The 60,948-nt window shown below is 36.6% G+C and overlaps 4 protein-coding genes across 4 annotated transcripts; 3 read left to right on the plus strand and 1 right to left on the minus strand.

Moving 5' to 3' along the window:
- The first annotated feature begins 4,285 nt into the window (after positions 1-4,285).
- On the plus strand, positions 4,286-8,421 carry lgalslb (lectin, galactoside-binding-like b). The gene is made up of 5 exons (XM_062994854.1): positions 4,286-4,363; positions 4,785-4,877; positions 4,967-5,055; positions 7,292-7,481; positions 8,000-8,421. Exons 1-5 carry the CDS (start codon positions 4,331-4,333, stop codon positions 8,141-8,143), a joined length of 549 nt encoding a protein of 182 aa, XP_062850924.1. The 5' UTR covers positions 4,286-4,330; the 3' UTR covers positions 8,144-8,421.
- Positions 8,422-14,091: 5,670 nt separating this feature from the next.
- echs1 (enoyl CoA hydratase, short chain, 1, mitochondrial) lies at positions 14,092-20,978 on the plus strand. The gene is made up of 8 exons (XM_062994855.1): positions 14,092-14,234; positions 17,171-17,365; positions 17,761-17,888; positions 18,004-18,103; positions 18,189-18,293; positions 18,398-18,517; positions 20,555-20,622; positions 20,699-20,978. Exons 1-8 carry the CDS (start codon positions 14,144-14,146, stop codon positions 20,762-20,764), a joined length of 873 nt encoding a protein of 290 aa, XP_062850925.1. The 5' UTR covers positions 14,092-14,143; the 3' UTR covers positions 20,765-20,978.
- Positions 20,979-26,359: 5,381 nt separating this feature from the next.
- On the plus strand, positions 26,360-31,954 carry fuom (fucose mutarotase). Its single transcript, XM_062995647.1, has 6 exons — positions 26,360-26,482; positions 28,925-28,993; positions 29,151-29,221; positions 29,398-29,496; positions 31,519-31,592; positions 31,683-31,954. The coding sequence occupies exons 1-6, from the start codon at positions 26,398-26,400 to the stop codon at positions 31,747-31,749; spliced, it is 465 nt and encodes a 154-aa protein (XP_062851717.1). The 5' UTR covers positions 26,360-26,397; the 3' UTR covers positions 31,750-31,954.
- Positions 31,955-32,261: 307 nt separating this feature from the next.
- si:ch211-217g15.3 (uncharacterized protein LOC368914 homolog) lies at positions 32,262-53,621 on the minus strand. Its single transcript, XM_062995646.1, has 5 exons — positions 53,588-53,621; positions 35,526-35,548; positions 35,359-35,425; positions 33,241-33,275; positions 32,262-33,158 (listed from the first exon to the last, which is right to left on the minus strand). The coding sequence occupies exons 2-5, from the start codon at positions 35,531-35,533 to the stop codon at positions 32,603-32,605; spliced, it is 666 nt and encodes a 221-aa protein (XP_062851716.1). The 5' UTR covers positions 35,534-35,548; positions 53,588-53,621; the 3' UTR covers positions 32,262-32,602.
- Between the last annotated feature and the right edge of the window lie 7,327 nt (positions 53,622-60,948).

Here is a 60,948-nt window from a genome sequence, read left to right on the forward strand (position 1 = left end):
GAAATCAACATCTCAAAGCGCATCAACATCTCATTCATGAAGTCACAAATGTATCAAGAAAAACATCTAAAAACTGCAGGGCTTGCTCACCTCAAAGATCAGTGTTTACACCAACAATTAAATATGGTGATAATAGTGTGACGGTGTGGCAGTGCTTTATTGCTTTAGGCCTTGGTGACTTTCCATAAATTATAGAACCACAAACCCAGTCATCAGTCCATGATTTAAGAGTAATTGAATTTTGTAACAACAGTAATCTGAAGCACAAAAACAAGGTAACCCTTGAAAGGCTTGAAAGAAAACAGATAAGGTAATCTGGTGTATTTAAAACTTTCAAATGATACCTGTTTCAAATAATAGTTTTCTTAAAATGCTTCATAAAAAGTGGCACATAACTTATTATATTTGTAAAATAGATTTAACACATATAAATACCCCTTGTAAGTCTTCACATATTACCTTGCTAATTACAACAATTAGTTATTACCTGTTTAGGAAATTTGCGGATCAGCTGTTTCTTCTTGTGAGGTCTATCATTATGGAAGAGTCTTAAAATAATATAAAATAATAAATCAAAATAAAGACAAAAACATTCAATAAAGTCATTAAGCTAATTAACACTGAACTAGAACTGGAAACATGATCATCTTAAAATCACCAAACATGCCTGTTTAAAAAAAAAAAACAGTTAAGTTTCAGTTGAAACTCCAATCAGTTTAATAATAATAATAATAATAAAAATAAAAATAATAATAATAATAATAATAATAATAATAATAATAATATTAATAATAATAATAATAATAATAATAATAATATTAATAATAATAATAGTAATAATAATGATAATGATAAATAATAATAATAATAATAATAATAATAATAACAATAATAATATTGATAATAGAGATAATAGAGATAATAATAATAATGATAATAATAATTATAATAATGATGATAATAATAATAATGATAATAATGATAATAATAATAATAATGATAATATTAATAATAATAATAATAATAATAATAATAATAATAATAATTAATATCACTGTTTTTAAGAAGAGCTGTCTTGGCGACATTGGTGACCGCTGACCGTTGGTGTCAGTTGATGGGCTGGCAGCATGCAAGCCAGTGGGCAGACAGACGAGGTGTTCAGCAGGCCCAGGTGGGCACAGTTGGAGAGTAGTGCCCAGTGCCAGGCCTGTCTGCACTGCTTTCTGCTTGAGCGGGCGAGGAGAATAGAGCAGTGGGAGAGGCGGCCTGTGCTATACTGCAGCATTAACCTAATTACAGTCTGGCTGTGCTAAATAAACACTTATTAAATTTGCATGCTCAAATACACTTGTGAGTGGACTGGGTCAGAGTGCACACTGCTCTTCATCATCACACATGGAAAATATTTAGAATCCACAGTTTTACCAAACTCCAGGGGCAGGGTGTTTACTTATGCTAAAACTAGAGAAACTGATGTGTCTGGTAGTGCTTAAATGTCAGGCTGTATTTGAAGTATGAGTAGCTGTTAGACAGCAGGTAGTGTGGGTGTCGCAAAGCAAGATAGGTCCTGGGGATTTAGGTTTAATCATTATGTCTGGTCACTGTCATTCTCATTTTGACCTTTCCCTATGTCCTCATGTGTTTCAGTTGGTTTTCTCTCAAAAACATGCAAAAGGTGGATTGACTAGGGCTTCTCAAAACTGGTGTAATGAAATAAATGCATAGGTGACTGTGACAGACTAGTGCCATTGTCAAAAGTGATAAAATGGGTATAAAAAATCAATTAAGTTACATGAACTTTAAGAGGTCAGTTTAAATATTGTCTGTGTTTTTATGAAGGAAAACAAACAGGTGAAATTCAAACCACTATCTCATATGATCTGTAAATAATGAGTAATATTTGATAATTAACCATTACATTTTGGAGGACTAAATAATTTCAGCAGTGCAGCAAGGTAGTGTGAATGCTGCACAGCAAAACGGTTCTTTGGTTCTTGTCTGTATATAGTATAATAGTGTGTCTGAGTGAGTGCTCTGTCTGCCTTGAGCCCAGTGTTATGATAAAGGCTCCGGACCCAACACGACCCGCGTCAGTATGAAGCAGCTGGTAAGAAAACGATTTTTTGAAAAATTCAACACTAATGACCCCCTCCCTATAGCTGTCCCAGTACGTTGTTGAAAACTGACTGGTTTACTGTACAACACTGCCACCTAGTGTATAACAACATTACCTACAACAAGCCTCTTAAAGCCTCTGCCAATAAAGCCGCTAATAACAGCCGTTACAGCATGTGAAAATGGATTAGAATTTCTCAGATATTACATGAAAAATGGAAATGGGTTACAAAGATAATAATAAACTTTAGGGACTCTAATAAAGCACATTGAAAACCAATACTTCTGTGTGAGGAAATTTTGAAACAGTGCTGAATCTCCCAGGGCTGGAATATACAGAAGTATTAAAGGGGTAAAAGTTCTACTAATTAAGATAAACATAAAGACTTGTCTGACATTTGGCCCATAAGCTTTTTGAAATAATGCTCTGTGGACTAATAACTTGGTTGCTCTTGTTGCTGTTAAGAGTAGCACAACCAGTTCTTAAGTTTAGAGGACAAACACTTTTCCACACAGTGACATGTTGCATTTTTCTGCAATAAATAAAATGTAAACACTTTATTTTGTGTTTACTCGAATTGCTTTGTCCTGTTATCAATATTTTGTTTGATAATCTAAAACAAGTAAGAAAAATACAGAATAGGCCTATAAGAAATGACAAGAAATGCAAATACATTTTGTATACATACAACTGGCCCATCTGTAACTATGCATAATTAATCAGTCCCTATCCATTAGTTAATTGGACCACCATATGACCTTCACTGACGTCCCCCCACTACATATGTACAATGCAATGTCTATTTCACTATAACAGGGTATGTCACTGTCAGGGTAAAAGAAATGTTAGACTGATGGAAGTTACTCATAGTACACATGTTGAATGCTGCAGATATGATCATGTAAAACCTGATTGACTTTTTAAGGGCTAAATTGTTATGGACAGAAGAATGGGTGCAGCAGATCCAGAATAAAGATCGGCATCGGGGCTGATGTGCAATAAATAAAGAAGTACAATTAAACAATTGGGGAGATACAATAAGTGCAATCACAATTCACAATTTAAAAATGACATTACTTGTAATTACGTGTAATTTACTTGTAACTTATATGATTTAGCCCCTTTGTAGATACTTGATGTTTAAATTTGGTCTGGGTGGCCCTAATTCTTAAGTTGCTAATTTAGCCTGATTACATGATGGAGTTGCTCCGGGTTGCACCAGGTTACGTGTGACGCAAGCCTGTAAGTGCGTGCCCTCCCGGAACTCATTCAGAATGTATTGCAGCGCCTGCAGTTTGAAAAAAAGAGCCTTAACATGAGAGTCTATGAGAGCAATCCGGGGCGATTTTCAGTCAGACTGAAATCGCCCCAAAAGGGGCGGTACTGTACGGAACACAGCTCGACGCTGATTGGACAACGATATTCAGAGGCAAGACAGACTGTCCAGAACAGTCACAGCTGTGATAGAAAAATTTCTTCCCTTTCGCCCTTTGGTGGTGCGTCGCCCGATCGTCCTAAGGAACGAGCCGCCCCTGATTATTTAGTTTTTTCACCTCATTACTAGCCCTAAATTGCCCCCGTCCCAACCTTTTTTTGGAATGTGTTTCAGACCTGAAATGCAGGAATGGAGGTATTTTAACAAATGAAATGAAGCTGAGCAGAAAAAAACATGAAATTTCTTGGGTTCAAACTGTCTGCAATGAAATAAAAGTCAAAGTAAATGTAAGGAACACTGCATTTTTATTTTATTTGCATTTTCCATACTGTCCCAACTTTTTCTGATTTTGGGTTGTATACATTTTTGGTCAGACCGCTCAGCCCTATATCATACTAAGTAGTAGGCGTGGTGGCGTGCTGTTTTAACAGGCTGCTGTAGGGTAGTGTGCAATCTTGAAGGCAGCCTAGATTGGATGGAGAGACTGGATTAAACCCCGTCCCTGCTCTCCCACGTCAGCTTGATTAAATGAGACGGGTAGCTCGCTCTCTCTCTCTCTCTCTCTCTCTCTCTCTCTCTCTCTCTCTCTCTCTCTCTCTCTCTCTCTCTCTCTCTCTCTCTCCCTCTCTCTCTCTCTCTCTCTCTCTCTCTCTCTCAGACTTGGGTGTCGGGCTCAGCCCCTGATTGTGCTGGTTTTGATCTAATTCAGCCGTGATCCGGACACACCGCGCTGTCACATTCCTGCGCTCCCGTAAGCATCCTATGCTCTTTTGCACAAGATGGCGGAACCCAGCACGGAAAAGGACATTATAGTGAGTAGAATTGCTGCTTTTAAACCCTTTTCACCTCCTTTGTTATTGCATGAGAATGCTGTGTGTGATCAGGATGTAGCAGGGTTACAGCATGAACGCGCTCTTTGGGTTGCGGTGAGTAAATGCGACTGCGGTCACGTTTACTGCGATGATGGGCTAATTAAATTCCTAAAGACAGTTCTATATATTAGAACATGAAACACAGCAGCCGGATCTGGTAGTGACAGGCTAGATTTCTAGTCATTTATCCCGGTAGGTATGTGTAAATATGCTGTGATGAATGATTAAGGTGTGTGTGCTGTTGCATTGTTCATGTTTAAATGCTTTTATGGATAAACGCTGCATCATAATTAACCGCAGCACCAAACAGCTGTATTGCATAATTTTTACAAGCTATAATTCTATATATTTTATGCAAAAGGAACTAAAGCCAGCCGAGGACGATCATCTTAACAATTCAATAGGAGATTCCGGCATGATCTCGCCTGACAAAGAAGATATCTCACGAATTCTGGTAGAGTAGCATCATGGGTATTCTTGAGTTCCTTTAGTACTCATGTTCAGGCTGGTCCCCAGTTAATCCACCCTACATTTTAATCCCAGACAGTGCCCTTCAAAGGCCGGATCAGAGGAGGGATGAGACCAGGCAAGAAGATCATTGTTATGGGCATTGTGGATGCAGAGCCAGAAAGGTATCAAAATAAGATTCTTATTGCATGAAACAAGAGCCACTGTATGATAAGTACCATTACACTCCAACACTGGATGAGATGTATATAAACAATTGTTCATTCATTCGTCTTCAATAACCGCTTCATCCTAAACAAGGTTGTGGTAGGCCCAGCACTAGTAGGAAACACTGGGTGCAGGCCAAGAACACACCCCGAACAGGGTGCCAATCTATCACAAGGCTCAACACAACTACTCACTTATCCAAATGAGCCAATTCACCTATTGATGATCTAAAACAATATTCAAACCCAGGCCCCCTGGTCCCTCCATGTTGCTCTTTGAAGAATAATTTGTTAATACTATGTTTAATAACATTAATTAAATGATTCAGTAATTAAGTGATTCAATTAAACTTCTGTTGATTAACATTCAGTTTTTTGTTTTTTTCCTTGTATGTTGCAAAAATGCATGATTAACAGTGTTGTTAAATTTGTGCTAATCATAGATCTAAATGCAGATGTTCATTAAGTCACTATCCTATAATATCATCAGCCAGTTGAGAAATCTTCGACTACAGTTCCCACCATCCATATCTAAATAATTTAAATGATTCAGTCACTTGGATGTTTTGTGTCCTTAAACCTAACATAAGATCAACTAGGCTTACTAGCAGTTTTTACATTTTAAAGGTATAAAGTGTCTGCATGTGGTGTTTTTATTTGTCAGCGTATTTACTATGTATGAATTCCTAAAGGTAAGGACACAATCATCACAGTCTTAGTCAATTAAACACATATGAAGGGTATCAATCTGTTCAGTCAGGAAGCATAAGTGATTGTGAACCAGTTTTACCTGCTTTGGTGCAAATGAATGTGACAGACAACAGGTGCACTGGAAATGCAAAAGCAAGACGGTGGTGGTCTCAGACAAATACTCTATCTATCCCTCCTGACAAATTCTTCTCTAGTTTTACAGTTTTTTAGTGTTCTTGTCACTACTTGTAGTATGAGGCAGTACTTGCAACCCATTTAAGTTACACAGGTAGTCCAGCACCTCCAGGATGGCAAAGTTTGCTATGTCTCCCTAATTAACTCTTGCTACTTTATTTTTTTGTGATAGTACTCATATGACAAACTGCAATATGGAAATGAGCAAACTAATAAATCACAGACACACACATCATGTGCTGGGGCCACCCTAACTGTTTGACATCTATGAGAGTGTTTTACAGGTGTTTTGATAATCAGGTGTCTTGTTCAGAATAAAGCAGGCCAGTTTTTAACCAGTGTTGTGTTTAACTATACTGTATACTGCATACTACACCAGTATACAATTAATACACCATGCCTCTCCCATAGCATAGACACTGGTGGTAGATAAATTTACTTGTGAACAGCTGTATGAAATTGAAACATAGCCTGTATTTACACTTTTGATGATCAGAGCTGTATTTCACTTTTGCATGCTTTTCCTTTTTTTACATGACCTAGTTGCGATTTAGGATGCTATTTGGTACACAGAAAGCTCTGGTAGAGTACTAAGAATTTAGAGAATTCAATATGGATTGCATCTAGAGTTGCATCTAGACTTAATGTTGATTGACCATTTAGCATTTTGATCTGGTAAACTGCACCCCAGTGTTCAGCAAGGTGTTTTAAGTGATTACAAAACAGTTACAGTAAAGTATTTTAGGACCCTATTTTCAGTGTTCCTAGCAGCATTAAAAAAATGCTCCATGTGTATGTGTGCCAAAGGGCATGAATCAAGCAGTTGGCAAAGTCTTACAGCAGTCAGAGTTTGTAGGGTGTGTGAAAGAAAGTCAACCTATTTTCATTTGGCCTCCCTGATAAGCTGTGCACATAGTTTGTCCCTTTTTGGCTTTCTTTCTTTCTCATGAACACTAGTTTGTTTGGGCACATCTCCAGGAAGGTACATTTTTTGTGTCACTACTTAATCTGTAAAAAGAGAAATCAGGCCATAATAACGTGTTTGTGTCTTGGGGAAAAAGCCTACTGGTCATGCTGTGTTGGTGATTGACATACAGTATATGCTAATACATCAGCAATATTTTGCACTTGTCCTCCATTAAGCTTATTTGTATGTCTTTAATTTACTTATTTTAGCTGAGGTACTATTATTCTGCAACCCTTCTTAAAAATATAAGTAAATTATATACCACCAGTTAATAAATAAATACTAAAAGTCATATTTAGATAATTTGTCTTGTTTTTCCTTGGTGTGTCTGAACTTTTTCAGCTTTGACGTCAGTCTGACCTGTGGCTGCACTACAGAGAAGGACACAGAGGAGCTCAACGATGTGGCCCTAAAACTTAGTGCCCGATTTGCTGAACGGCAGTTCCTCCGGAACGCAAGGGTATCTGGGAAATGGTGTGAAGAGGAAACAGCAATTCCGTACTTTCCTTTCATCCAGGACCAGCCTTTTAGGGTAATCAGGATTTTATTCTGTAGTGTTGTTTTTAAGCTGTAACAATCATTATGCTTAGGGGGAATTTGTAATACAAGAATAACCAAAAATCTGGCTTGAACTAGTAGCTGTTGGAACATGGATGACACTGGTTATTTTTACATGCAAAATTTTTCTCCTGTTCAATTGAATTTATTCCTATTATAGATTAAAACTGAGGTGTTTATGTGTACACTCAACAGTCCGATGACATTTTTAGTTTACATGCATGCTACAAGTAATTGAAAAGTGTAATTTGCGCTATTGTGTAGAGCAGTGTGAGCTGTTAAGTTATGTGATATATATAAGACATATGTAAAGATAACTTTAATAATAAGTTGGTGAACAGAGCTGGAGGAAACAGGTCACTTCCAAATCAATCAGTGATCCAATACAGAGCTGAGATAAGCATGCAAAACCAGACAAATGCTTCCTTTCAGCATTCTCTCACTCCCACACTCTCTGATTGTGTTCTTTCCCTTTTTTTTTTATTCATGCAGATCGAGATCCACTGTGAACACCAGCGCTTTAGAATCTTTGTCGATGGACATCCGCTGTTTGACTTTTATCACAAAGTGAAGTCTTTGCTTGCCATTGACATGATCAGGATAGATGGAAGTCTGCAGATCACCAAGCTTGGCTAATCCAGAACAGCAGTGAGAACTTCAGACAGGTGACCAAACTGTAAATTGCGATACTATAAATTTGAAGGCCTCTTTTCTTTTGAAGACACCATAATTTCCTTATTTTGTGCTTTTACATGTCCTATTTTATATCATTTTAGGTTGAGGCATTACATGAATGGTTGCGAATGTGGGCTGTGTTTGTTTCTGGATGCTTTTAATCATACAGTACTAGAGTGTACCACCAGACTGGTAACAGTTTGCACCCTTCAGCTCAGCGTTGCTCAGAAAAAATGTTCCCACAATTAAAAACTTTCAGAGACTCAGGAACTAAAATACAGTCTAACATTGTTTGGAACTTGCCATCAAATTTGCCTAGAAATATCTGCCAATATTTGTGGATTGTTACAACAAATGCTTACATACTCTTAGCATTTGTCATTTTAGCCAGATTTGTGTTGTTCTGCTTGTTTTTGAGACAACAAAAATAATTTTGGATTTTTGGTTAACATGTTGAAGAAGCAATGATACTATGAGCAACTGCTGTTCATTGCAACCTCAGTTATCATTATCAGTACCTTTCACTGATGTTTAAAAAAGCAATTTTATTATTAATTATTGGTGATACCACAATGTTTTAATACACCAATTAGGCCTGTGAAAAAACAGCTGAATTTTAACTAATGCCATTGAAATGAAGGTCATTTTGCAGTGTTTTGTATACAAAAGCCTAATGTGATTGAAACTTAATAAAAAACGTAATTAAAAAGTAATAAATTTACAACAAACACAGATGGGGACAGGACAAGAAAGGCAATGAAAAAAGACCTACTATTCATTGTGATTTTAAGTTTAGTTAGACATTTAACCTTTTTTTAATGGGTACATGGTGAGCTAATATTGTGGTATTAATTTACCAAAAGTGTACAACATTAATCATTTCAAGAAAGTAAAATAAGGCTAAATCATTTGTAATGTAATATGCACCATGATAACTTGACTTATATTATAGGGAGTGAGAGAATGAAGAAACAAAACCAGCTATGGAGTGTCAGTAGCTTATTCTTTTTATCTTAACCCTAGTGACATCCCTTCATAGCTTCACCTTGAACTTGAAGTCTTTATCTCCCTTCTTCTTAAACTTTTGTTACCCTTTAGGGTTTTTCCCAGAGAGAAAGGCAGGTGTTTATACAACTGTTTACTTCTGTATGTGATTACATCTGGCTGAATCATAAGCATTATGGTAATTAACATTTGCATAATATGTGAGCTTTTAGTAATTAGTTATAATAACCCAAAGCTTCACTGAGTCTCACGAAGAAGTGCATGAGCCTAGTGCTACTGCAGACTCGTACCAGTATGTACATTGATGTACGTCTTGTACATATTTATATGGGAAGTCTTTTCTTAATTATTTATTAAATATAAAGCATTTTTATTCGGTTCTGCTGGCAACCAGATTCCTAAAACCAATTTCTACTCATTACTGAATGTCCAACAGCAGATGCAGAGACAAACAGACTTAAATTTTGTTAAAAGCCAGAACATGTGATATTAGCTTTTATTAAACCTTTATTTATTTACATGGCTTATTCAGCAGTTGCTCAAAAAACACTGTAATCAAAGATGCTGTTTTAGGGAGTAATGTAGCATATGTCTATCTGTGCTGCATTAGGATTGCTTTGTCACCTGAAACAGCCATGCAGTCAAACAGTATTGTGATCAGTGATCACAGTGGAATAAATCTTTATTATGGTTACTCATAGTAATAGTTTTAGGGTAAATAATGATTTTTTTCAGAGCTTTCCATTACAAATAACAAAATCTGACCATTCCCTTTAAAAGAAAGTCATATCTGTAACTTAGCAATATTAAAATACGATCAATGTATGAGCCTTACTTATTTGTTTTAGTGGTATAATTATTTCAAATATTGGTCTTCCAGAATCAAATTATGGTATGAGATTGAAAGTTGCTAAACTAAAGAACAAGGGTGTTTTATGAATTTTATTTGAAACTTTCTTTCCAAATGTTTTATAATGGTTTCTGTCCCCCCCCCCCCGTTGTTCTAGGAGTGTGTTCAGGGAGTGTGTCAGAACCCTAGAACTTAACTTTTCTGCTAAAGTTACAAATGAATGTTGGAAAAACCTGCTCAGCTCAATGCCTTATAAAAGGTTGTGATTTTAAAATATATTTAAAATATAATTCTTAAATATAATTAATCCAGTGTTAGCACCATAAGTTTTGTGGATTCTCTGAAACTAGTATGTTACTGTGTGGATCAACTAAAGGTTATGTGTTAGCTTTTTTTTAAAGAGAGTATTACATTCCTGGACCAATGTCATGCACCTGACTCTTATTGCTACCTTGTTTTGTGTAGAATGTTATTTTTCTGCATTCTATCAGGTGCTGTTTTATAAATGTCCAAAAGCGATGCTTGAACCATCAGATTCTTTTGGCACGAGAAGTGTACAGAACTGTGAAAAAGTTTTTGCCCCTCATCCATTTTCTTCTATTTTTTGCTAGTTTGTCATACTAAAATATTGAGGTCTGCAGTTCATCTGAGTTCTCCTGTATGTGCTGTTTATGAGTACTTGGTGAAATTTTGGTAGGCCAGCCACTTCTGGAAAGGTTCACCATCTCCAAATTGTTCTGTGGTTCACTGTGGTCTCTCATTGTCTTCAAAAGACGATTAAAAACCCACCTCTTTACTAAGCACTTAAGCTGAGAACTAACATGTACTTACTAAGGTTCTTATTTATTTATTTCTTAAAGAAACTTTGTTCTTACATAGTTCCAGCAGATTTTTATCCTTGAACTGTTGTCCACTTAAACTAAAGTGAGGAAATGTTTATTATGGAAGCTCTTCTGTGAGTCGCTCTGGATAAGAGCGTCTGCTAAATGCTGAAAATCTAAATGTAGCGCTTTCCAGGTTGGTAGAGTTCAATTACTTATTGCATCTGTATTTGGATCTCTTTAACATGGTATCATGCTGCTTTTTAAGACCATCTGGTCTGCTTCACATTGCCAGACAGAATAAATTTAAGTGATGTTTAAACTAATGATTTAACAGGTCTGGTAGTAATCAATTTAATTCAGTTGTCTATTAAATTTGGTTAACTAGTTAATTTGCTAGCAAAAACCGAGACGGGGGCAAATACTTTTTCACTGTATATAGGTTCTGTAGGGCTTTTTGAATGACTACGCAATAGTAACAGGGAGCGAGCAAGCTTGTCACAGTACAAGCATGACTATCTACTTTATAAATAAGAGTCATATCATTTCACAGTTCACAGCTTTGTGTGTGATAACAGCCATTTGTCTTGTCACTTTTGCCATATTTAAAACCCCATAATTGTGGATATTTTTATGAAATCACACTCCCTATTATCCTAATTGTTCTCTGGGGTCTACAGATGTACTGACTCAGTGCCTCACAGTTCATTGCTTTCTGATTGTAATAAAAAAACAACCTGAATGATATGAATTGGACTGTTTTACCACTGGTTGTAGACTATTGTGTTATTAATTTTGGATGTATATAATTTGGATGTACATAATTATTTTGTATTTAATGTAATTAAAAGAGTGACTGACCGTGATATTTAATCCAAGTGTTACTAGTTTACATCATCATGCTTTTAGTTATCTTTAAATTGCATAGCATAAGTCTGATGTTTTTTTTTATACTGGATATTTTGTAATTTGGCATTTTACTGTTGTGTAAAATATCACTTGTGTGTTTAACGTATTTAAACAGTGGCCTATTGTAAAGAGCTAGTGTATTCTTTCAGACATGGTATGTGTGGTTTCACAATTTATTGGAAATGTTTATTGAATGCTTGAAGTGTAGAAATTGGCTTTGTGTGTTTTTGTGGTTGCATTTTTAATTCAAGAAATTTAGTGATGATAAAGCACTTTTTGTATGTGAAATAAGTGCAACAGTTGTAAAGAATTAAATAAAACCACACAAATCACATGACTAAGCAATACATATTTGCTGCTTTATGGTATTAACTACAAATAAATGTGTTTCAGTATTTCATATACCTGCATCTGCGTGATCTGTTTATACTGATTTTCTGATTGATTTCTGGTTTAATAACTGAAAAATATCCAGCAAGTAGTAAATTACCTATTATTGGTATTTTCAAGTGGGATACCCTGTTGTGAGAATCTAATGATGTGTTGAAGCTACCATTTGGAATGAACTTCTATGTAATGTCATTGTATATGCAAGGATACCCTAACATTAAATCATTTAAGAAATATTTTATGGCATATTGCCAAACTAATATACTATCAGACCCCTGGCTGTAAAGAACATAAGATGTACTTGAACAGCAAAAAAAGATTTCCTAAATCATAAAGCAAACCCTAAATAAACATATTTATCTTTCCTAAATCAGCTTATCTTGCTCGGCCAAGACTTGGTTTAAAATCTGCTGGCCAATTTAGCTTTCCTGGAACAATTGGGTCTTTGTTTAGTCTTTGTAAAGCAACATTGTTCATGTTTGTTGTAGTGCTGTTGTTCTTTACATTGTTATGCAGACACTTCCTTACTGAGTGCCAGCAGAGCACTTGTCGCACCTCACACTGATTCAGTGAGCTTTACCAATCAGATCAGATTTTATTAGAATTTGCTGTACAGATTCATGTTTCAGCTCTGTGTTAAAAAAAATAAAGCAGTGATGACACAGCAGGACAGCATCAAAAACACTAATAAACACATTCATCATTTATTCAGTACCTATTACTCCCAATTTTAGTCATTAAACGTAGTTAATAAGCTACCGCTATCAATAACATTGTGAGCACAAATATCAACATTGTAATTTAAGAACACACACATGCCCATTAAGAGACCAACCCGGAAAGTGCAGCACATTCAGCTATTACCATGTTTGGGTGGGGGAAAACCCAAACAGGCACAGAAAATACAATTTAGGCTGCTAATAGATATTGACAGTGGTGAAGTTTAAAGCTGTGTGGAAAATCACTACCTGCACCTGCTGTGCCAGTGTACCATTTAATAAAGTCATAAAACATACAGTTGTTGGAGTATACATTTAGGTGGCATTAGTTTCCCTATCAATATGGTTTTGGTAAAGACCAGACAGCTCCCTGGACATTAAGCATTTTGTGCTAAAAATGCAGTGTCAATCAAGCAGTTGAGTTCTAGACATCAGTCTCAATGCATTGGGGTCAGACCTCACTGTTTGCAACACCTTTCACAGGTACAGTCAAGACAGCATTGCTTTGCCACATTGTGTCTAAGAGCTAGCTGGCAAGAATTTAATTAGGGGTGTCTTAGCACTGCAGCAGATACTTGCACAGATAGACCCCAGATGGTGGCTGCCACCCACCCTTATCACAAAACAATTTTTTTTTACAAATAATTTTAGTTTTTTTATTTTAATCTGTTGAATATTTGCGTAAATAAATATGAAAGTAAAGGGCGTGCTACCGTATGTAAGTTTAATTTAATAAATAAATATGAGAGGGGTGCCCTCTTTGTGCATTGCTTTGCACTGCAGTTAATTAAATGTGTGCTTTGGGTATTTCTGTATTAGACAAAGGTACCAGAATCAGGATTTAAATGTTTACTGTTCTCTGTTTACAGGTTTACTTTCACCTTACTGGCAGTTTCCATGTGTGCAAAATATTTAGTAATCAGCTTCAATTAATAATCCCAGTAACTAGTCAAATAAAAACAACTGGGAAATATGTGGTCTGTCTGTTTATTTTTAATTAGTTTTAAATATGTCACTTTTTGTTAATACTTGACCCAGGCTTAGGTCTCACTGCCAGCACCGAGAGGAGTTGCGTAAGATCCAGACCCCGACTTCTTTGAACGCCTTTTGAGCCGAATCAAAGCATTTATAGCCGAATGAACGACATTGAACTTTGGAGTCGACTCTTGATTCTTTATTCTTGGAATTTAAGAATCGACTCGTTTGATCGACTCCCAGTCCAACTAGATCTGTGCAAGCGTGCCTTTCAGCTTTTCAACTAATACAAATGGCTGTTTTTTGTAGAACGACTGCATCACTTTTTAAACCGGCCAATCTACTATCGTCTGCATTTGTATCTATCCGACACTGCAGCTCAGGTAAAAATGAAGATACATGCTTCCACATGCATTTGTCCCTTGTTCAATGTCACTTTAACCACTACTGAATGTGCGTACTGCTACTTCAGGAAGCGTATGCGTTGCCAGTGGCTAGCGGGTTACATGCTAACCGTGCGTAATAGGCTAATAAACACCAAGAATGTAGTTATAAATAGTTAGCTATAACAATGGGGAACTTTATATTGTTAATTGTTTATTGCTTGTTTAGGTAACGCAGTTTGCTTTTGTGAGGTGCACATTTAGTTAGCCGTTCTAGCTTCTCTCTAGCTAATGTTTATTGTACATTAGCTGACTAAAGGTTACCAGTCTTTTAGCCTTTACGTGCATAGCAAAGCTAACAGCTTAATAAAGTTGGCTAACAAAATAACATTAAAATATGGCTATTAAATAGCTCTGACAGTTTACATTTTGATATTTAAGTTATTTTAAAGCAACTTGAGTAACAGAATTCCAATATACAATAAATATATTCTTAGAAGTCATGATAGTGCATGTCAAACAATGACAAACAGCATCAGCGAACAATGGCCACAACCAGGAGCTTATTTACATAAACACTTTACGGAATATTTGCTAAATGTTTTAAATGGGCGGCTCGGTGGGTTAAGATTCCTTTATTAATCCCCATGTGGGAAATTCAAGTGTTACAGCAGCTCCAGTACAGTGTAAGTACAATTAGGTTTGCACTGGCCCCTCGCATGGTTCGATTCCCAGGTGGAGTGATCTGGGTTCTTTTTGTGTGGAGTTTGTATGTTCTCCCTGTGTCTGCGTGGGTTTCATGCAGATACTCCGGTTTTCTCCCACTGTACAAAGACATGCAGTCAGGTTAATTGGAGATACTAAAATTGCAGTAGGTGTGACTGTGTGCGTGTGTATGTGTTTGATGTGTTTGTTTGCCCTGTGATGGAATGGCGACCTGTACAGCCTGTTTCCTACCTTTCACCCCTTTAAATTGCACCCACCGTGGCCCTGACCAGCATAAAGCGGTGATAAAACACAATTAATAAATAAATTAATTAATCAAAGTTTCAAATAGACACACACAAAACACAGAATTAAATGAGCATATACAGTGGCAAGAATAAGTATGTGAACCTCTTGGAATTTTATGGTTTTCTGCATTAATTTGTTATAAAATGTGATCTGATCCTCATCCAAGTCAAGTGTATTGACAAATATAATGTGCCCAAAATAATAACACAAAAAAATAAATTTTCTTTCAGGTCTTTATTGAACACACTCATTCAACATTCAAAGTGGTAGTGGAAAAAGTAAGTGAACCCTTGGAATTAATAGCTGGTTGACCCCAGCTTGGCAGCAATAACCTCAACCAGGCGCTTCCTGTAGCTGTGGATCAGACCTGCACATCGTTCAGGAGGAATTTTAGCCCATTCTTTCTGGCAGTACTGCTTTAGCTCTGTCATGTTCCTTGGATGCCTCATGTGTACGGCTCTCTTCAAGTCAATCCATAGCATTTCTATAGGGTTGAGATCTGGGCTCTGACTTGGCCACTCCAAAAGGCAGATTTTGTTTTTCATAAGCCATTCTGTTGTGGACTTGCTCCGGTGTTTTGGGTCATTGTCCTGTTGAATCACCCAACTTCTACAGAGTTTCAGCTGGCGTACAGACACTCACATTATCCTGTAAAAATTTTTGATACACTTGGGAATTCATCTTCCCCTCAATGACTGTAAGCTGACCAGGCCCTGATGCAGCAAAGCAGGCCCAAATCATGATGTTCCCTCCACCATACTTGACGGTTGGGATGATATTTTCATGATGATGTGCAGTGCCTTTTTTACGCCAGATGTATCGCTGCGTGTTCTTTCCAAATAGTTCAATCTTAGTTTCATCTGTCCACAAAACATTTTGCCAGTACCGTTGTGAAGTGTCAGTGTGCTCTTTTGCAAACTTCAGGCGTACAGCAATGTTCTTTTTAGTAAGCAGCGGCTTCCTTCGTGGTGTCCTGCCATAGACACCTTGCTTGTTCAAGGTTTTACGAACTGTAGACTCATGAACACAGATGTTAGCCTGTACCAATGCCGCCTTCAAATCTTTGGCTGTCACTCGGGGTTGTTTCTTCACCTCATTGATGAGTCTCCGTTGTGCTCTTGGGGTCATTTTGACGGGGCGCCCACTTCTTGGCAGAGTAGCCACAGTCCCAAATTGTCTCCATTTGTAGATTGTTTGCCTTACTGTAGACTGGTGAATTTCTAAAGTCTTTGAAATCACTTTGTAACCCTTTCCAGCTTTATGTAAATCAACAATTTTTGATCGTAGAGCCTCTAAAAGCTCTTTTTGGCGAGGCATGGCTTACATACGCGTATCCTTCTTGTGTGGAGCAAACTCAAAAAGTCTAAGTGGTTTTTATCAGTCAAAGTAGCTCTAGTCCACACCTCCAAACTCATTTTCTTAACAAGACTCCAGGTATGCTAACACCTGACTCCAATTAGCTTTTTTGAGATCATTAACTCAAGGGTTCACATACTTTATCCACTAGCACTATGATGTTTTTATGGTTGTTCTCAATGAAGACATGAAAGATCAAAATGTTTGTGTGTTATTCTTTTAGGCACATTATATTTGTCGATACGCTTGACTTGGATGAGGATCAAATCACATTTTATGACAAATTAATGCAGAAAACCATAAAATTCCAAGAGGTTTACATACTTTTTCTTGCCACAGTATTTGTCAAAATAAACTTTAGTTCTTGAGGACTGTGGTAGAATGGAAGATTTATGTGGGGATTGTGAATGTGTAGCTGACAAAGCTGTAGATATTATGTAATTTTAAACACTGACCAAAATCTCAAAAAACGCAATTTTTTAAAAGATGTATTTAAAAAAAAATCTTATTACATGGACAGTTTTATTCTGATATAATTTTTTCATCTTTTTTTTTTTTTTTTACAGGTCAGTACCAGTACATACTGGTGGACAAAAAAGGTGAAAATAAGAATGTTGGTTTCATTCAGTTAAACAGGCCCAAGGCCTTGAATGCCCTTTGTGATGGCTTAATGCAGGAGGTGGGTAAAGCTCTGGATGGCTTCGAACAAGACACTGGGGTTGGAGCAGTTGTCATAACCGGCAGTGAAAGAGCCTTTGCAGGTATACAAAAGACTATCCAAGTATATGTTTTATTGTGAGGGCACATTTACATCTTTGATTGAACCTTGTTAAATAATTTGTGGCCCTGACTTGGTAAGCTAAGGTTTGGCAACACAATCTTTTTTTATTTTGGCTGCAGCTAACATAAAACATACAGAATCATAGAAATACTCTTGAGGGGAATAATGTATATGATTGTCCAAGAAAGGTAAGCTTGGTTTTGTGTAAGCTAATTCTCTGTGTAAGCAAGTTTTAACCCAAAACCAGATATTTCATCTTTGCATCTGTGATTCCTACACCTTACTAAGTTGTGGCCACAACTTAATTATCTAATTCCCATGCCTTGCAAAGTCATGGCCAAGCATGGATTCACATCCATTTCTCTTTTTGTTTAGCTGGTGCAGACATTAAAGAGATGCAGGACAGAACTTTTCAGGAGTGCTTTGGTGGCAATTTCCTGGCTCATTGGAACAAAGTGTCAACTGTTAGAAAGCCTGTTATAGCTGCTGTTAATGGATTTGCTGTATGTAAATACTTTGACTGTTCATATTTAGTTCCTTTTTACACAAGTGGGTTTTCACTAGTTTTGTTAATCAAGAGCAAGTTCTGTGTTAACCATTAAACCTTTTTATTCATAGCTTGGTGGAGGCTGTGAGCTGGCCATGATGTGTGACATCATTTACGCTGGAGAAAAAGCACAGTTTGGGCAGCCTGAAATCTTACTGGGGACTATTCCAGGTGAGCATAGTTTCTTATATCTTGGTCTCTGAAACTGTTTTGAACTGTTTTTTGGACTTGTATTTATCTGACCTCCCATGCACAGGGTCTGGTGGTACTCAAAGGCTCACTCGAGCAGTGGGAAAATCACTGGCCATGGAAATGGTTCTTACAGGAGACCGAATCTCAGCACAGGAGGCCAAACAGGCTGGTGTGTTCTTTAGAATTCTGTAATTATTTAATTACATTGTATCTTAAAATAAACTGAGTAGAGAATACATATTCAGCTTTTGTAATGACATGCTGCCTCTGTAGGTCTCGTGAGTAAAGTGTTTCCTGTGGATCAGTTGGTGTCAGAAGCAGTCAAGTGTGGGGAAAAAATTGCAAGCAATTCAAAACTTGTTTCAGCCATGGCCAAAGAAGCTGTTAGTGCAGGTAGACGATTTAGCTTACAGTCTCTTATTCGTTTAAACCATTCTAGACTATTGGGAGTTTTGCTTTGTATTTCTTGTTATCCAACTAGCTAAAACTTAACTACCTCTAGGTGGAGCCAGTGTACTATCATCAGGACAAGCATGCTAGTTTTTTATCAGGGGATTCATAACACTCATTGTTTGGTGTGATAAAAAATTGGAGAAAAACATACCCTGCTTCCCATAATATAATAGAAATTATTATTAGGCTGCTGCTAGTCTGGATTCCGCACAGCATCAATGTTCTGGGAATCTGATTTCTGCCCTCATCACTACATATAAAGCCCCTAGAAAGAAGAGTGAGTGAGTGAGTGAGTGAGTGAGTGAGTGAGTGAGTGAGTGAGTGAGTGAGTGAGTGAGTGAGTGAGTGAGTGAGTGAGTGAGTGAGTGAAAAAAAAATGCCTTCAGTAGCACACTGTCCATTTTGGGTGTATTTTTGTTCTATAACAAATGCATATTGCAGTGCCTTGTCTTTATTTTCTTTGGCTGTTTGATTTGTGGTTGTGTGACATACAGGGGTTGGACAAAATAACTGAAACACCTGTCATTTTAGTGTGGGAGGTTTCATGGCTAAATTGGACCAGTCTGGTGGCCAATCTTCATTAATTGCACATTGCACCAGTAAGAGCAGAGTGTGAAGGTTCAATTAGCAGGGTAAGAGCACAGTTTTGCTCAAAATATTGCAATGCACACAACATTATGGGTGACATACCAGAGTTCAAAAGAGGACAAATTGTTGGTGCACGTCTTGCTGGCGCATCTGTGACCAAGACAGCAAGTCTTTGTGATGTATCAAGGGCCACGGTATCCAGGGTAATGTCAGCATACCACCAAGAAGGACAAACCACATCCAACAGGATTAACTGTGGACGCAAGAGGAAGCTGTCTGAAAGGGATGTTCGGGTGCTAACCCGGATTGTATCCAAAAAACATAAAACCACGGCTGCCCAAATCACGGCAGAATTAAATGTGCACCTCGACTCTCCTGTTTCCACCAGAACTGTCCATCGGGAGCTCCACAGGGTCAATATACACGGCCGGGCTGCTATAGGCAAACCTTTGGTCACTCGTGCCAATGCCAAACGTCGGTTTCAATGGTGCAAGGAGCGCAAATCTTGGGCTGTGGACAATGTGAAACATGTATTGTTCTCTGATGAGTGCACCTTTACTGTTTTCCCCACATCCGGGAGAGTTACGGTGTGGAGAAGCCCCAAAGAAGCGTACCACCCAGACTGTTGCATGCCCAGAGTGAAGCATGGGGGTGGATCAGTGATGGTTTGGGCTGCCATATCATGGCATTCCCTTGGCCCAATACTTGTGCTAGATGGGCGCGTCACTGCCAAGGACTACCGTACCATTCTGGAGGACCATGTGCATCCAATGGCGGTGCCATGTATCAGGATGACAATGCACCAATACACACAGCAAGACTGGTGAAAGATTGGTTTGATGAACATGAAAGTGAAGTTGAACATCTCCCATGGCCTGCACAGTCACCAGATCTAAATATTATTGAGCCACTTTGGGGTGTTTTGGAGAAGCGAGTCAGGAAACGTTTTCCTCCACCAGCATCATGTAGTGACCTGGCCACTATCCTGCAAGAAGAATGGCTTAAAATCCCTCTGACCACTGTGCAGGACTTGTATATGTCATTTCCAAGACGAATTGACGCTGTATTGGCCGCAAAAGGAGGCCCTACACCATACTAATAAATTATTGTGGTCTAAAACCAGGTTTTTCAGTTATTTTGTCCAACCCCTGTATATATGTGTATTTGCCTCAGCCATCATTATCATTTCTATGTATATTTAGAGCGCTAAAAAAACAGCATTAAACAACATGCATTAAATGTTTTAGGGGTTTAAAAGTTTCTTTTAGTTTCCAGGTTGTCCTTTTTTAAGTGAACTGATGTGTGTCTGTGCTACTGAGCAGCATTTAAAATGTATAATGTACAATCTCTTACATTTCTAAAATTGTTCTATGACATTTTTGCTTTCAGCATTTGAACTGACACTAAATGAAGGCAATCGATTTGAAAAGAGATTATTCCATGCAACCTTTGCTACAGTAAGTATAGTAGGAATACTAAATGACAGACCTCTTTTGGAGAAAATGTAAAACCTAGCCAATGTTTCTTTAACAGGAGGACAGAAAAGAAGGTATGATGGCATTTGTTGAGAAGAGGAAAGCTGTTTTTCAGGACAAGTGAAGGTCATATCAATAAAGTGTGTTTTAAACACTAATATATTTACCTGGTAATTCACTGCTGTTACTGAAAGACTCAATCATGACTTGACACATGTAAAATTGTTTCAAAACACAAAATAAAAAAAACCCAATAAAATGTTGATCTTGGAGAAATTCTAGTTTATAATTTTTAGTTGTTATCTAATAAAGCTCAGATTGTTTAAGCTGTGCATGGATATCTTGGATTTCATCTAACTGTCTTTTGTCTTAGTCGGATGCCTAATTTTTACGTACTGTTATTGTGGACAGATGAGGGTAGCTGCTTTTGTTTCACTACTTTTACAATCCCTTCCTGGTACCCCTGGTAAATATGAGTGAAAGTGGTTATATGTAATTCACCTTTTGATAAATAAGCTTCATCTCACACAAAAATGAGAAAAATCCAATCTTTAACATTAAAGTAAATTTATTCAAAGAAGAAAAAAAACTTTCATCAAAAATTCTGATTTTTAATTAAACTACATGTGCCACAGTTACTGGCACTACAGCATTTAATCCTTTGTTTAACATCCATTTTCCAATAAAAAAACACCTAATTTTCTCATTTAGTATCTTATAAGATTGGAGAATATAGTGTCACAGAATCTCTTTAAATCGTCCAGGGCCCTAGGTCCCCTCTTGTGCACTTTACTGTTTAGCACTCCCCACCATTTTTCTATGAGGTTTAGATCAGGTGGTTATGGCCATGGCAGAAGCTTAATATTTGTGTTGATTTGAAGACATTGATCATTGTCCTGCTGGAAGATTAAAAGATTACCCATTTTTTAGTTTCTTAGTAGGAAGATTTAAAATGTCCATGATGCCATGTACCCTAACAAGGTACCCAGGGCCTCTACCACACTTACCAGTAGGAATTGGGTTCTTTTCAGTGTAGTCATTCTTCTTTTTTAACACCAAACCCACCCTGAGAGTCCCAATAGCTTTCAGCAAACTCTAGTTGCTTACATCTCTTGCTAGGTCACTTAAAAGACCTTTTCTATTGGCATGGAGGTGGTGTCTGGTGGTAGTTCTGAAAATTCTGAAAGCGACTAGTGAGGGCAAGACAATAGGGGACGTTGCTTTGTGGTAATATTAAATGTATTAAAAATCACCCAGCTATGAAAAGAGTTAATCTTTCATCTTACGCGTTTATTATTTCCTCAGGATTCAGTTTTACACGCTAGATGGCGCTAAAACTGCGCTGGTATTAAATTCAGCATCTAGTCGCCAGTCTGATAGAAAACGAAAAATAGCTCTGAATGTTGTCATGCAGCTCAAGAGTTGCGAAATATTTATTATAAATGTATTCAGTTATTATACTTTTCTCGCGTTTCGAAACATATTCTCAGTTTTAAGGATTCTGTTTAAATATTTCATTGTTAAATTTGAGTTGTTTTTTTAAATTGTGAAGAATATCATCACAATCAAAAATGCAGCCTGTCTGATTAGTCTGTTTCTTTCCTAAAAAATACAAGACGTGAAATAAATACAGGTTACATTAAATGGTTTAATTTAAATGTGAATTTATTTCAAATGAACAAAACGCAATACAATTGTCATTCGGTTTCATTTTTATGCCGATATAACCTATTATGTTTGCGTAAAGATTAAGTACACTGAGTGCACTTATATATTTCAGTAATAGTGTGGTTGATAAATAAGGTCTCTGCGCGCATATTTTAGGTTTTTACATTTTTAAGAAAAAAACTCAATATTTGCATACTGTACTGTCTCACAAAATGGTTTACTGAATGTACTTAATTTAATTCTATGGTTCCACATAATGCGCAGTTCAACATTAGCGCAGAAATTCTATTTAATAAACTAAATCATATTTTTGTGACAGACAGACAGACAGACAGAAAGAAAGAAAGAAAGAAAGAAAGAAAGAAAGAAAGAAAGAAAGAAAGACTAGCCTATAAAAGGAAATATGACCTGAAAAGTTTTTTTTAGAATATGCCTGACATTATTATTATTATTTGCATTTTCGTTACATTTGCTAAAAATGTATTTCACGTTTGAAATTAACTCAGATTTACTGTTAAAGAAATTTTAGATTGTTTTAATGATGTTGAGAATGTTTGGACTAAACGTTAATTAAAAATACATGACAAAGCTGCATCACTACCTATAAAAATCGATGTGCACACCATGCGCTTTTACGCACAGATCGGATTTGCCACTTGGATATTTAATAGTGCTTTTGTTTGATGATTTTTAATCAAACGTACAGGCATAAAAGAGCACATCGAATTTAATTATGAAACAAGTCTTTTATTTCTATTAGATCATGTGAGAGCACTTTTACTTATAAGATCACTGTTTTCTTCAGACGGAGACAGTCCGTATATTCTCAAGAGTCCATAGTCTAATTGATTTTAATTTTCATTCAATATCCTCCTCAAGTGGACTTTCTTCTCTGCCCCTGGAACAAAACTTATAAAAGAGCTGAATGAAAAACTTTCTCCACATCGAAACTGCACAAAGGTCTGGAGAAAAGCGAGCAGAGCAGCAGTTGTGCTTTGAAGTCTGTCCCCTGCTAACGAAAGGTCAAAATAATAAATGTAGACCCAATTGAGGCGCTCGGCCCGGACAAAAGAGGCAAAACGTTACATTTTGGCAGAGGCAAACCCATCATGGCGTGATAAACTCATTTAAAAAAGCAGAACCAAAGAAGAGCAGCGTGGGGCCGAGTTTTTAGAAAAGAGCTTTCAAACTGATCAGACGCTCTTTGGCTCCTGATGTTTTACCTCCTTCCATCAGTCAGTCTCTCACTTTCTCTGTTCCTCTCTTTCTCTGCTCCTCTTTCTCTGCTCCTCTTTCTCTCTCCACTTCGCCTCCGCATTCTCATCACACTGAGCAGAAAAAGTGCGTCTAAAAGCACCGCGTTTGTTTAATAGCGCGTTTGTTCTGTCTTTCATTCTTTTAGCGCACTGAACTGGCTAAATTAAATTGGATTTGCTTACTGCCACGCTTTTTACTAACCCTGTCCACACAGAATTTCTTTTTACTTTTAAATACAGTTTGCTTCTAAAACAACAGCATCACTTTATTCTAAAATCTTAAAACTCCTTACTGGCATTTCGTTTCAGGTAAATTATTTTTATTTAGTTCAAAATAAATCGTAAAACTTTAAATCCAAATGATCTAAATTTTCACAATATTACTTAAGGTGTAATTTTTCCGACAAAAGCCAGAACAAACATGTAATCATCTGGTGAAAACAGGATGTAGGCTGTAGCAAAATAGAATTCAAGACAATTTTAGCCAAAAAAAAGTTGAGTTAAATATATTACATATTACATGGCTCTTCATGGTGTTTTGTGTTGTTAAGCTAATTCTACTTTATCATTTTAAGTTCTAAGGACCTGCACCTATTTAGATGTTTAGTGTGCCACATCAACAAAATGACAAAGTTTGGGCAAGATTGGCAAAACAATATTTTTGATCAAATCAGAAAAATTATTTTACTATTTTTTAAATTCAAGCTTGATATATATTTATATGTATAACAAGAACTTGGAAACAAATACTTAGCATTTCTGTGTAAATTATTTTGATGTGTATTTTTTGTGAGTTAAATTTTTTATACCACATACAGTTTATTAAATGGAAATAAAACTGGACAACGAAAAAATACAATTATATAAAACAAATTATTTCTGAAACTTTATGTAAATTTTCTGTGCACTTGTTAGAGAAAAAGCAAGAGCTTGGAGATTGGATATGTCTTTTTATGCCTTGTGTTTGTGGTTCAATTATATTATAATTATATAAATTATATTATAATTAAATTATTATTATTATTATTATAAATATATCGTGACATGTTTAAGTTTTATTAACCATAAAATTATAAGAAGAAAGAAAGAAAGAACAAAAGAAGAAAGAAAGAAAATACTGTAAGTCGCGTTTTAAAGCCAAAACATTTTTTTTTTGTTAATAATAAAGGGCACTAATAGTGATTTTCTATCCATTCGCCAATAACTGTAATGTCACACACACCTCTGCATCCTCACACCCTTCACCCCTCCAGTCATTCTTTACATTCAACATGCAACATCAAGTTGCAACATGCAACAGTTTAGCATTTAACTGGAACATTTTACCTGAATTCATGCTACATTTTCTGGGTGAATTAAATGATTGTTGTTTACTCGTAAGTGAACTCGTTTTATGTAGGCCTATATGCGTCGAAATCAGTTCAGATTTAAATACAACTATTTACCAATGATTACGTGTGTTATTACCTAGTCGTTTAGTGACAATATGGTAGCCTTTTCTTGTAAAGAAATATAGTTCTAAGCTATTCTAAATAAATTAGGTCTATCCTAACTTTGTATATGCTATGCATTTATATGAGAAAGTGATTTATATTGATAACATGGATCACATAAAAGAACCTTGAGGACTTTAACTCAATTCTAAAAATACTTTTAAATTGCAAACATTTAGTTCTTTTACTTCTTAATGTATAAACGCAAGCAATGAAATAAATCATGTTTTATGCTAAAGGGAGAAAGTACTGTTTACTCTAAACACAAAAGACACTGACGCTAAACCAACTATAGTACATATTATTTGGCAATACTTTTACTTGTGGCATCTTAGGATTTTCACATTTGACTTAAAACGTTCTCTGTAAAAAATACCTTCATATGTACTGTACTATACACAGTATATTAAAATCAGAAAATGACTGCCCCTTGAGACTTATTTTAAATGAGTGTTCTTTATGTTGATTTAATTAAAAAAACTGTATGGTGTTTAATTAAATTGAAGGAATTATCACATCATTTTGTTCTAAACCCAAAGTATGGTTATCAGAAAGATCTAGTCATGTCATCTGACCGTAGCAAGTTTTGGCATTTAGAAACTTTTGGCATTTTTCCTCCACATATTTTATGGTCATAGTGTGGTCTGCTAATTTATGTAATTGTAGTCCAAAATATTCAAGAGATTATACAGATATAGTTGGGTTTAATGTATGGGTACATGACAAAAGCCAGAGTTTAGCACAATTTGGTGATATTCCACCTGTGGTCTACACGTACTAAACCTGGTAATGAGGTGGTGAGTTGAATTAGGTGTGTTTAAGCAAGGAAAATCACCAAACGTCACTGGATTTGTAGAGTTTTACACCCCTAGATTAAAAGTTTTATGTAGTAATTATATATAAATAAAATAAGACCAATAAGTCAACATATTCCCTTTTATCTGTACTGCAAAAGCGGCTTAAATGTACAAGAATCAACACTATGTTATTATATAACTATTTCTTCATCTTTAAAATTCTCTGTACATAAAAACGAGCACGAGCCCTGAGAGCTGCACAAACTTCTTTAAGTGAAAGTAGTTCTACCTTAAACTTAAAATAATCAGACGTGATCACATTATAACACTTCTAACATACATAGTGAACAGAATAAGATTTCAGACATAAATCACAAGTAAAAAAGACTTAAAAACAATAAATGAAAACACAGTAAGCGACGTCGTACAACTCCTCACAGCCTGCAGCTCGTGTCGTGAACGCGCACGTAATCTGACCATGTGAGTGACGCTCCGAGGTCACATGACTTCTGTCAGTCCTCAAGTCGGCTGTCAACCGCAACAATGGTTGTGCTGAAAGGAATCCCGGCGATACTTACACCAGAATTACTGTATGTACTGGCACAAATGGGGCATGGAGACGAACTGGGTAAGCGTAGTGGAAACAGAAATATTACCTTCCTATAACCTTTCTGAGCGAGTGTGTTTAGCGGTGTAGGCTGCTTTAGCCAGTAGCTTTGGCTCTCAGCAAACACACAAGCACCAGCAACAACTGTACATTAAAGTTCTGAATTGGTTAGTGCCAACACAGCCAACAAATTACAAACTTCATGTCCAGAAAAGTTGGGACGTTTTGTAAATCTGTGAATCTTAATGACTTATAATCATGATAACCATTTTAATAAAGTGATCTATCTATCTATCTATCTATCTATCTATCTATCTATCTGTCTGTCTGTCTGTCTGTCTGTCTGTCTGTCTGTCTGTCTGTCTGTCTATCTGTCTATCTATCTATCTATCTATCTATCTATCTATCTATCTATCTATCTATCTATCTATCTATATTTAAGTAGAAGGAAATGATTTCCAATGTTTCACTGATCAACTTTATTGTAGTTTGTAAATTATAACACATTTAAACCATAACACATGAAACCATTTCCAAAAGTTGGGACAGAGGTGTTTTTAGCACCGTGTTCCATCACCTTTCATATAAATGAGACTAATAGTTTGGGAATGAGGATTTGGTAAAAATAACAGTTGAGTTTTATTCGTTTCTGGTGAGTCAAAAGCTATAAAATCATTTGAAACTTATTACCTATAGCAGTATAATTTAAAACATAATCTTATTCTTTTGTTTGTTTTACAAATATTTTATACATGTTATAAAGTGTGTCCAGCAATCCATCACAGGGCCTAGATCACTCCCACTCAGACACAGCCAATCATCCAGTATGTACAGTATATAGCACTGCTGTGGATTTGAACCCTAGATCTCAGAGGTAGTGGGCTTGTGTCATTTGCTTCTGTGCCACCCGAGCACCTAAAACTCAAACAAGTCAGGCTATAAGATAATATTTTATGCTCTAGTTAAGTTAAAGCTGGTGATAGATATTGTTATGTTGGTACACTGCATGGGGTCTGTTAACATGTATGTATCTGTAAAATGTAATTGTGAGCCTTTCGTTAACTTGATGTTGGGCTAAAGATGTAGACTTGAATGTTGCAAGCCAGCTGTTGGAGAGTTATTATATAACATTGTAGAACAAACTACAACCCCTGAAATGCTTTATTTCGAATTTCTAACTACATCATCAATTAATCTTTGCAAATGTCAAAAGTAGTGGTTTTAAAAAGGTGACCACATTTTTGTTTGCTAAGCTATTAGTATTAGTTTTGCAGTGGGCCCGGCAAGTATACACTTTGGATGGGGCAACTTAAATTGACAATAACTCACTCATTCCTAGTGAAAACTAAGAGCAGTAAGTCCACCTTTTAGAGTACATGGTGCAAATACACACAGACTTAAAGAGAACATGCAAAGTTTCTCACAGTCTGTGGCTACAGGCGACCTGGGTCCCCATGACTCGTTTCTGTGAACCCACTGTACTGGCTGTGCAACCATGCTACCCAGTTTGAAATAGTAAGGAAACACTTACTATTAACAGAAACCCATACTGTGCCAGTTACATTCAAATTTAGACCTAAACTACCTTTTTACTGCTGTATTTGCTATCACTATATGCATAAATGTGTGTGGATTTGCCACAAGTGTAGTTCAATTTTCCTCAGGCACTGCTTGAAACACTGCTTGCAAGGCAGAAATACCCTGGACAGGAAAGCAGTCCATCACTGTGTTTTAAGACCTAGCCAATCATGTCTGTGTAGTTGTTTGGCTGGCCGCTAACATGGCTGAAAATCAAAACTGGTTTCCAGCAGTGATGGGCTAGTGTAGTAAAATGCTGTATCACAAAATGTGTTAATATTTTATGAATTTTAAATACTTTCAGAATGACCAGTGGGGTTTTGTCAAGTTACTGCATGTGGGGCAAAAGGCATCTAGGAACAGCTTATTATTCTCTACTAATAATGACTTAACCATAGGCCACTTGTGTTCCTAAAAGTAACTTTAGTAATAAACTGTTATGTAGTGATGGTGGTGTTTTAATGAAAATGATTTGTTTAAAAATTACCTCAAGTCCTGTCTGCTCTTTATATATTGCTGTTTAGTCTGCTAGCCTGCTATTACCTGTAGTGTTCTAGTCCTTTGTGGACTATGTTAACATACATTTACTGCAATTATAATCATTATTATTACTGTTATTATTCCAAAATGAATAATATTTCACTATAAGACATTTATTTTGACCACTGTTCTGTAAATCATTGCTTGCATTTACAGCCAGAAAAAGATCACTAGATTTTACCTAGTCCACACAGTCCATAGATACAACCTTCCTTGTGTCAACAGTTCTGTTAGTTGTGGTGTAATGTTTGTTTTTTTGGCACACATTGGGTCATCTGAAACCAATTAAAACCATATTTCTTAAGGTAAATTATAAATTGTGTTAATAGAGTATGTTTTCTTCAGTTCTTGCAGATGCAAATTTTCCTGTCTCTTCAGTTTGTAAATGTGGACCTGTGGAGATACGAGCAGATGGTAGGTATCCCTCTACATAAATAAATAATGAACATTTATTTACCTGTAATAGGAATTCCTTTCTTAGTGAACAATTAAGATATACGATTTCAGCATACATAAAGACATAAATATTTAAATATTTTCTCTGTTTTTGTTGTTTTGTATTCATTTTAAGGTGTGAAGATTCCAGAGCTATTAAAAGCTATATTAAAGCTACTTCCTCTTGATACCTATGTTGAACTTCCAGTGAGTATAACTTATATATGTATTTGTGTGTGTCTGTGTGTCTGTGTGTGTCTGTGTGTGTGTGTGTGTGTGTGTGTACCTTGCTGAATAGTATCAGTACATGCAAACTGTGCATATAATGATGTACTAAAGACCTAGGGAAGGTGTGTCTGTTAAAGCAGGACTTGTGCTTTCAGGCAGCTGTCATGGATCTTGTGGACAGTGATAAGAGCCGAGGTCTAAAAGTGCCTGTGTGGGAAACCTTTTCTGAACTCCTGAAGCATGCTGGATCACATGTAAGTAATTGTTTGTATTTTACATTTACAGCGTTTAGCAGATTCCCTTAAGAGCGACATGCACTTTTTAGGAGACTAGCATGAGTAGGTTTCTGGCTAAGAATGTAATTTAAAAATCCGAGACAGATCTTCATGCTTATTCAAAATATATTTCAGTGATTTGCAACATCAACTTTGCAAAGGAGACAGTAAATCTAGGCTCAAGGTTCAAAATCCAATACAACTTTTGAATTAGGTTGTGTGGCCAGCAGGTAATTTTTATTTTTATTTTAATGCCATAATGTCATTGTAGAGAGAGCTGCAATTCTTTGTAGCAAATATAAACAAAATAATGTCAGTTACATAGAAACGTTAACTAAAATAATCACTGATGGTCTGTAACGCGTTACTTAGTAACGCGTTACTCTAATCTGACCACATTTTTCAGTAACGAGTAATCTAACGCGTTACTATTTCCAATCCAGTAATCAGATTAAAGTTACTTATCCAAGTTACTGTGCGTTACTATTTTTGTCATTTTCCTTAGTGAAAAGATATTTTTGCTTTCTTCTTGGCAGGGCGGAGCCAGGGGGTGGCCAGTGGTTGCCATGGCCACCATAAAGTAATCTTCGGCCACCCCTCTGGCCCCCCCACCACCGCTTTGCCGGCAATTTTTTTGCGGAAGCATTTCTGCACGCAGGAGCAGCGCACCTCAGATGAGTAGTTCTTCACCAAAACAGTGCAGTAATACACTCAACATAAATGTCAACCACCAACACAATTACAGAAGTACAGTAGTACTATTTAGTAGTATTCGTGGCGCGCTACGAGTAAAAGCGCCAGCTGGCTCTGCGCATTCCAGTGTTGCCAGATTGGGCGATTATCCGCCAAATTGGGCGGATTTTGTTGGAAAACAATTTAATAGCAGGTAAATAACACTTCTATTTAAAAGAAAATCTTCCGTTTTAAGAAGCTCCAGCGTTGTAGAAGGCTATTAAAAGTAAAGTCAATTTTCAATGCTGATTTAGCGTAATAGTGTTGGTCAGTCTGTATCATATTCTTGAAAGAAAATTAAAATTTGTTTTCCATGCATTCACACTAGCATGTTCTGGGATTCAATTGAGTCTCATCAGTACACACAAGTTGGCAGCCAAATGATAAAGTATTGCAAAGGAATATCTTTGAAATATTCCGCATTATATAACTAATAAAGTAACTTGTAATCTAACTTAGTTACTTTTAAAATCAAGTAATCCATGAAGTAACTAAGTTACTTTTTAAAGGAGTAATCAGTAATCAGATTACTTTTTCAAGGTAACTAAGCCATTACTGAAAATAATGTACGGCCGAGAACAGGAGCGACTTGGACCGTATAGTTAGGACTGCACAGAGGATTGTGGGTACCAAGCTCCCAAAACTGGACACAGTGTATACTAGCTGCCTGCATAAGAGGTCTAGGAACATCATCAAGGACTCAACTCACCCAGGTCACAGACTGTTTGTCCCCCTCCCATCGGGCAAAAGATGTAGGACAATTGAGACTCGAACAAACAGACTGAGGAACAGCTTTTCCCCAGAGCTGTAGCCTCCATTACACCTCCACCCCCACCCCACACCCAGACAAAAAAAACCATAGCTAGTGAGACAGCAAACCAAACTGTCTTAAACCCTGCCCTCCCCAAGCTTCCATTTAAAGCACAGATCACTTTAAATTCTATACACAGATATACTATTATGCAATAATAATATTAATAAGGATAATAATTACTACCTGTCACGATGTAAATACTCATTTTTCATATTTCTTGTAATTATAGCTATTTTGTGCTGTACCGAGTTTTTATATTTTATATATTTTTTTGTATTTTATATCTCATCTCATCTCATCTTATATAGGCCAACATGATAAAACCAAAACCTTAAAATAAATACAAGTTTATATTAAATGTAATATTTACCTGAACTAAGCATATTGATATACTGCTGTAATCCATAATTTAGTAATATCTATTCTTAAAATTTGCTTTTCACCTGTTTCTGTAGGGAAATTTGGATGTAGTTGAACGGTTTGCTTTCTATGAGCGTGCTAAGAAAGCTTTTGCTGTCATTGCCACAGGGTACAGTATATTTTTTTAATCCATCACTGTTCTCCATTTAATAAAATGTAGGTGATGTTTTGATGTACAGCACTTTTGCCTGTTTAACAGGGAGACAGCTCTGTATGGAAACATCATCATCAAGAAAGGAGTCATTCCTCCTGAAGAGCTAAACTGAGATCAGTTTCCTTTACCAAACTCTTGGACCAAATGCACTACTCGTGATTAGAGTGGTGAAAATGTGCCGTCCTAAATACTTGAACATGGAAGCAGGAATTGGTTTGTGACCTAGATTTTGTAATAAACATACAGTTCTTTGCATACAGTTTGTATGATGACATAAGACTTTGTGCTTGTTGGCATTATATCCTGCATAAAATGTGGCTTTGTTGTTTATTATCTTTGGCACAGTTCTACAGGATAAATGGAAGCCAGGCTTGTTCTTTTGTTAGCTTCTATTGGTACTAGGAGTGCTGTTTCAGTTAGCACAGAAAACCACATTCATCTTTTCTGGTTTGTATACATTTCTAAAAGAAATCTAAATTAAACATGGCATTTTTTATTGTATTAAGGAATATTTTAGCTGAAACAGCACTTGCAAAAGTTACAAATATGAGTATTTATTTAATATAAAAAATTAAGCAAAGCATAATAATTATCAGTCTAAATAACAACACACAGATCATTGAATCTGTTTTGAATGTATGGTTTATTCTTCTTGTTGCTGCTTTCATTTACAGTAATGTACTTTTTAACTTTTATCCAAATAGACTTAAAATTAAGCTAAACAGTTAAAGGGTAAAAGTTGTATTTATGGCCATAACATTAATTCTTTGGAAGTTCCTGAATAAGAACTCTCATTAACTGCAAAGCTGCTGTCATTGAATCACCACCACTAAAAAACTGTCAGTCAGCCAATACCCCATACCCCTATAAAACCATTATGTTCTGCTAATCTGAATAAGCTTAGAATATAATACATTCAAGTCAAGCAATAAAAATAAGATCATTTCATAATTTAAAACCCTTGTTTAACTGTGGAAGAGTGAATCTAGGTCCTCTTCAGGCTCTTCGTATACCATCCTGGGTTGGTTGGAAAGACCTTGCATGACTGGATCCTCTGGTTCAAACTCTTGGCCGGTAACGTCTCCATGGTACAGGCTATCTTTGTCTTCTTCTGGGCTGGTATAGATGTGCATTCTATCAGGTTGTACTACTTCAGCTTCCTTTAGTGCTGCTTCCTCAGACTCGAACAGTTCAGGGTGCTCTTTTGGTTCAACAAGATCCTGTGTGTTATGATAGAGGTCATCCAGGTCTTTCTCAGGTTCTTGGTACAGGTGTGGTTGACCATGCTGAGACTCGATGTAAGTGTCAGGCTGCTCATTTACAACTGGGTTTAGTGATTCAAATGGATGATAGGTCTCATCTTTGTCCTCTTCAGGCTTGTTGTATCGCTGCTGACGGAGCTGCTTAAAAGCTTTCTGTAATAACATTCCAGGATCAGTGTCGACCTCTGTCAGATCCAGGTCCTCTAGGGGCTCAACCTCCTTGATTCCTAACATCATCTTTTCATTCCAATCATCATACCTAGTGTAAACAGTAGTCATAATTTAAACTAGATTTGTATTAATTGCATAGTAATAATGATCTAAAGAAGAAGTATACTAACCTCGTGTCCTGAGCAGCTTTATTAATTTCCTTTTCCTTTGAAAAAATAATTTTGCATGAGATTAATGAATGGGAATTTAAAATTAAAGAATAATTTAATTCATTCAATTAATTGACTCAAGGAAAATTAAAAAAAGCAACAATTAAAGTTAATTGTAGAATGGAATTGCAGTCAACCCCAATATTAATAAAATAATAATATATTTTTGCAACAGGTATAAAGTAACTAGACTGTTTTAGATGTGAAGCCTCTAACAGGCCATGAATAAGATGAACCAGCTTTTTTTTAAATACAGTATCACAGTGCACCTTTTAGTTCAGGTTCATTATTGGAAATTTAGTTCTACCCCGCTTGACACAGACGCAGCTTTGGCTTTTGTTTTAAGCATAAATAATGTCATTTGTTTCACAAATCTGCTGTTATTTCAAATTTTTTTGTCATTTCATGGCTGTTCTCCATTCTTTTCATTGTATAATCAACACTATACTGATGCTGGGAAGGACCATCCTTTTACTTTTAGAATAGCCTGAATTTTAGTGGCATTGAATTCCACTAACAATTGAAAACATTCCTTTGAGATTTTGGTCCATGTTGACATTATTGCATAACAATTGTTATAGATGTCAACTTAACATTCATGCTGCCAATTCACATTCTCGAATGAGCTCTATCTGATTCAGATTTGGTGACTGAAAAATGACCAAAGGAAGCCTGGACTGTTGATGTAAAGCAGATTTTTAATTCAGTTATGGTGAGCTTGTGCACACTCTAGCTGTAGATTTTTGTTTTTGGCTTGCAGTGAAACATAATGCATTTCTCTCAACATCCATTCGCCTCAAGGTTCAATGTCTTTTCATTTCTAAGATGTTTTTCTGCTTACTTAGTTGTATAAGTGGTCATCTGGGTTGTAATTGCCTTTCTGGCAGCTCATACCAGTCTAGCTATTCCTAGCAGTCAGCCTCCTGACCTCAATGTGCCGCAGCACTGTTTTAAAATTTTCCCATCATTCTGTGTTCAGTTACCTCCTTAATTATAGGAACCCCTGGTGAAGATGAGTGCAAGGGTTATAAGAAATTCACATTTTATAAAATACATTTTGAAGTAAATCTATTCAGAGGAAAAAATCCCTCACCATGAAAAAATTAGTTTTATCGAAATAATTTGTTTTATGTGTGCCACAATTACTGGCATGCCTAGAAATGTTTAGGAATAAAATGTAACAAGTATTTAATTGATTTATATTTCAAGTTTTAAGTTGATCGGAGTGTCTCGTAACTTAGGAACTAAACTGAGAAAATAAAGGCAATTATTAAAAACTTCTGATTAACTTGAACTTTCAGACTTTCCTGGAAGAGAACTCAAGAATGTTTTGTTCCCACACACTGTGCAGTGGATGGTAAGGGGGCAAAAAATTTCGATTTTAGGGTTATCAAGTCATCAGATAACATGTTCATGCCAGCTTTATGAATATTTGAAAAGCTTTCCATGAAAATAAAAGCTTTTCCTGTCATAAAACTTATGTAAGCATCATATGTTCTATGGTCAGATGAAAAACTGAGCCTTTTGGCAACAAACCTTCAAGGTGGGTTCGGCATTAAAGAAGGATGATTACACTAAAAAAGAGCCTAATGTTGTCTGTTAAGTATGACCCTGTAGATCATCATTAGATGTTTTATTGGTTGTACAGGTAGGTTGTACAAATATTAAATGAAGGGGTGCCAATAATTATGGCACATGTGGTTCCATTATTTTTTGTTGAGGATTTTATTCTCTCTGAATAAATTTACTTCAGTTAAGGGATTTTCTATTTTCTTTTAGTGTTAGATGAAACTAATCCATCAAAATGTGAATTACTTATAACCATTTTTACCCACTATTACTATGGGTGCCAAATGTGGAAGGGACTATTAGAACTGTGGTGCTTTAAAATTAACGGATATTAACTGTATCTGGCATACTTAAGCTTGCCTGGCACCAACAACAACCTGTATAATGTATGACATTTAGATACAAACCTGCCTCTAAACTGTTTTATACAGTTTCAGGAAGCTTAGTATAAGTGAAACAATTCACCATGAGCATATTAAATAAGCATAAAATTAAATGAACTGTACATACCCATGATGTAAATGGTCTTGCTGTAGCGTCATATAGCAATACTGACAGGCAGAGTAGATGAAGATACCTTTGTTTGGAAAGAAAAAGCCACATTAGTTCTCATTTGTTAATTTACACAAGTCTACATAGTTGGTATGGAGAAGAAATGAAAATAATTATTCTAATACCTCAGCATTGTTGCTCCTGGTGTCTATATCACAGTAAATAATAGGAGAGATTCCAATCGGCAGTGGTGTATATCAGAACAATCATAAAAAGAGTAAAGGTCAGTACCTGGAGACTGTTTATGGTCCTTGGACTTTAGAAGTACACAGTCTTATATAAATTATTTTTCCTAAATACTTTTTAATACAGATATGTATATGCCTGTTTATACTATTGATCCTAATTACAAATCTTAGTCTTATTTAATTAATAAAGTCAGGTGTGTATGATCAAAGTACTTCAATTTATTAATGCAGAATAACAAAAATGTCCCACTTGTACAAAGTTCTTATCACATTTCTTATATCATGTTTATGGCTGGTCTATTCTGAAGATTTGTAATCATTTAATTTGAATAAAAACAATATAACGTATATAACAATATAACCAATACACAGATAAGGCAACCAAAACATGCAGTGATTATTATATAAAGTAAGATTACATGTATAGTGAGAATGATTTTGTCAACAGTACAGATCACAAAGATTATGTAGCTTAAAAATGAAATGAAATAATGACCCCTGATGTGCTTGAGCTAGCCACAAGGGGCAGGAATACACTGGACTGGGGGCCAATCAGGGCTTTGTTTGTTCTGACACCTCTCTTGTGCAAAAGCTTCCAGATCACTGAGGTTATGGTTGCCATTGATGCATTTGGCCCAGCCCTCATCGGGTAATCAAAGAAATTGGAATCTTTAATCTGTAAAGTCACTATGACTTATTTAACACAGTACAGTTTTATACTGTACTATATTATGGCATGTATAAAAGTATATTTTACAGTACATTTTAGCAATATACTGTATATTTAGCTAACTATAAAATATCACATAAAAAGTTAAAAATGTGCATATCACAGTAATGCTATAAAACTGCCCCGAATACAACAACATTGTATTTAAAGGCAGCTGTGCAATTAGCTTTATTCAGTGTATTCAGCAGTACATATTAAGTTAATTAATACTGACATACATTTGGCTCCGAGGCACTTGTAATTAAAACTGTCCTGTTTGTTTGCTGTAGGGAAAGTCACTCATATAATAGATTGGTTTGCTAAACTAGAGTGACTAAGGGCACCCGCATGGTCCACACCCACCTCCCACAGAGCAACGTGGGGGAGATTGAAGAGAGATGAGTGTGTTGTGATCTTACTGCCAAGTACTTGGCCTCATTAGCCTAAGCAGACTCAATAACAGGATGATGTTGACTTATTAAGTTGGGTATTGAGTTGAAGGGCTAGAGTCTAACTCAGCCTCACCTGCCAGGCCATGTTTACTGCCTACATGGAAGAACTCTTCAGGGCATCAACTGATGGATTGCCAGCTGACAGAATAGAGTTTGTAAAAGATCTGGCACAATTTTGTGAAACAAAGTATATGACATGGACAGAAGTAAAGGCGCCCTTCCCTAATACTTGATTGCACATGCTTTGGCAACAGTGACAGCCTCCAAACATTTTTGTAACCATCTATGAGCTTCTTGCACTTGTCTGCTGGTAGTTTCTTCCATTTTGTCACTGCAGTGCTCTCAAACCCTTGAATGTTTGCAGGGTTTCCTAATAGCAGATTTTAGAGCCAATTTCATAACAGAGTTCTCACCAAAAATGTTCAATTGGACTAAGATCAGGACTCTTTGTTGGCCAGTTTAAAACAGTAAAATTTTTGAATGTTTGCTTTGGGTCATTATTCTGCTGTAGGATCCATTTTGTTACACTCCAATCTATTTTAACACATGGGAGCACAATTTGCTCTAAAATGCTTTAATAATCCACTGATTTCATTGTTTCTGTAACAATGAATGTATGTTCAAGGCCTCCCATAGGAACATAGCAGCACCACAACATTATGGATTCTCCACCATTTGTCACTGCAGGGTGCACTTTGTTTACAGGCTTTGTTATTTATAAACATAATACTGGTATGCATTGGCAAAGTATCCTAGTTTGGTTTCATCTGTCCATAGACGAATGGAGGTTCAGTTGCTCATTTGTTTGTCTTTTTTAAGCAGTGGGGTCCTCCTTGCTCTTTGCCCATAGAGCCTCGTGTTGTTCAGTATACTGTGAATGGTACTGCTTGAAACAATCACTCTAGATGACTCAAGACTAGGTTTCTTTGCCACATTTTGAACTACCTTTCTTCCAGAATTTTTCTCTTTCCACCATGTCCTGGAATGTTGTTGACTGTTATGAGTAGCAATGTTCTTCTGTTGCATTGTTTTAAACTGTTGAAGCCGGTATGGCATGGTCTTTGGACTATGAGTTTTGACAATATGATGTCAGTGTAATATGTTTCATATTTTATATAGATTTCTTTTATATGGATTATTTTTATTTGACTGTCCACTGATCAATCAGAAACCTTATACCTATGCCACTAAAGTTATTCTTGTAGTTTCATGTTTTCAGTTCCGGGTTAATGTTTAGTTTTTAAGCTCTGGCATTGCACATTGTACAGCCAATATAATATTGCTAAATAGCAAACAATCTGTTTACTTACTTTGATGAGCATATTTTTGTAACAGGTTATGTTTATAAGTGAAACATGGAAACAAAGTAAACAGCTTAGTCACTGTCATGAATTCATATAAAAAAAAATAAAGTTCAATGAGAATCTGCTGAAATCTTAAGGTAATCATATACACTTTTGTCATATTTATCTTTCCATTTTAGAAAAATGGAAACGGAGAATAGATTTTTCCATCAGTTATGATGTGCTTTGGTCCAGGCTGATCTCCACTGCACACTGGGGTGATGTACAGAGCTGTAATCCCCCTGCATGAAGCTGATACTGGTGTAGTTGTATACCCACACCCGGTCAGCCTGCTTTTAATTATTACAGGCCTGGCGTAGTTCTCCTCGCCGTCAGCCCCGCAGTTGCTGAGTGACAGACTGTGGAAACAAATGGCCCACGGCATGGAACTAAATAAAGTGCTACAAAGTATTTATTGGTGCCAGTAATACAGACCTCATGCTTGATCAAGCCCCTCTGCTCATTTCTGCCTGCTGCCAAACACCCGGGCGATGGAGGGGGGGTTACGCTGGGTGTTTTAGTGAGTGCATGAGTGGAGAGAATTTAGGCAAAATAATTCACTAATTGATTGCAGACAGTACATCACAAATGTGATTAATTAAGAAAAAGTGGGTGGTGAAGGAAACCTGGAACTCTTTCAGTTTTCATGTTCGTCTCCAAACAATCCATCATGCATCAGCTATTTCATTTAATGCATCTAATCTCAGCAAAACTGTTTTGTCAACAGTATACCATATGTTATATATAAACATATAGTATAGTATTTATCTATCTACATATATATCTAGCTAGCTAGATAAGTACTTACATATTGTGTATGTATAATATACACTATTGATTGACCAATGGTGTAAAAAAAAATAGGATTTGTCTATGAGTTATACCATCCATACTATTTATTAAAATGTTATCTTGGTTTCTGTCCAGTCACCTACTGAGTATGTTCTCTTCTAAGCGTGTCCAGGAAGGTTCCAGAGCTACATGTTACTCATGACTCACAGCTTTTTCTGAATGCTTGCCTTAGGATTCATACTGGAACAAATACTACAATAAACCTCTACCAGCTCAGAATATATACTTTAGTACACTAGAAGATTATGCTGTATTTACCCAAAACTCGCATCAAACGAACTCCATATATTTTATTCCCGGTGGACAGTGAGTAGCGCTGTAGCTTCACAACAAGAAGGGCCTTCGTTTGAATCCCCACCCGGGTGTCTAAAGTCCTTTCTGTGTAAAGTTTGCATGTTCTCCCTGTATCTGCATGGGTTTCCTTCGGGTACTTAAATTTTCTCACATGCAGTCAGGCCAGTTGAACCTGCTAAAATTGCCCTAAGTCTGTGTGCATGTGTGTGTGTAAATGTTTGTGTGTGTGTGTATGTGTGTGTGTGTGTGTGCCCTGTGATGGACTGGTAATTTGTCCTGGGTGTTTCCTACTATTTACCCATGAATCAGACCCTGACCGTGACCTATAATAGGATAAAGTGGTTATAAAACAGACAGTGAATAAATGAATGAACATTTTATTCCGGTCTTCAAAATACCTCATCGTAAAAACTGTGAACACTGGATTAATAATGTTGGGAATGTTTTTAACTTAGAGTTGATAGCTGTGGTTTTATGTTCATGTAAAAATCTATTACGTACTATTGTGTGCCTTCCATGTTGCTTTTAAAATAAAAGAAAAAACTTGGAGTGTATTAAATTGCTTAAACTTATTGCTAGTGTAATTCACAGTTGGGGAGGGCTCGGTTTAAGCGTGGTTGGCAGTAAATTTACAGCAGAACATTTTTAATTTCCACTGAATCATCTGAAATGAGCATATTAAAAACAAGCTTGATTTGTTTATTTTCCAGTCCCACTGTTGCAGCCTGACCTTATTTGTTTTAGTTGGTCACAGAACAGTCTGTGGCAGTGGAAAGAGATTAGTGCGCTACCTATGTCTACATTCCTACATAGATCAAACCTCTGGAAAATTGCAGACCCCACTATTACACTATGCCTATCCACTCATCGCTGCTTGTTCTGCTCTTGCTTGGCATATCACCAATTAATTTAGATGACAATCTTGATACATGTCCCTAAATTTGTGAAACCACAGATTGTGTTGAGTTGTCCTGACTAAATATACAAAGGCTACATTAACAGCTAAGTGGCAGTAAATGATATTAACCAGTACAGGCTTCCTAACTTAGAAAAGCATGCAGTTCATTTAAGCCTGAATTGTGTTTAATTATTCAGACTTCTTGATTTAAGCTCCTAATTTTCAAGCTGACAAATACAGTATGTGTGGGTTTGATTTTAAGTAGATCGGTATCCATTTGAGAATGTTTTTAAAATAAGCAATACTGAGCAAATGGCCATAGATCACCCTCACCAGAATGCTGCAGGGTCCTTCATAGTGTCGACATTATTTACCGTTCAGAATGGTTCAGTGATTTATTTTAGTTCTTACTGAGACTGAAAGCAAATTGATTTTGTTACTTCTGGACTGTGTTGAAAGTGGTGACAGCTAGTCTACAACAAAAAAGTGTGGTGTTGAAAATGCATTACAATATGTTTAATGTACTCTTGAACCGGTCACTCTTGTACTCTTGAACCATAAAATATTTTATATAAAATACAAGTAACTAAGAAATACAAGAATATGCAATTTGGGAACTCCCTTGTGTTCTCCTGCCATTCAGTAACACAAGGAAACTAGTTAACTTAACTGCCAGTAAAGTTTGTTAGTTCACATTGGTCATAAGTGAGATTTTATAATCTTGCATCATTTGTTTTATCAAATTTTCAATAAAATATTTTATTGGTAGCCAATTCTGTAAATATAGCTAAAAAATATGGGTACCCCGTTCACCTTAATTTTCAAAATGAAGTTGAAACTGACAGTAGTGAGTACTTAATATTATCTAAAATGTTAAGACAAGCCAAAAGGGCAAGAACTAAAACATTGGTAACTAATAAGTTAATATTTTGCCGATGGCTGCATTTCAGGGTTTTCTATAATTCTAAGATTTCTGCAATTCTATGCTAGTAGTTTGACCCTCTCCTTCTAAGCAAATTGTTCAGCTCACTTCATTTTGAGGGTTTTTAACTACGTGTTTCAGCAATAGAATTCAGATCAGGATTCATAGCATTCCCCATTCCTGGGGGCTTTTTGATGTGTTTCGGGTCATTACCTGCTGGAAGACCCATGATCTGCAATTAAAGAACAGCTTTATAACACTGGACTGTATGTTTAGGCCAAAATGCCATGACAAATTTTTGACTTTAGTAGGACATGCACAGATTCAAAGGCAGCAAATCAACCCCAAAACATCACATTCCTTCATATTTCATAGTAAGCATGGTGTTCTTTTCTTTTGAAGCCTAATTTGTTTTATCCTGTACACATAACAAAAAGAGGGTATTCTACCATGGAGCCCTAAAACTGATGTGTTCAAAAGGTTTTTTTTTTTTCTTTGACCATTTAAACGTTCAATTCTGGGCCAAATTTGCTCTTGCTATCATAACCAGTGATATTTTCCACAGTCCCATAGTCCCTAAGCTTCTAAGTAAAACTGGCGGTGGTGGACACAGGATTTTTCTTTTGTATGCAATATTTAATGTAATACTAACAGTGGCATAAAACTATGTCATTTTAATTTACTATTTACATTTTTCCCCCTATTAAATTGATACTATAATTAGATTTTTATAATCTGCTTAAAATATTTCCAGACTGCATTTATTATGTTCAACTTTTAAAGGGTACCAGTAATTGTGACCAAATTGTTAGAATGTCATTGTAGAATTTTTTCAAAACTTTCTGGTATTGTTCCAATGCAAAGCAAACACATACATGTAAAAGTAATACAATGTACAATTTGAACACTTTTGGGAGCCAGTTCGAGGGTATTAAACTGTGGAATTTTAGCATTATAATAAGACTACATTTTTATAGTCTCAGTAAATTATTTAGTATAAGTCAGACATTATAGTATAGTAATTCATTATTTATTAACATCTTGTTCATGGGTAAAAAGTGCCAGAGTATCTGGGGATGTCAGCATCCTCTAATTTAGTGGTTCTCAAACTGGGCTCCAGGGCTCCCAGGGGGTCTGTGATGTGGTGTTAGTGGGTACGCATTTCTTTTTTTCCGGGAATCAAAATGAATGTTGAAATAAGCCAATATAAACATGATATATGACACTTAGCAATACACATATCATTTGCTAATGCTTGAGTGCAAAGTCATCCGCCGTTTCTAAATAGAAATATCTAAAACTAAATATCTAAAAGTGCCAAATAGTATGAAAGTGGATTCTGTTTGTCATAACATTTGAACCATTTAGTAATCATGTTCTTGAGTTCAGGGGAACTTTATAAACATTGGTTAGAAACAGCAATAGTTTAGCTATTTTTTGTCAACTGCAGGCTAGTTTTACAGGCCACAAAGATTAATAGCTATTTTTATCTTTAAACATTAATTAGACGATAATGTACAGTAATTATAGTTCAGGTTTAACTTTTATGTATTACAAACACTTCATAAATAATCCGAGCCTCTGTGATAGTCCCGCTGATGTAGAGTTTAATCAAGTTAGAATATTCAATATGTTCAGCTATTATTTAATCTTGTCCACATCGCGGCTAGCAGCGCATAGTTGTGTGTGAAAACAACTGTTTGAACTTTTCCCTAAACTCTGTGCCTGCAAATGAGAAGCAGTGGCAGACACATATACCACTAACTTCCTCTGCTGAACTAGGGATGGCTCCATGTCGTCTGCTTCTACTGTATCTACGTTCACTTATATTGGATCCATGTGTGGTGGCTTTCAGGCATTCCTCCAGAGGAGCCTCCACTTCCCAGATATGCTGCCCTCCAGAGGCCATTAGGTTTTAGAAACGACAAAAATGATGTGGAATTTATAAAAGACAGTGGAAATGTGTTCTGTGTGCTGTTCAGATGAGTACACGGTTCAGCTTGTTTTTGGGGAAAATAGAAGTTGAGATAAAGGACCATCACGACTGTTATCAGTAAAAGCCTGTTCTCAATGAAAGCCAACATCTATCATTGTATAGGGGTGCATAATGGGTGCCTTGCATATGTGTGAAGGTACTATTGATGTGGAGGCGTGTATTGGGATTTTAGAGAGAAACACACTGTCATTTCCCAGGACGTCCGTGATTATTTTAGCAAGACGATGCTAGGCCTCATCTTGTACACAAAACAGCAGTGTGGCTTTATAGAATGCATGCGCTTAACTGACCTGCCTGCAGTCCAGCTCTGTCTCCTATTAAAAATGTATGATGCATCATGACAATGGCGACCACAGGCTGTTGAGCAGCTGAAGTCTCATATCAACCAAAAAGGGATATATATATAAATGCATATTATGTGTGTATTCACGTGTATGTTTGTGTGTGTTTAAATGTGTGTGTGTGGGAACAATTATTATTTTTATTGTCCACAAAATGTTTTAAACTCTTCACCAACTAATGGAGCTTACATGTAAGTAATGTAAGACCGGAGTTATATGATACTCTGTAGCTCTCTTGCATCACTTTACTTATTATGGCCTAAGGATCCATTAAATTGGCTTATTTTGTATATTTTCATTTCATTATTCTGTTTAGGAGATGGAGTCCAGAAGCCATAAAGTTTATTAGTAAACAGTTTACCCAAAGTAAGCCTGACTCACGTTCAGCTTTCATCATGGTAATAAAGGGGGCAGTCTTTGTTTGACCTACTCTGTTGCACAAATATTGTCATTAGTTTTAGACTAAATCCCTTAATGACATCCTGTCATTAAGCTGAGGCTAATATGCTAATGGTACAAATGAATTATAAAAGAGCAGAGTTGGTTTCCATTAGCGTTGGGCTTATGAAGTAAATAGCTGGTACACACTGCTTTAATTTAGAACACACAGGCTTTCGTTCCGACCCAGACTATGAGAAAATGACTGCCAGCTCCCTTTGGATAAGGCTGGGCCTGTTGAATCTCAGGTGGCTGGTAGGGGGGGGTTCACTGTTGGATTGGGATTTCTGTTATGATTGAGCAATTATCGGGGCACTCGGAGCCAGCCTCAGAACAGGATCCGTTCCCCACAGAGCGGAGTTCAAACAAATAATCCTGATTTGTAGAAGACGTTTCTGTCAAAATCATGCCACGGTTAGAAATCAGCTGATGTGACTCCGTACTTACTACATTTATGACTGACTAAAACAACCTGAGCTGCTGATGGGAGAGTAAGCAAACTGTTTCTCATGGAGCCATGAGTTCTAGTACTACTACTAGTGTGTCCCCCAGTGAATGGCTGAATGGTCTTTTACTGAGATGACATTGGATAATTAGAACCACAATCTTGGATTGCAAAACAAGCAATCAGAACTACTCACATATTAAAAGGAAGCAGTTTCATGGCATGTTTCAATTCCAAATTTCATATTTAGTGCTGGAAAAGTACTGGTTTATATTTAAATTGTTTGTGAAAACCAAACCATTTACACTGCATTTCAATTTTGAACCTTTTCCAATTCATTAAGTGTTATGTATTTTTCCACAACAATCTACTGCGTTTGCCCCGGGCTAATCAAGCTGACCTGGAGTGTGTGAGCTTAGCATTTCAAAACTGTAAAAAGCAGCAAGAAGGGGGAAAATGACTTCGAGCTGTCAGCAAATAATGGCTGTTGGCAACAAAGCATAACACACTCATGCTGGCACAGGTTTTGCATTGAGTAGTACGCCAAGAATAAATTGTCTGTCTGTAACTATTTAAAGGCAGCATTATGGTGTGATTTGTGCTCAGAAAACTGATATTATGGGCAAGAACTTTTTCCAAGTGTAGCAGCTTGCAGCAATTTAAATTATATGGGGGGGGGAAACCACCAAAACAAATATTTGACTGCGTTCCCATTTTGAAATGGATATATTTATATGAATTAATTCAACTTAAATGTGCAGTTATACAGTTATAGATCTATCTAGGAGCTTGGGGTTCCTGTAGAGAAATCATTTAACAAATTTTACAGTATTTGCAACACTTGCTGTTTCTAAACTTGTTCCACTAACATAATTATGAGTACATGTATCTAAATGTTTGAATCCTGTATACAGACACAGTTGACGAACTTGTGCACATGACACAGACAAACTTTTCCCTACTTGCTACATATTTCCTGTGTTTGTGATGATGTGCCTTGTCGGACATAAATATATTTGTTGGTTTTGTATGTAATATCTAAAATAATTGACCCCTCCCAATGTTTTCTATTTTTTGCATATTTGTCTGATCTATATGTTTCAGATCATCAAACTATTTTAATATTAAACAAAGATAACTCAAAAAAACACAAATTGCAATTTTAATGATGGTTTTATTTATTGAGGCTAAAATGCTGTTCAGTTCTACTTGACTCTATACGTGAAAAAAATAATTGACATCTGGATGTTGAAAAATCTGAAACATTTCAATGTGACAATTAGCAAAAAAAAAAAGGAAAACATCATACTACATAAACTTACTAAATTGACATTCATCAGAGAGTATGATGCCAAAACAGGTTTGGCATTGTGTGGTGGTAAGCATATACTGTTCCTCCCAGTGTTCAGCTACAAGAAAATCCCACATTTGTTTGGCATATGTGAGTGATTACAAATAACACGTTGGCAGACTGTGTGGTAATTGTGAGGATATTAGTGGAATGTTTGGCCCACAGTCTCGAGGCCATATAATTAACATTTGCAATGTGTATTTAATTATAAAACAACAAGCGATTAAAGCTGTAATCTGACTGAAATTCCTTAAGAGATTTTAATGAGTGTTTAGAGCTGCTCTTTCTAACAGGTATTCAGAGGATTAATTGGTACATTTGATGTTAAAGGGCGTAATGACAACCATCACACAATGAATTAAACCTGCAGCACAGTTTTATTTTTGATGAATGCAGCTCTTGAAGACAGAAGAAATTAACTAAATGTGCTTGTAAATAAGTGAATGAATTATATCATCTATTGAGCGGTGTTGATTAGTAAGTATAAATTACTTTTTAATGAGCAAATGTATTGAAATAAATTAGCTAAACAAGATTAGCTTAGCTAGAAGAATTTGTATTTATGGTATTTGGCAGACTTTCTAATCAGTTGTAACTTACGGAAGCGCTGAAATGAAATCAAACATTTAGCTGAACATTTAATGTCATCAGTATTCTGACACACTGTTTACTACCATCCAATCTGGCACACAATCAAAGTAGCAGGCCTGCAAGCTAACGGCTTAAAAACTACTTTGCATTGCTCATGGGTAGAAACAAGAATTATTGGAGTTTTATTAAGGCAGTAATAAATTCCACACTTTGTCATATTAATTTTCAAATTTAAGATAGAATAGACTTTATTGTCATTGTAGTTATATGTTTTCGGTTTAGCGAGTAGCCACTGATGCACCGCTGCTTTCACATAATCACATTAAATTTTCTCAGTCTCTCATACATGACCAATTACTACTCCTCCCACCCTCACTGTTTCCAATGATAAAATAAATGTGTGGAAACTTTTTGAAGATCCCTTTTATATATATAAAAATCTATAGAAAATATAGTAATATAGTATAGAGTATTTACGTGGTGATATGTATAAATATATATACACTTGGTTTGAAAAGTGCAAAACAGAACACCGTAACACTATATCACAAAAATAATTATTGCACAAATTGTATTGATTTTATTTACAGAAAATTAAGATTTTTATTTACAGAAAAATGTAGTGATCTGTGCAGTAAATAGCAGCTTGGGGTTTAAAAGTTTAAAAGTTAAAGCTCAGCTGAAATGTGTCTACACAGCAAAACAATAATTCAAATGTAAAACCTTTGAGGTTTTGGAGTTACCATCTCTGTTGACCTAACCCCGATAAGGATGCTGTGGTGAGATCTGAAACAAGCAGTCATTACTGCTTGTTTCAAGGCTCATATGGGAGTTAAACAATACTCCAACACTCTTCAATAAACGTTGAGTCTTCTGTGTAATACCATGTTTTGTTTAATTTTCTGAATAGTATGTGCATGTGACAAATGTATAATAACAGGTGGTTGGAATGGGGGTAGTTACTTTTAACAGGATAAGCTCAGTGTCTAGGTTTTTTAGAAATGCCTACAATAGGAGTACATTTTCAAGATTGAATTTACCCTCCTATTTGTTTACAATGTGCAAATCAATATTAGGCTAGATGTGCATATAGCTGTACTAAGTGTGTGCTGTGTTCTGACTGAGACAGAAGTGAGCCAGAGGTCAGCAGTCTAAGAGAAAACAGTAGGAGCTACATACTCTACAAACTGTTATTCAACTGAACCTCTGGTGCTCAGACAGTAAACATCAGTCTTTTCTGTTATAATCATCATCAAGTCCCTTGTTCTGACATAGCAAAGCCATGGCCCAGCTATAATAAAACTCAGTTCATCTCTAGGCTTCAATTCACAAAAAGCAATGAGTAGAAATTTACAAGTGCAGTTTACGTTCATGATCCTTTCCAGAGCATATTTAGAGTGGGTAGGGTGCAGTAAATGGATTGTATTTATGCCATTACCACAAGCACTATACAAGCACCAAATGAAGACCATCTGCCTTCAAAGATGTCACTGCTGTCGTGCTTGTAGTCTTAATTATTTCTTAAGGGAAAGCATCTGCAGAGCACTTTCTACCCAGCATTCAATCCTGTCACTTACCATTAGCAACTGACTTCAAACGCACAAACTTTTTCTGCTAATCCCTAAGCACAAAAAATGCACCCATATTTACAAAGATTCTAAATGTCAGCACGAACTATGTCTGCTGAGCAGAGTTATACTCTTGCTGGCATTCCACTGAACAGACCTGTGATAACAGGTGATTAGATTGGACAGATTCTGTATCAGCTTGTACAACAGGCCCACATGGCTCTTATTGCTGTAAGCTTCAAGGGACTAGTAAAGAAGTTGATAACAGAGAAGGGAGATTTATTAGAGCCCCAACTCATCATTGAAGTAGCTTGAGCCTGCCCTTTGTTTATGTGCAGGAACAAGCATTACTCTGTGGCGCCAAGCTGACACGGCAAAATGCCGTCTGGGTCAGCGAGTCACCTGGCACCAGGACTAATGGTAGGCAGGGGTGCGCTGTGTACAACCGCAGCCGGGCACCAGGGGCCACAATGGCGACGCTGAAACACTCCCCTTCTCGTGCGATGACAGGCCAATCTTTGTGCAACAATGGTGCATAATTTGTGAGATGGCCTTGCTGTGAGGGCTGAGATAGGTAATTAAAGTGAGGGAGGAAAGTCCAGGATGCACGGAAACCAGCGGTGATGACAGGCATCAGCTGACCGTTGTATAGAGCCTTGTTATACGCTCCATCGTCATGGAACTAAATAAAACTCCAACTTTGAGTTTTGCTCAGTGGCAGTGAAGAGTGAAGAGCATGGAGTGTGTATGCATCACATGTCAGAGCTAGAGGAGCCAGGGGACCATTGTCCCACAGAGCTCTAATTCGTGGGAACAGTTTTCTCATGATAGAAATGGGAAGTTATTACCAGCCTTCGTTCAGCTCACCTATTAATGATTCTGCCTAACAAAGCCCGCTCAGTCCTGTTGTCCTGAACAGACATGGTGAGGCCGTTCTTTCTGTGCTGCCCTAACTGCTGAATTAAAAAAGCTCATTTGGCTATTACGTGCTGAATGGAGTCGTCTCTGTGCTTGGCCTGTAAATGTGAGGGGCTTTATGCTCTTCAGGAAGGATTAGACGCTATACTTTAGGGAATATGATTGGCCCTATTGTGGGTTGAGATAATCTGGCTTGTCACTTAACAGCTCAGTTTATGGTCAAAGAGATGGCACAACCCCCCACCGAGTAATGGCCATTAATAACACCAGTAGAAGGCTCGTCGGCCATTTGTGCACCATACAAATGTGCACCATTTAAGCTGCTTAAAAACTGAAAATGATAGGACTTAAGTAGAAAGGGAAGTGCCAGAGACAATTCCTGTTGCTGATGTGATAACTGACTTTTCAACAATGGCTGACTTCCATGCTGAACTTATAATGAGCTACAGTCACAGCAAACTGTAGCCACATATGAGTTTCAGACCAGAATTTTAAACTCCGTGCCAAATATTTCCAGTTGATGTCACATGTTTTGGCTTGGGAACTCTTGTATGTCAGATTTCTGTACATCAGCACAAATTACTTACAGCTTATTGTGCCATCAACCTCAGGGCTACATTAATCAAAAAGGGATTGAATTAATTGCTTCTTTTGTTCTGAACAGGGTTCATGACTAGTTGTTGTGGGCACCTATGAGATCATGCAGTTATAGCCTGCACAGATGCAGTGGGTTTAGTATTTTCTGTCCTCCCCCCACCAAAGGCAGATGTGGCTGATACATAAGTGTATGTGTTTAAACGCGGGTCGCTTGAACCGCTTGGCACAGCTCTCGGCAGACTGTGGCTTCCCCTCTTAGACAGCGCACTTCCAACTTCACTATGGAGCATATATTCACTCTGAGGCAGCCAGTCAGCTGACAGTTGCTTGATTTACAAGAGCTTTGCAGAGTTTTACTGCAAATGTTAATGTGACAGAAACTATTGACTTAGGGAAGTAATTGTGCTGTGGGTCATAAAGTGTAGTGTAAATGTGGTTATGCTTTCATGAGAAGTGCACTTGATGATATGTTTATAACATTATCATAAAACTTTCCTCACTAGCCTTTGTGTGACTGACGTGGCCTCTGTACTCTGTTGAATCACTTGCAACCCATACTACAAACTCACTACTGCAATGCCAGTATTAAACACAAACCTAAATGAACTTCCTCATTACTGTGTACAATTAGGTGCAAAAGTTTGCATACCCCTAAAACAAAATAGGTTTTATAGGTTTTATCTATATTATAAGTTTGGGGGATTCAGAGATCCTGAGATACCTATATGTCAGAAATCTATCATTATGAATGAAGAAGAATATAACATAGAAAATCTCATGATTGCAGGTATTTAAGCTGCATTTAAGTTGTGCCTAGATTGAAAAGTTGTGTTGTTAATCAGTGATGATGTCGAACATAAGGCCAAAACTCTTGCTAAAGACTATGTTATTTACTGTGTTTTTAAGATATTCTATGTAAAAGGTTTAAATTACAGCACTGTGGATGTGATATACACTGGGAGTCAAAAAAGCGACCTCCATACTTTTGCCCATAACTTTGGCCAATGTTGATAAATCTTTTTACTGTTAGACACAACAACTATTTTATTTATTTAAAATATTGGTTACCCTGACAACCATGTATGTTTTTGCTCAACCAAGGTTGTAGACATAAACTGAACACAGTGCTAAAATAAATTACTGCCCTATTAACAACTGATGGAAACACTGTCGGAACATAACATTACACAAAGTTAGTGAGTGGAATATGTTTATTTATAATTTTTTCAACAAGATTTTTTTTTGGGGGGGGGGGGGGGGGGGGGGGGGGGCAAAGCATAGCGCACGTTTGAGAACTGGTGCCCAGCCAAGACGACAAACCTCAAACCTATCAGTCAACATGTCAAATTTCTAGGGAAACTGGACTTAGCTGAGCCAATCATCAGTCTGAATTATTCATCATGATCTGGCACTGCAACAATGAATTAATTTTGTTAATTGATCAACATTTGCCAAAATTATGGGCAAAGTTTAAAGGTAATTTAAAGTAAAGTATAGTTTGTAGACTTTGTACACCCATACCTTGCATTTAGATTTTTTTCCAGCCCTGCACCAGTTGCATGAAGCGTCTGCTAAATCTACATGAGATATTTAATATTTCTACTAGATATTTCTGCTACCTTCTTCAAACATGATTTAGAGACTGACAGTCAAAATAAAAATGTAACTTTTACAGTTAAATGTAACTCAGCCCATTATTTGGGTTGTTGTCCTGTTTTAGTATGCTAAAACTTATTTTGCATATAAAATTATTTTGCATATAACTGTACTCTTATGAATGTGGTCAGAAATCTCACAACATCATGTGGCTATGAATACCAGTAAGCAATACAAGACACTTTATAATTAAGGATGGTAGTTTTTACCAGAAAGGTCTTAGTCATCAAAAAGCCAGCAAACTGCCCCGAGTTTTACAGTTGCTTTAACTGTGTTCTTTTAAAAAGCCTAATTATACATCTCTCTCTCACGCACACACACATACCTATACCTCCTCTCCCACAAACACAATCATAAACATCTGGGAACACTTGAATTGGCTTTAATAGCTATTTACTGTGATCTGTACTTTTTATTTAAACACATTTTCCACTCTGCAAATGCTAATGTTTCATAAAACCCCCTTTTCTTTTTTAAATTAGATTACACTTGTGCCAGCGCTGCAAGCATTAAGTGTTGCATCTGCGTGTGAAGTGAAGCGCTTATGGATTGTGAAAAGTCAAATAAACAATTGCTCCTGATGTGACGCCATCATCTCTGAGTCGTTATGACAGAAGCAACAGTCCCAGTGAGGGAATAAACTGGAATCATGCTGTTTTAATAAACACTTATGATAGCTGACCATGCAGCAGTTCTGAGGTCAGCTGCAGCTCTGTTATCTGTAGAAGGATAAGCTCAGTGCACCAGCGACCCTTTCACTACGAAACCTGACCCCGCACCGGCACAACGGGACATGTGTTCGCTCTTACTCTAATGTGAAAATGGACACTCGAACATTCAACTGTGACCTGTTTTATGGTTTTACACACTCACAGAGCCCTATAACATCTAATAGAACACACAACACTAACTACACAGGCCACGCGGTCCTCCAGCTAGATCAGCAGCACTGACAGAAATCAAGCATCATCTAAACATACTACAAAATTATTCAATATACACTATAGAAAACATTTCTATACAAATTATAGCTATTACACTTGACTAATAGTGGGTTTAAACCACTTTTGTTTTCATTAATTAATATACTTTTGTTATACTGTATATATTTACTTTAACTTAGTAGGCATAATAAAAAAAAATATTTATTACACATCACAAATAAATAAAGGTGCTCAGGTGTCACAGTGGTCTATTATCTAAGCAGTGCTATCAGCCTGTTGGGCATCAACACAGACACAATTGTGTATGTCTTGTGTTATAGGCTTTTGGGAATGATCGAGGCCCTGAGATTTATTGGTGCCCTGCCCAAGATATTCCTGCCCCTGACCAAGATAAAGTGATTGATGAATATGAAATGATGTATACAATTAGCTTTTGCACCATTGTGGTTTGAATTTGATTCATTCTTCTTCATCTATCTATCTATCTATCTATCTATCTATCTATCTATCTATCTATCTATCTATCTATCTATCTATCTATCTATCTATCTATCTATCTATCTATCTATCTATCTATCTATCTATCCAAAAAATAAATGAATGTTGCCTAATCTTACCACAAAAGGAAATAAATATAACTTGATCAACTTTCAGATATATTTATCACTGTGTAGATATTATGAAAGGGTCTGAATGTGGTCGGCAGAAATGCTAAAAGGAAAACCCTGCTTTTATACTTTTTTGAGAATTGTTTATTAATTTTAAAAGCTGTGTTCACCTTTAATCCAGAAACTATTCTGAATCCATGCCCTGAGACTTCTGCTGCTTTGGGTTTTGGCAAAATGTTTGTAACAAGTGAACTAATTAGGCAATGATACTCTGGAGATGATAGATTTAGCTTTAAGCAAATCCTACAATAACATTTTCCCCAATTAGTTTTTGCCAAGGTATTTAAAGCAAGTAACCACATGTTTACTATTACAAAAAATAGAATATATTTTATGTGATGTCATATATTTTAGCTAGCTACTAGCAAACCTGATAGCGATTGTGTTATCTTATCTTTTAGCCTGTCCATACAACTCACCTCAGCTCCATGCCAAAGCACTTAGCTCTTTTCTGAACTGAGTGTAAGGCCTCTGTGTCTGTCATGGATTTTTTTTGCTTTGTGTTTTGGCAGCAGAGCAACAGCTGGCAGGCTGGACGCCCCTCACTTGGTTGTCAGAGTGAAAAGAAAACGCTTCTTTCTAAGATAATTACACCATTCAATGGTCTGACAAGTACATAATTGATATGAAATGAGTGACTCATTGTTAATTGGACTTCATGCCAAGTAACCACACAACAAAAAGTGCTAAGTTGCTTATTATTATTATTGTGAATAAGGCTTGGTTTGATGTCTTATAATTTGACAATAACAATCAGATGCATATACAAAACATCCAATCTAATTAAAAAAAAAAAAAAATTTTATATAGAAATTACATGAGAGAAAATGACCTACTCTCCTCTTTCATTTTATTATTAAAACACTTCATAGCGGTGGAATGTGAATTGTTCTCAATGGCTGTAATCCATCACAGATAAATACTTGTTATGTCCCTTTGGCTAACAAAAATATGCAATTTTTAAAAAAAGCAATTTTTCATGTTGCTGACAGATAATGAACAGACCTGAGTTTTACCTGCTTTAGCGCTGGCTGCTTTCCTGAATTTGCACTTCCCTGGGAGGGAAGTTGGATTCAAAATGCAGTTTGTGAACCAGAAGAAAATAATTCTAGTTAATGTTTTTAGCAATATTAACATGATTACAAAACAACCAAGTAATCATTTGTATGCATGTAAATGACTGCTGTTAGTTTATCAGTAAGCACCCTTTCATTGTGGGGGTCACGCTATGCATTTAATTATTCTGACATCCATCAAAGGACACACTGCTTAGCCTTTTAATTTTAACCTACGGCTAATAATGGCACTCACTGTTTGTCTGTCATGAAAGGAGGCCGGTAGAATACTACTAAGAGCAGAGCAATAAGTCAAACTGAACGCCCACTCTGCTTTACTTGGGCCTCATCTCATGGCTCTTTCAGCCGAGGCCAGAGGCAGTGCGGGGTGGGACACATGGCCAGCGCTCAGTCAGGTGAAAATGTCTCCCCCGCACTGGTGTCTGAAAGGCCCGTCTCCAGGTCCCACTGTGTCCCTGTCTGCCAGCTGGAGCCCCCTGACCCCTCCGGTCCAGTCAATGAGCACAGCAATGACAGCAGGGGTATCTTTGCACCTCTTTAGGGGCACTGAACTCACTGTCTTAGTGTAGAGAGGAGTATGGTTGTATGGTTGTAAACTACTAATGCATAACTTGTAATGCAGTCGCTGAACTTAATCTGTGAAATGGGTGCGTGCAGTTATATTCATTTTATGTCCATATATTTAATGCAGCATTTTTTTTGGAAAAGGGATATCTGAACTGCTTATGGTTTGATTTTCTGATTGTACCATCATTTCCTGATCATTGAATTACTGATTATTTTTAAAAGCAGACCAGATGAAATAGTTTGTTTGGATAAAGCCACGGTAAGGTATAAGCTAGTAGAACATGCCTATATGTATAAATTTTGTATTCATTTTGGTAATACTTGTTAATGTGTATTTGTTATAGTGATAATGTTTATATATTACATTCTGTAAAGTTATACTTAGAAATTTCTAAAGTGTTAAACTGTATCAGGCTTAATTTTTTTTAAGATTAGCATCACTACTAGAATGTAACGTAATTTAATTAGAAGCATGTCGGAGTGCTTGTGTGGCGCAGTGCTAAAACAAGTTAGCATACCAGAGCTGATCTCGAACTACTGAGTTCAAATCACAGATCAGGCCGGGTGCCTATACAGACAATAATTGGCTCATCCAAACTGTTGGAATGCTGGAGGGATTCATCATGACTGCTGCAGTTATGACCTCTGCTGGCTGTTTGATGACACTTGCACACAGATGGGGAATAATGGAGATCAGTGCACGACTCTCTGTGCGCGATACGGATCTCCATGTGAGCTTGCATTGTGCAGGTAAATAAGAAGCAGGCAGTTAGGTACAACTAGATTGGGAAGGAATGCCAAAAAAGTAAAGAAAAAAGAAGCATGTCAGGATGGAGTCACCATGTAAAAGGGTCTAATAAAAAACTATAAAGAAATATAAATCTCAGAACCTGTAATAAACTATATAGTGGAAGAAAATCCTGTGAATGTAGCCTGCACACTGTGAAAAGAGTGCATGTTGGTGCTAAAGTACATAACATAAGAAAATAAATCTTTAGAATCTGTATGAGATTGAATGTGGACAGAGTCAGCACACCAAAATAGAGAGATAAAGTTTGACACCCTGTGGCTCCCTGATTGTAGTCTAGCAGTTAATTCACAATTCTGAATCCAAAGAGTTTAATGTGTGGCTCATTCAGAGAGCCAAAAATGCTATTTGTAAAGAAATTTGAAGCTGGCATCTGTACATGAGAATTTGTCTACAGAGACTATATTTACAATACTGTAATGTCTCATGATTAGAGATATATTGCGTTGATCATGACACTGAATTAACATTTTCTGTGATGAATGCTTAACTTCAAACATGCTGCCGTAACAGGCCACCTCCTGATAAACTCTTTGACTTTTATACATGAAGAGCAAAGGTTATCAGTGGTGCTGAAGTATCTCGAGTAAATTACAAACCGCTCATGCCACTCAAAAATCACTAAACAGGAGGCCGTTACAGGAAGACTTAAAACATTTTTATAGTTTTTTCCTTCGGCAAACATAATACCAGCATTTATTTACAACAAAGCAGAACATTCCAGTTTCATTATGACTCTTTTTGTCATAAATATCTGCCCTAATAGGCATCTGGGAAAAAAGAGCTAAAACAATTGGATACAGGAGGCTAAATGTAGCCCAGAGATCGTGGCATTGCAGAGCGGACGTTTCGAGCAGACAGCAGTAAATCTCCTCTACATGAAGACCCTCTTTCCTGAACTGATATCACCATCTCAGCTACTAAATCTTTACAACTAAGCAAGGGCCATTAAAAGCGAACACAGGGATTGCTGACTAATTGATAAGGTTACGATTTGAAACATTCTCTGAAGGCCTTAATTGAAAACATTAGGGAGGAAGACTGGAGATGTCTGGGGAACCAGCGAATGGAATCGAAGGGGGTCTTTGATCTCGAAGCTTGTCTGCCATCCTGTTTTCCTTCAAAGTTTCCTGGTTTGTTTCAGTAGACAGAGGCAGACTCTTGGGGACAGGATGTTAATGGATCGCTTAAAAGAGGCCTTTTCTTTACGAGAAGGCTAAAGTGTTATCAGCTGGGTTAAAGACAGTTAGTATTTGCAGAAGGGAGGGAGGCCAGTGACAGATAACCCCACTGAGTATTACAGTAGCTTCACTTGCCAAGAAAGTAACTGCTGCATGTGGTGCCAAAAGATGTGGAAAAAAATTGTCAGACATAATAACAAACATTGCATCCCTTCTGCTAAGGTCTGGGTAGCGGTCAGCCAATTAGTTGGGTTGCTAGTCTATAACTACATTTAGCAAGCAAATACACTGTACAAAAAATTAGGATGTATCTAATAATTTTTTTTATTTTATCTAATAAAAGTTTTATCCTGATAAAAATAATTAATAATAAATGATAATTAAAACTAGAAATCGGACAGACAACTTGGTCAGTTCTGTCTGACAAAGTTAAAAAAAATATAGATGTATAACATTTAATTTAACAACAATGTAAAAAAACATAGAGTGCATACACATTCATAAGCATCATAAAACTCTTTAAGCATTATTGGGATATTTATGAAAGCCTTGTGTAAAAGTAATTATAGGTGATGCCAGAGGTTCTGTACACTACATGAGCACTATGTAAAAAATATGTTATGATGTTATTAGTGCAGTTGTAGTCTAGTGGTTAAGGTACTAGACTAGCAAAAGGTCGCTGGTTCAAGACTCACCACTGCCAGGTTGCCACTTAAACATGGCCCTTAACCCTCAAATGCTTAGACAATATACTGTCACAGTACTGTAAATTGCTTTGGATAAAAGTGTCTGCTAAATGCCAAAAAAATGTAAATGATTCAGCCTTCTTATACAACCAAATATTCTTATGAAGCCCATTTGCCAGCTAAATGAATTCTTTTGATGTCATCAAACTAAGGGCGTGATCAATTTTCCAATTGCAGCATTGACATGGGGCAGCAAGGTGTCCCAGCTAATAGACAGACTGTGCACTGCAACATGGCTACCGGGGTACTAGGTTTGATCCTCATCTCCAATCACTGACTGCCTGAGTTTCCTATAATACATTGTTTTAAAAAGGGCACTACTTTGCCCCCTCCCTTAGACATAGCCAATCATGTCTGTGTAGATGCCCAGCCGGCTGATAGCACCGATGAGATCTCAGTGCTTTTGGAGTAATAGACCACAGTGCTACCCAAGAACTAGTTAATAATGCTCAGTAAAAATACAGTTTAAATAAAGAGTTATCAAAGCATGTTATTCAAGTAGAGAACACCTTTTTAATATATACTTAAGTTCAGTTATCAATGTTTTTTTCTCTGTTAGTATGGATTACTCTTTAAACTTTTAGAATTTAGGATGTCTGTTACAGCTTAATCAGTTTGGTCCCATAACAGATTTCCTGTCTAACATATTTAATAAATCCTATAAGAAATATTAAATGCTCACTTTACTTCTCTATTTATTGGATTTATTTCTTGACCGCAATGTTCATCATTTGTCTTAAAATGATTGACAGACCAGATGGATGGAGCCAGGTTTACTGTAGCCTACCAAATCAGTTTCAAACTGTTGCTGATTTCAGCGGTTTCACAGATATTGTGCAGAACAAATATGAAATCTTATTTCTTATTTCCCTGGATCATCTAAACCTTATTTAAAAGGAATAAAAACAAACCAAACATCAAAGACACTGAATCCGAGCAAATCACTTCTGCCTCTTCTTACTGTATTACATCTTCCATTAGTCTAATCTCTGTTATCTTAGCAATATGAAACAAATCCATTACGACTCAGCCTTTTCCTCCTTACTGCTGATCAGCCAGATATACATGCATCAATCCTGCCAACTGTGAACCTCCTGACAAAATGTACTTTACACAGAAACTTCTATATTCTCTTTTAAGACTTTGATTGGATCTAATCAAACTGTCTTACATCTTCATTACTAAATATAATGTCTGCTTTGATCTGCGCTTTAAGCAGCCAACATTTCTATTAAACTGTGTGCTCTGATTATTGTCACTGCATCAGACAAAGCATTAAATGCAGTGATTCCAGTAAAGGCTGGGCAAGCTCTTGGTGCACAGCAAAATATGAATCACCAAGCTCTCAGGGCACAGTTGGCTTTGATAATGTTCATCCAAATCACAGTTGGCTTTGAGCAGAAAGATTTACTTTAGAATTTTTTTGTTTGCGTGTCAAAGTCCCATCCATTCCAATGGCTCTGAATTACAGTGGAGATCATGCTGTTCCAGCATGAAATGGTGCCTGCTACAGAAAGATCCGATTTCATGAATTTAGCTCTTTCATCCCTTATGAAATAAATATGTGCGCCCTTTCCAAAAGTTATGAACTGAGACCTGTTTTGTAAGTTTGTAAAGTAAGCATATTATTTTGTATCTTGTTTTGAAAAACAAACCTTACTTGAATCAGAAATTATATATATATATATATGCGTTAATTTGTATTAAAAATCATGAAGTATTTACACATTTAAGATGTCAGCACAATTACTGAACATAGTAAAACATATCTCAACATTTTTTTTTTTATTACCATGGTTAAAGAACAAATGTCCTGTTGATTAATTTTATGGCTGTGGGCAAGAAGTGTGATTGCACCCTAAAAAGGGACGATTTACTGCTGTTAAATCCTTCCATGGTATCAATATTTAGGCTTTCTGAAAATGAATTATACAAAGAATTTCACATATTTATATCTACTGTGGTTTCTTTAATTGAATCCAGAGATTAAACAATTCAAAGTGTCAGTAAACATTCATTGTTGATTAAAAATTAAAATAGTAATAATGAATGAAAATGGCAGAACACAAAATTATCTACTGCCTCAAAGATGTAAACCTATGGTGACTTCACTAAAACTCAATGTTTTGTGAAGATACAGTTATTTCTATAACGTTTATAAAAGAATTCATTTTAGTCAGAATTGTTCTTTTCCTAATAAGGACTAAAAAGAATAAGGACTTTGTCATTTGGGGCTCATTAAATTATTCATTTGCCAGTTCGAACTATTTCCTTTCCAGCATATTCAGTACAGACATTTTTACTAGAGGGTTTACTACTAGGATTACACTGCTCTCTCTGTATGTTTGTTTTTTTCATTTTTATTTTTATTTCCCTATATACTGTGCGATGTTCACAGCTGTGTATCCTATATTTTGGTGCCATTTCTAGCCAACTGAAAATAGAACTCCTAGCCTTTGCTCTACTATTTGTATAAAATCAACTGACCTAGAGCAAATGAGCCCAACCTGTTTGTAATGATATGGCGGCAGCGCTGTACACTCCCTAAGGACTTCACACTTTAATTGGCCCGGTGCCATGGTCCCTGAGTGGCTGGAGATCAATGGACTGCATGGGTAGTGCAGTGCCAGTGACCCATAGAGCTGGAATCTCCCTGAGCGTCTGTCTCACTTTTTCGGCCTCACACCCCTGCCAGGAACTGGGGGGCTTCACAGAGACCACTTTCTCCAGTCAGACAGGCGCTAGCAGAGCCAGAGTCAATAAGCAAATCTGAGCCCTGATCTGATTCACTATCAGCATCTATTATCCTAGATTATAAAACTCAGCTCATTTGCAGTGGCATGCATGGTGGGTATATATGAGTTTGCTGATCTGGATAAACAGGAGCACTGTGGCCTGAGCAAATAAAGCAAAAATTAGACATTATGGCTAACATATTCCACACTCATTTTGATTTGTTTATTATTTTTAAATGTTATGAAGTCATTAAAGAAATCTATATCTACATTACTCTGACTGGAAGGTGGTCATGCTGCCTGCTTTTGAACTCCTAACATAGCTTTAATGTGGGTCAGTATGGAGGTGTAGTGCTGAGGTGTGGGATGATATTACAGCCTGAGAGAGAGAGAGAGTATATTTGCTCTCTGCTTATTATGGAGAGGAGCCAGTCTTCTTAGAGGCCACAGGGGGAAGATGGCAGTGCTGATAGCAGCCACATGGGTTCCATCAGAGTAATTGAAGCAGTCTGCCCTGAACCAAACTGGAGCCCTAAAGGACGCGACAAAACCAATTGATTTAAGGGCAATAGAGCCTGTGCTCATAAGATGACATTTTTATTAACATCCCATAATGCAAAGCAGGACTGTTTTCAGCCTTGTAGGTGTCCCCTGAATAATCTTTGTTTTGTTCTTTTACATGATTAGAGAAAGGGTTTGGCGTACATGCCGCAGGGTCAGAAGAACAGAACTTTATGCTGGGAACAGAAAACAGATATGATAATACCACAATAAACTCTTAGATCAGCCTGTATGAGGACTGATAAGAGATATTACATTTTTCTATCTTTATTAAAAATCATCAAAAGGAACCTAAATACCTATATTGTATTTTAACATATCCCTAAAAACATCTTCCTGTCATCAATCAATAAGGTGAAATGCTCAGGGCTAAGTTAGCATTCCTATAATAATGTCTGTTTACACAAAATTCATCTTTGCTATACAGTTATTGGCTTCTATCTTTCTGTTATGCTAGTATTCTCATGACCCATAGCACAGATTACACCAGTCTAAGGTAAGTAAATGCTTATTTATAGACTTAATTAGAACTAAAGATAGTCACTATGCCTGCAGCTTAGAGGCTAACATGCTTGGTCATTATAAAACCCTTTTCCTCACTCTAACAAAATGTTAGAGTCATTATACGACTAAATATGTACTCATGGATCTAATTTATTGGTAGGATCAACTGAAAATGAACACTGACTTCAAAAACAGCATG

The sequence above is a fragment of the Trichomycterus rosablanca genome, chromosome 5, assembly GCF_030014385.1.
Source record: "Trichomycterus rosablanca isolate fTriRos1 chromosome 5, fTriRos1.hap1, whole genome shotgun sequence".
In the NCBI taxonomy this organism is placed as follows: domain Eukaryota; kingdom Metazoa; phylum Chordata; class Actinopteri; order Siluriformes; family Trichomycteridae; genus Trichomycterus; species Trichomycterus rosablanca.

Excerpts from the sequence above, each read along its gene's own strand:
- lgalslb (XM_062994854.1), top strand. The coding sequence starts at position 4,331 with ATGGCGGAACCCAGCACGGAAAAGGACATTATA. Across the intron at positions 4,364-4,784 it reads GCACGGAAAAGGACATTATA|GAACTAAAGCCAGCCGAGGA; the intron begins GTGAGTAGAATT and ends TTTATGCAAAAG. Across the intron at positions 7,482-7,999 it reads TCCAGGACCAGCCTTTTAGG|ATCGAGATCCACTGTGAACA; the intron begins GTAATCAGGATT and ends TTATTCATGCAG.
- echs1 (XM_062994855.1), top strand. The coding sequence starts at position 14,144 with ATGGCTGTTTTTTGTAGAACGACTGCATCACTTTTTAAACCGGCCAAT. Across the intron at positions 14,235-17,170 it reads TATCCGACACTGCAGCTCAG|GTCAGTACCAGTACATACTG; the intron begins GTAAAAATGAAG and ends TTTTTTTTACAG. Across the intron at positions 18,104-18,188 it reads CTTACTGGGGACTATTCCAG|GGTCTGGTGGTACTCAAAGG; the intron begins GTGAGCATAGTT and ends TCCCATGCACAG.
- fuom (XM_062995647.1), top strand. The coding sequence starts at position 26,398 with ATGGTTGTGCTGAAAGGAATCCCGGCGATACTTACACCAGAATTACTG. Across the intron at positions 29,497-31,518 it reads TGAAGCATGCTGGATCACAT|GGAAATTTGGATGTAGTTGA; the intron begins GTAAGTAATTGT and ends CTGTTTCTGTAG. Across the intron at positions 31,593-31,682 it reads TTTGCTGTCATTGCCACAGG|GGAGACAGCTCTGTATGGAA; the intron begins GTACAGTATATT and ends CCTGTTTAACAG.
- si:ch211-217g15.3 (XM_062995646.1), bottom strand. Across the intron at positions 33,276-35,358 it reads CAAGACCATTTACATCATGG|GAAAAGGAAATTAATAAAGC; the intron begins GTATGTACAGTT and ends ATTTTTTCAAAG. Across the intron at positions 33,159-33,240 it reads AAAGCTGCTCAGGACACGAG|GTATGATGATTGGAATGAAA; the intron begins GTTAGTATACTT and ends TGTTTACACTAG.